The 72,089-nt window shown below is 45.0% G+C and overlaps 1 protein-coding gene and 1 pseudogene across 1 annotated transcript; one reads left to right on the plus strand and one right to left on the minus strand.

Annotated features, from left to right (window-relative positions):
* Nucleotides 1-14,490: 14,490 nt before the first annotated feature.
* LOC121533185 (sprouty-related, EVH1 domain-containing protein 2-like) lies at nucleotides 14,491-42,800 on the plus strand. Its single transcript, XM_045216554.1, has 7 exons — nucleotides 14,491-14,891; nucleotides 29,037-29,214; nucleotides 29,603-29,771; nucleotides 30,029-30,093; nucleotides 39,023-39,217; nucleotides 39,500-39,691; nucleotides 39,738-42,800. Exons 1-7 carry the CDS (start codon nucleotides 14,866-14,868, stop codon nucleotides 40,209-40,211), a joined length of 1,299 nt encoding a protein of 432 aa, XP_045072489.1. The 5' UTR covers nucleotides 14,491-14,865; the 3' UTR covers nucleotides 40,212-42,800.
* An 11,308-nt stretch (nucleotides 42,801-54,108) lies between these two features.
* Nucleotides 54,109-66,108, minus strand: LOC123485568 (annotated as a pseudogene).
* Nucleotides 66,109-72,089: the final 5,981 nt, after the last annotated feature.

Genomic DNA, 72,089 nt, shown 5'->3' on the forward strand with positions numbered 1-72,089 from the left:
ACGTACTTTGGTGCGAAAAGTGCAAATCAATCCCAGAACAACAGCAAAGAACCTTGAGAAGATGCTGGAGGAAACAGATACAAAAGTATCTATATCCACAGTAAAACGAGTCCTATATCGACCGCCATAAAAAAGCCAGACTACGGTTTGCAACTGCACATGGGGACAAAGATCGAACTTTTTGGAGAAATGTCCTCTGGTCTTGTCCACCCGGTTTGGCGAAGGCTACCTCTCTTGTCACGGTTAACTAAGCCAGAACCCAGAAGCAGACCAGGACAAGGTACGTAGATACAAAGGTGAGTGTTTATTACTAGATTCCGAGTGAGGCTGAATAATCCAGGGAACAGAGCGGGTGGCGTGGATGGGTTGTTGAGGGTGCAGTGGTTGGTCGGTACTGGCTCGGCAGCCGCCGACCATCAGGCAGAGGTTGGGTGAAGGTTCGGGTGAGAGACTGCAGACAGAACAAAACGGAGGTCGTACACAGCAAGTCAAAAAAGGTGCAAAACAACAAAACTAACACTACTGGCTCAGAGACTGATACGCTAACAAACATACTGTTCATGGCTAACGATCCGGCAGGAACTGGATGTTGGGCCAGAGACCTAAGAAGGGTGATGATCAGGACCAGGTGTGCAGATTGCTGATGGGATGCAGGTGCGGAAAACCAGAGCGCTCCCGGAGCGTTCCCGAACCCTCGGGAAACTGGAGATTCACGAGCAGGAACACTAGTCACCAGACAGGACCCGACTCAGACCGCCGGGATCGTCACAGTACCCCCCTCCGACGACGCCACCGGGCGGACTCCCCGGAGCGCCAGGATGAGGCGGTAGAAGTCACTGATGAGGTCTGCATCTAGGACCTGTCGCCGCGAATCCAACTCCTCTCTTCAGGGCCATACCCCTCCCAGTCCACGAGATACTGGAAACCCCGGCCCCGCCGTCTGGAATCCATGATGCGACGCACCGTGTAGCAGGACCACCTCCGATCATCCGAGGAAGAGGAGGAGGAGGCGGAGGAGGCAACAGAGGACTGAGGAAGACAGGCTTGAGGCAGGAGACATGAAAGGTGGGATGGACTCTGAGCGTCTCGGTAGTTTGAGTCGAACCGCCACTGGATTGATCACCTTCTCCACCACAAACGGACCAATGAACTTGGTAACAACTTCCTAGACTCAGTCCGTAGCGGAAGATCCCGTGTGGCCAACCAAACCCTATCTCCGATGGTATAGGTGGGAGGCGGGAATCCGGCGACGTTTGCCTGGAGCTGATACCGGTCCGAGCTCTAGGAGTGCCTTTCTGGCCCGATGCCGGGTCGGTGTGCAACGCGAATATGGGCCTGAACAGAAGGCACTGAGAGCTCCTTCTCCTGAGAAGGAACAGGGGAGTTGGTAGCCATACAGGCACTGGAGGGGAGACATCCCAGTGGCAGATGTAGGAAGAGTATTGTGGGCATACTCAGCCCAAGGCAGCTGGGGGACCCAGGAGGTGGGGTTGGAAGAGACCAGACAGCGTAGCGTTGATTCCATCTTCTGGTTGGCTCTCTCCGCCTGACCATTGGATTGGGGGTGAAAACCAGATGTGAGACTGACAGTAGCTCCAATGGCCAAACAGAAGGACTTCCAGACAGCAGAGGTAAACTGAGGGCCACGCAGTCGGAAGCTTGATATCACTGGGCAAACCGTGGACCCTGAAAGCCTCCTAACCAGGATCTCGGACGTCTCCGAGGCAGAGGAAGCTTAGCAATTGGCACAAAGTGGGCGAACTTGCTGAATCTGTCCACGATAGTCAGAGCGACCGTGTTTCCCCCTCAGAAGCGGGCAACCCCGTGGGCGAAGTCCAGGGCCAGATGCGACCATGGTCGCCGGGGAATAGGAAGGGGGTGAAGTAGTCCAGAGCTGGGCGATTGGTACTCTTATTCTGCGCACACACTGGACAGGCAGCAACAAAACCCCAAGTATCCTCGGCCACGGCGGGCCACCAAAAAGCGTCTGCGAAGAAGCGCCATTGTCGAGCCACGCCAGGCCTGACAAGCCATCTTGCTGGCGTGGGACCATTTGAGGACAGCAGGGACGAACCGACTCAGGCACAAACAACCGACCCGGGTGGACCGTTACCGGGACCGGGCTGAGTCGAAGGGCCGCCAGCACCTCCTCCTCAATCTCCACATAACTGCTCCCCACGGCGCGGTTCCGGGGGAGGATTGTCTCGATCTTGGACCCACTCTCCTCCGTCTTGGAGAACATCCGGGACAAGGCGTCCGCCTTGCCGTTCTTAGATCCAGGTCGGAGCGTCAGGGCAAACTTGAATCGTCCGAAAAACAACGCCCACCTGGCCTGCCGGGGGTTGGGGCGTTTGCGATTGCCGTAAGCAAGATTCTTGTGGTCAGTCCAGACAATAAGCGGTTTGCTCCGCCCCCTCCAACCAGTGGCGCCACTCCTCCAAGGCAAGTTTCACCGCGAGAAGCTCCCGGTTACCCCCATCGTAATTCCTCTCCGCGGCGAAAGGCGGCGAGTAGTAGGCGCAGGGATGGAGTTTACTGTCCGTGGAGCATCGCTGCGACAGGATGGCGCCAACTCCCACATCAGGCGCGTCCACTTCAGCGGCGAACTGGCGGGCGTGTCCGGTTGAGAGAGAATCGGTGCGTTGGTGAATCGCCTCTTCAAATCCAAAAGCGCTCGATCCGCCTCCGGATTCCACTTGAAGGTCCTGATGCTGGAAGTCAAGGCAGTTAGCGGCGGCCACACGGCTGTAATCCCGGATGAATCTGCGGTAGAAGTCGCAAAACCCAAAAATCTCTGGAGCTGCAATCTCGTACCCGGGCTGGGCCCATTCCAGAACCGCTCTAACCTTCTCCTGGTCCATCCTAATCTCTCCCCTGGAGATGATGTACCCGAGAAAGGATGTCGTGTGGGCGTGAAACTCGCACTTCTCGGCCTTCACAAACAGGCGATTCTCCAACAATCGCTGCAGAACCTGCCGGACATGCTGGGCGTGGTGGGAAGGTTCCTCGAGAAATCAGAATCATCCCAGGAAAAAACAAAAGAACCATCATATCTCCCGGCGTCGTTCACCATACTCTGGAATACCGCTGGAGCATTGGTCAGTCCAAAGCGGCATCACTGATCTCGAGTGACCCATCGGTGTGGTGAAACCCGTCAACCACTCGTCCCCCTCTCTGATCCGGACCAGGTGATACGCATTGCGTAGGTCTAGCTTGGTGAACACCGTAGCACCCTGTAAGGAGTCGAAGGCAGAACTCATCAAGGGCAGGGGATACTTGTTCTTGACCGTGATGTCATTCAACCCCCGATAATCAATAACGGTCGAAGAGAGCCATCCTTCTTACCCACAAAGAAGAATCCTGCCCCCCAGGGGTGATGACGAGGACGAACGAGACCAGCAGCTAGGGACTCCTTGATGTGGTCTCCACGCCTCACGTTCAGGTCGGGAGATACTGTATAACCTTCCCTTGGGGGTAGACAGCTCCAGGGACCAGGTTGATGGCACAATCATATGGTCGGTGGGGAGGGAGTGACAGAGCCTTCTGCTTACTGAAAACTTCCCCCAAATCGTGATATGTCTCGGGAACCAGGGACAAATCTGGGGGTTTAGCCTCAATCACCTGACTGGGAACCGAATGGGGGCAGGCAGTCTTGAGACAGTTAGCATGACAATCAAGGCTCCAACTTCGTTACCTTGCCCGTCACCCAATCGAGCGTGGGGTTGTGTTCCTTCAGCCAGGGGTATCCAAGACCAGAGGAACATGGGAAGGCGGCAGAATGAAGAATGAAATCATCTCAGAATGATTCCCCGACAACCGCATCTTAACCGGTTCAGTCCTCATCGTGATACGTGCCAGACTACTGCCGTTCAGAGTGGTGGCTTCAATGGCTTCCGGCAATTGCTCCTTGGAAAGCCCCAGCTGTTCCACCAACTTCGGCATCAAGAAAGCTTCCGTCGGCACCTGAATCGATAAAAGCGTTAAGCGCTAAGCTCTGATTCCTGTTCACCAGGGTAGCCGGGAAGCGGGGTCTGACAGAGGTACTGAGAGGTTGAAACTGGCTCGCTAAAAGTCCTCCCAACTTTAGCGAGCCGGGCAGGTTGGCGACCGCCGGGAACAAGTGGAGATGTAATGTCCCGAGCTACCACAGTAGAGGCAGCAGTTGGTCTTCGTCTATGTTGGCGGCTCCTCCTTGGTTAACCCGTGCCGCCCCACTTGCATGGGTTCAGAATCGGGAGAGAAGACCTCTCCCACTAATCCATTGTGGTGGAGAATGATCGGCGTGTTCTGGTCCACCACCCGACCCGACTGGGAACTGAGAAGCTGATCGATTGGCGGACCCCATTGCTTCTCCTCCTTCGCTCTCGGACTCGATTATCCACCCGAATAACAAAGCTACCAAGCTGTCCAGGTCACTAGGCTCCGGATAGGAGATCAACTCATCCTTGGGCTGCTCCGACAGACCCTGGTAAAGGCCGCTTGCAGAGACTCCTCGTTCCACCCACTCTCCACAGCCAACGTCTTGAACTCGATCACGAAGTCGGCCACGCTGCGGGTTCCTTGGAAGCGAAAACAGGCGCCCTGGCTGCGTCCCTCCCTCGGCGGAATGGTCGAAGAGCTTCCTCATCTCGGCCGTGAACCCCTGGTATGAAGCCATGCAGGGATCTGCTCGTTCCCAAGCGGCTGAAGCCCACTCCAGCGCTCGACCACGCAGCAACTCCAATCACAAAGGCTATCCTAGCCTTGTCTGTGGTATAAGAGTAGGGCTGTAGATCGAACACTAGTCCACACTGCATAAGGAAGGAGCGGCATCTTCCCAGCTCTCCCTCATACTTATCCGGCGTCGGAACCTTGGGCTCACGGATGGACACAGCTTCAGAAGCGGCAGGCGAGATGGGTGAAACCGGTAGTGGATCCTCCACCGGACACTTGCGTTGGTTCTGGACCTCGTCAGACCGGAGAAAGGTTCGAACTGACAACGCGATCTCCTGTGTACCGTGCTATGATGGCCCAACATCTTCTCCTGCTGGGTAATAGCATGGCGAACAGAGTCCAGGTCCGCTGGGTTCATTACTGGGGATCGTTCTGTCACGGTTAACTAAGCCAGAACCCAGAAGCAGACCAGGACAAGGTGCGTAGATACAAGGTGAGTGTTTATTACTAGATTCCGAGTGAGGCTGAATAATCCAGGGAACAGAGCGGGTGGCGTGGATGGGTTGTTGAGGTGCAGTGGTTGGTCGGTACTGGCTCGGCGGCCGCCGACCATCAGGCAGAGGTTGGGTGAAGGTTCGGGTGAGAACTGCAGACAGAACAAAACGGAGGTCAGTACACAGCAAGTCAAAAAGGTGCAAAACAACAAAACTAACACTACTGGCTCAGAGACTGATACGCTAACAAACATACTGTTCATGGCTAACGATCCGGCAGGAACTGGATGTTGGGCCAGAGCCTAAGAAGGGTGATGATCAGGACCAGGTGTGCAGATTGCTGATGGGATGCAGGTGGGAAAACCAGGCGCTCCCCGGAGCGTTCCCGAACCCTCGGGAAACTGGAATTACGAGCAGGAACACTAGTCACCAGACAGACCCGGCTCAGACCGCCGGGATCGTCACATCTCTCCCTTGTTCGGGCAGGCTTCGGCGTTCGTTGTCTCGGAATACTAGCTGCCACCGTTGTATGTTTCATGTTCGTTTGCTTTTGTCTGTTTGTTGTCACACCTGTTCTCGTTTAGTGTAATTAGTGTCCTATAAGTTTTCGTTGTGTTTGTCTAGTGTTGTGTGTTATTGATTTTGGTCTGTCGTGTGTAGGGCTTATTTTCGCCCTTTCGCTCGGTTGAGCTTTCCTCCACTGCGTTGGGCGTTACGCACCTGTTAGTGGCTTGTTGCTATTTCGCCTTTGTGCGTATTTTTTGCCTTCGGGCAAGTGTTGTCATTTTTTCTGTTTGGAGAATTACTAAAGTTGTTTGGACCATCCTTCGGTGTTCTGCGTTTGATTCCACCACTACACCCACCTACAGCACGCGTGACAGGTCTGATGAAACAAAAATAGAACTGTTTGGCCATAATCACCATCGTTATGTTTGGAGGAAAAAGGGGGTTGGCTTGCAAGCCGAAGAACACCATCCCAACCGTGAAGCACGGGGTGGCAGCATCATGCTGTGGGGATGCTTTGCTGCAGGAGGGACTGGTGCACTTCACAAAATAGATGGCATCATGAGGAAGGAAAATTGTGTGGATATATTGAAGCAACATCTCAAGACATCAGTCAGGAAGTTAAAGCTTGGTCGCAAATGGGTCTTCCAAATGGACAATGACCCCAAGCATACTTCCAAAGTTGTGGCAAAATGGCTTAAGGACAACAAAGTCAAGGTATTGGAGTGGCCATCACGAAGCCCTGACCTCAATCCTATAGAACATTTGTGGGCAGAACTGAAAAAGCGTGTGCGAGCAAGGAGGAATACAAACCTGACTCAGTTACACCAGCTCTGTCAGGAGGAATGGGCCAAAATTCACCCAATTTATTGTGGGAAGTTTCTGGAAGGCTACCCAAAATGTTTGACCCAAGTTAAACAATTCAAAGGCTATGCTACCAGATACAAATTGAGTGTATGTAAACTTCTGACCCACTGGGAATGTGATGAAAGAAATAAAAGCTGAAATAAATCATTCTCTCTACTATTATTCTGACATTTCACATTCTTAAAATAAAGTGGTGATCCTAACTGACCTAAGACAGGGAATTTTTACTAGGATTAAATGTCACGAATTGTGAAAAACTGAGTTTAAATGTATTTGGCTGAGGTGTATGTAAACTTCCGACTTCAACTGTACATACAGTGCCTTCAGAAAGTGTTCACACCCCATGACTTTTCCACATTTTGTTGTGTTGCAAAGTGGGATTCAAATGGATTGAATTGTCTTTTTTTTTTTGTCAGCGATCTACACAAAAATACTCTGTAATGTTAAAGTGGAAGAACATTTGGACATTTGAAAAAAAACAAAAACATGAAAAATAACACCAATACACTGAGTGCACAAAACATTAGGAACACCTGCTCATTCCGTGACATAGACTGACCAGGTGAATCCAGGTAAACACTATGATCCCTTATTGATGTCACCTGTTAAATCCACTTCAATCAGTGTAGATGAAGGGGAGGAGACAGATTAAAGAAGGAATTTAAGCATTGAGACAATTGAGACACAGATTATGTATGTGTGCCATTCGGAAGGTGAATGGGCAAGACAAAAGATTTAAGTGCCTTTGAACAGGGTATGGTAGTAGGTATCAGGCGCACTGGTTTGAGTGTATCAAGAACTGCAACGCTGCTGGGTTTTTCCACATTAACAGTTTCCGTGTGTATCAGGAATGGTCCAGCACCCAAAAGGACACCCAGCCAACTTGGCACAACTGTGGGAAGCATTGGAGTCAACAGGGGCCAGCATCCCTGTGGGGCAGCTTTCGACTCTTTGTAGAGTCCATGCCCGATGAATTGAGGCTGTTCTGCGGGCAAAAGGTGGAGCAACTAAATATTAGGAAGGTGTTCCTAATGTTTTGTACACTCAGTGTGTATCATGATTAGATACATTTTCAGCCCCCTGAGTCAATACAGGTTAGAATCACCTTTGGCAGCGATTACAGCTGTGAGTCTTCTTGGATAAGTCTAAGAGCTTTGCACACCTGGATTGTGCAACATTTGCCTATTATTCTTTTGAAAATTCTTCAAGCTCTGTCAAATTGTTTGTTGATCATTGCTCGACAACCATTTTCAGGTCTTGTCATAGATTTTCAAGCAGATTTACAGTGCATTCGGAAAGTATTCAGACCCCTTGACTTTTTTCACATTTAGTTACGTTACAGCCTTATTCTAAAATTGATTAAATTGTTTTCCTCCCCTCATCAATCTACACAAAATATCCCATAATGACAAAGCAAAAACAGGTTTTTAGAAATGTGTGCAAATTTATTAAAAATAAAAAACGAAATATTACATTTACATAAGTATTCAGAAACTTATTGAAGCACCTTTGGCAGCGATTACAGCATCGAGTCTTCTTGGGTATGACGCTACAAGCTTGGCACACCTGTATTTGGGGAGTTTCTCCCGTTCTTCTCTGCAGATCCTCTCCAAGCTCTGTCAGGTTGGATGGGGAGCATCGCTGCAAAGCTTTTTCAGGTCTCTCCAGAGGTGTTCGATCAGGTTCAAGTCACGGGCTCTGGCTGGGCCAATCAAGGACATTCAGAGGCTAGGCCCAAAGCCACTCCTGCGTTGTCTTGGCTGTGTGCTTAGGGTCGTTGTCCTGTTGGAAGGTGAACCTTCGCCCCAGTCTGAGGTCCTGAGCACTCTGGAGCAGGTTTTCATCAAGGATCTCTCTGTACTTTGCTCCGTTCATCTTTCCCTCGATCCTGACTAGTCTCCCAGTCCCTGCCGGTGAAAAATATCCCCACAGCATTATGCTGCCACCACCATGCTTCACCGTAGGCATGGTGCCAGGTTTCCTCCAGACGTGACGCTTGGAATTCAGGCCAAAGAGTTCAATCTTGGTTTAATCAGACCAGAGAATCTTGTTTCTCATGGTCTGAGAGTCCCTTAGGTGCTTTTGGCAAACTCCAAGTAGGCTGTCATGTGCCTTTTACTGAGGAGTGGCTGCCGTCTGGCCGCTCTACCATAAAGAACTGATTGGTGGAGTGGGGCAGAGATGGTTGTCCTTCTGGAAGGTTCTCCCATCTCGACAGAGAAACTCTGGAGCTCTGTTAGAGTGACCATCGGGTTCTTGGTCACCTCCCTAAACCAAGGCCCTTCTCCCACGATTGCTCAACAACACAATGTAACTCCAAGTCAATCACACTTCTGTGAAATCAAACTGTCCACTTAGGAAGCAACACTGATTGACAATACGTTTCACATGCTGTTGTGCAAATGGAATAGACAACAGGTGGAAATTATAGGCAATTAGCAAGACACCCCCAATAAAGGACTGGTTTTGCAGATGGTGACCACAGACCACTTCTCAGTTCCTATGCTTCCTGGCTGATGTTTTGGTCACTTTTGAATGCTGGCGGTGCTTTCACTCTGGTGGTAGCATGAGGACCGAGTCTACAACCGACACAAGTGGCTCAGGTAGTGCAGCTCATCCAGGATGGCACATCAATGCGGGCTGTGGCAGTCTCCCGAGTGGCGCAGTGGTCTAAGGCCACTAGAGATCCTGGTTTGAATCCAGGCTCTGTCGTAGCCGGCCGCGACCGGGAGAGGCATGGCGGCGCACAATTGGCCCAGCGTCGTCCAGGGTAGGGGAGGTAATGGCTGGCAGGGATGTAGTTCAGTTGGTAGAGCATGGCGTTTGCAATGCAGGGTTGTGGGTTCGATTCCCATGGGGGGGCACTCACTAGCGTATGCACTCACCTAACTGTAAGTCGCTCTGGATAAGAGCGTCTGCTAAATGACTAAAATGTAAAATGTAAAAAAATGTAAGAAGGTTTGCTGTGTCTGTCAGCGTAGTGTCCAGAACATGGAGGCGCTACCAGGAGACAGGCCAGTATATCAGGAGGCGTGGAGGAGGCCGTGAGGAGGGCAACAACCCAGCAGCAGGACTGCTACCTCCGCCTTTGTGCAAGAGGAGCAGGAGGAGCACTGCCAGAGCCCTGCAAAATGACCTCCAGCAGGCCACAAATGTGCATGTGTCTGCTCAAGCGGTCAGAAACAGACTCCATGAGGGTGGTATGAGGGCCCGGCGTCCACAGGTGGGGGGTTGTGCTTACAGCCCAACACCGTGCAGGACGTTTGACATTTGCCAGAGAACACCAAGATTGGCAAATTCGCCACTGGCACCCTGTGCTCTTCACAGATGAAAGCAGGTTCACACTGAGCACATGTGACAGGCGTGACAGAGTCTGGAGGCGCCGTGGAGAGCGTTCTGCTGCCTGCAACATCCTCCAGCATGACCGGTTTGGCGGTGGGTCAGTCATGGTGTGGGGTGGCATTTCTTTGGGGGCCGCACAGCCCTCCATGTGCTCCCAGAGGTAGCCTGACTGCCATTGGTACCGAGATGAGATCCTCAGACCCCCTTGTGAGACCATATGCTGGTGCGGTTGGCCCTGGGTTCCTCCTAATGCAAGAAAATGCTAGACCTCATGTGGCTGGAGTGTGTCAGCAGTTCCTGCAAGAGGAAGGCATTGATGCTATGGACTGGCCCGCCCGTTCCCCAGACCTGAATCCAATTGAGCACATCTGGGACATCATGTCTCGCTCCATCCACCAGCGCCCACGTTGCACCACAGACTGTCCAGGGGTTGGCGGATGCTTTTAGTCCAGGTCTGGGAGGAGATCCCTCAGGAGACCATCCGCCACCTCATCAGGAGCATGCCCAGGCGTTGTGGGGAGGTCTACAGGCACGTGGAGGCCACACACACTACTGAGCCTCATACTGACATTACATCAAAGTTGGATCAGCCTGTAGTGTGGTTTTCCACTTTAATTTTGAGGTGACTCCAAATCCAGACCTCCATGGGTTGATCAATTTGATTTCCATTGATAATTTTTGTGTGATTTTGTTGTCAGCACATTCAACTATGTAAAGAAAAAAAGTATTTAATAAGATTATTTAGGATGTGTTATTTTAGTGTTCCCTTTATTTGTTTGAGCAGTGTGTATATATATATATATATATATATACATATACAGTGGGGAGAACAAGTATTTGATACACTGCCGATTTTGCAGGTTTTCCTACTTACAAAGCATGTAGAGGTCTGTAATTTTGATCATGGGTCCAATCACATTGTATGATTTTTAAGTAATTAATTTGCATTTTATTGCATGACATAAGTATTTGATACATCAGAAAAGCATAGCTTAATATTTGGTACAGAAACCTTTGTTTGCAATTACAGAGATCATACGTTTCCTGTAGGTCTTGACCAGGTTAGCACACACTGCAGCAGGGATTTTGGCCCACTCCTCCATACAGGCGTTCTCCAGATCCTTCCAGGTTTCGGGGCTGTCGCTGGGCAATCCGGACTTTCAGCTCCCTCCAAAGATTTTCTATTGGGTTCCAGGTCTGGAGACTGGCTAGAGCCACTCCAGGACCTTGAGATGCTTCTTACGGAGCCACTCCTTAGGTGCCCTGGCTGTGTATTTCAGGTCGTTATCATGCTGGAAGACCCAGCCACGACCCATCTTCAATGCTCTTACTGAGGGAAGGAGGTTGTTGGCGAAGATCTCGCGATACATAGCCCCATCCATCCTCCCCTCAATACGGTGCAGTCGTCCTATCCCCTTTGCAGAAAGCATCCCCAAAGAATGATGTTTCCACCTCCATGCTTCACGGTTGGGATGGTGTTCTTGGGGTTGTACTCATCCTTCTTCTTCCTCCAAACACAGCGAAGTGGAGTTTAGACCAAAAAGCTCTATTTTTGTCTCATCAGACCACATGACCTTCTCCCATTCCTCCTCTGGATCATCCAGATGGTCATTGGCAAACTTCGGACGGGCCTGGACATGCGCTGGCTTGGCAGGGGGGACCTTGCGTGCGCTGCAGGATTTTAATCCATGGCCGGCGTAGTGTGTTACTAATGGTTTTCTTTTGACTGTGGTCCCAGCTCTCTTCAGGTCATTGACCAGGTCCTGCTGTGTAGTTCTGGGCTGATCCCTCACCTTCCTCACGATCATTGATGCCCCACGGGGTGAGATCTTGCATGGAGCCCCAGACCGAGGGTGATTGACCGTCATCTTGAACTTCTTCCATTTTCTAATAATTGCGCCAACAGTTGTTACCTTCTCACCAAGCTGCTTGCCTATTGTCCTGTAGCCCATCCCAGCCTTGTGCAGGTCTACAATTTTATCCCTGATGTCCTTACACAGCTCTCTGGTCTTGGCCATTGTGGAGAGGTTGGAGTCTGTTTGATTGAGTGTGTGGACAGGTGTCTTTTATACAGGTAACGAGTTCAAACAGGTGCAGTTAATCCAGGTAATGAGTGGAGAACAGGAGGGCTACATAAAGAAAAAACTAACAGGTCTGTGAGCGGAATTCTTACTGGTTGGTAGGTGATCAAATACTTATGTCATGCAATAAAATGCAAATTCATTACTCAAAAATCATACAAATGTGATTTTCTGGATTTTTGTTTTAGATTCCATTTCTCACAGTTGAAGTGTACCTATGATAAAAATTACAGACCTCTACATGCTTTGTAAGTAGGAAAACCTGCAAAATCGGCAGTGTATCAAATTCTTGTTCTCCCCACTGTATACCCATGGTATACGGTCTGATATACCACGGCTTTCAGCCAATCAGCATTCAGTGCTCGAACAACCTGGTTTATAATAAAAAATAAATACTGTAGTAAAAAAAACTGTAATGTGTATATATATATATATATATATATATATATATATATATATATTAATTACTGTAGTGTTTTGCAGACTACAGTATTTACTGTAGTGTTTTTGCGGAGCGTAGTATACTGTAGTGTTTACTGTAGTGTTATTGCGGACATTACTGTATTATTTACTATAGTGTTTTTTGTTTTATTATCTTTGACCTAGCAGTGGGGGCTTCCTCCTTGGGGAAAACTACTGGACAAAATACTCAAAGAGCAAATTTTTCATAACCTTTACGTAGGAAGGTTTGAGGTCTGAACGGATAGTGTACAAGTGCCCACTTCGGGAGAGGGGTAGATCTGAATGTAGCCAGGACTAACCATTGATTGGAGCATCCAACAGAGTTTGGCTCCCTCTACTGAGTTTGGCCATAACATGCAATTGCTGCGGTATTGTAATCATTTTTATAGCCCTCACTTTGTTTTTTGTTATCTGTTTAAAAAAACAAATAATATAATTACAGAAATATATAAAGCAAAGTGTAGTATAAAATACATTTTCTAGCTACATTGATGTCAAACTAAATGTATTACTAATAACATGAGGTGACACAATGCAATAATGTTACAGTACAATGCAAGAGTAATATACCATGCAATGTCATGTCAGGTCGTGCTAGGTCATTTTACACCAAAATGTTATATATCAGATCATCTAAATTGCAGTGGTGTAAAGTACTTAAGTAAAAATACATTAAAGTACTTACTTAAGTCGTTTTTTGGGGGTATCTGTACTTTACTTTACTATTTATATTTGACAACTTTTACTTTTACTCCACTACATTCCTACAGAAAATATGTACTTTTTACTCCCATACATTTTCCCTGACACCAAAAAGTACATATCGAATGCTCAGGCAGGACAGAATAATGGTCCAATTCACGCACCTATTAATTTAACACGTTTCATCCCTACTGCCTCTGATCTAGCGGACTCACTAAACACAAATACTGCGTTTGTAAATGATGTCTAAGTGTTGGAGTGTGCCCCTGTCTGTCCGTAAATAAAAAGGAAAACGTGCTGTCTGGTTTGCTTAGTATAAGGTATTTGATGTATAGCAATTACATTTACTTTTACTCAAGTATGACTATTGACTACTTTTTCCACCACTGTAGGCTACATTTAAAACCAGACACATTTAGGCTTTTACTGAAGTTGTATTTTACTGGGTGACTCACTTTTACTTGGGTCATTTTCTATTAAGGTATCTTTAATTTTATTCAGTATGACAATATTTGTACTTTTTCCACCATTGCTAAAATGTAATCTGGACAGATGTGAACGGCAAATGAATGTAAAGCATATGGTGACCACTAGTTGGTGGTAGAAGACAACTATTGTAGTTTGGACCATGGTACCTTGAGCCTTCTCTGTGTGAGAAATTGAATTTATATTTTCATTGTCACTAAGGCTGAAACAGCGGTAATGTGATACAATGACCTTCATTGAAAACTATCTAATAACGCTGCTCTTCACTCAAGACCCCTCAATTATATATTTTCTTTATTTTTTTCTCATCAACTATTGTGTCAGTGAATGACAGATGTGTTTGGCAAATAATTGATGATGGTGCTATCAAAAATGTTGTATTCATTTTACATTTTAGTCATTTAGCAGACGCTCTTATCCAGAGCGACTTACAGTTAGTGAGTGCATACATTTTCATACTGTATTCCAGTAACTTCAGCTGTTATGAATGCATGATAATCATGATTGAGGTATTCAGGTTACTCACTCTCACAAGTTCATAAATAGGCTACATTAGGTATCATTAACCCTGTAACCACATCTTCATAAAATACAAAGCAGCAGCCCCCCCTCCCTCCCGAATGCATGATAATCATGATTGAGGTATTCAGGTTACTCACTCTCACTAGTTCATAAATAGGCTACATTAGGTATCATTAACCCTGTAACCACATCTTCATAAAATACAAAGCAGCAGCCCCCCCGTTAACCCTGTAACCACATCTTCATAAAATACAAAGCAGCAGCCCCCCCTCCCTCCCTCCCTCCCTCCCTTTGGACATCCCTAAAAATCCTATACCGTCTGCGGGCCTTCGGGTCTGACGTCATCGCTTCCGCAAGAGCCCCCCACCCCCCCCACTTCCAGTGTCGGCGGCGTTGGCTTCTGCCTACAGAATCCAACATGGAGTAACCAGAGATGGGGCTCGTACGGGGCCATCCTCACCGACATCAACGCACGATTTCAATTACCGCATTTTAGCATGGGGCGCGACGGGATTAAATCGGTGGAGGTATTCCAAAGGGATTTACACTCTCATAGATGCGCTCGAATAATTGTAGTGAAACGCTGAGAGACTAAAAAGAGAAGCGAGAAAGAACGCAAACAAACAGAAAAAACTGTCAGAACTAGGCAGCTACCGTGTGTGATCGAGGTGTTGGACGAGGAGGGCAAGACAAAAATGAAGACACCGCACTATGTACCCTCGGTGGGATATTATTGTAGGTGAAACGAAAAAATGACCGAGGAAACACACCCAGACGAGTGAGTAGCCTATAGCTACTTCAAGAAAAGTAGCCTTAATTCTTATTTTGCATGTGATAAGTTTTCTCTAATTAAACCCATGTTATGCATGTCTGTTGATGGGATACTGAGATGGATGAGGAGAGTGGACCTAAAGTTTTTCCCCAAATTGAAAATGCTTTGTTACAATGGAACGTTAGTGGACAGAGGAGCGGGATGGTTAGGCCCCCTCGCCCTCCTGAACGACTCCAGTCTTGAGAGAGGGAGAAGGGGGCAGAGGGGGAGGGGTTGGATCGGAAACATTTTGTAAAGGGTTTACAGTGAATAGTTTCAAAAATGCACTTCATATCACCATTTGCCGTGCAAATAACACTGTAGAAGTATAATAACTTTGTATGTTGACCACAATGTAAATTATGTGGGTGCACGGTCACGGAAAAGTAGCTTTCGTTTGCATTGTGACGCTGTTGCCTACAAAGTCTTTCTTTGTGGAGGACTGATATGCCATATCCGCCATTTCTTTTCGTGAATCGCTCTAATTTGCATACTGTCCTTCATTCATAAAAATACCAACCGCAAAGGCGGTGGGGTGCGCGCGGCGTTGGCAGAGTTTATGCGAATATTTAATTATTTTCTAAGTAGGATTAAATATGAATGTCTAGTTGGAAAGTTAATGCCGTTGATTCAGTCTCTAATGATACATCGCATTTTACTACAGTCACCGAATGATAGTTAACATTTCTGTCCTTAGAAATAATCCCTATCTACATTTTAAATGTTTATTTTATTATAAGGACCTTGTACATTTCGTTAGGCTATTAATAGGTTATTCATGGCTTCTGCTGCAATAATAATACATAGGCCTTCACTGGAAATTATATTTTTTAATACACAGGTTGTTTTATTTTCTTCTCCCTCCAACGTATTTCTACAGGTAAACCCATTTTCACACAAGCCATTTTCTCATGTAAAGTCCATTCCGTCTTATAGGCCACACATTTTTTGTTTTCAAAATAGATATCCTATTGTAGCCTACATGTAGCCTCCACAGAGAAGGAAGTGGAGGACCATCCTATTCAGTGAATTTCATTTAAAAAAATTGAATAGTGAAACATTAAAAAAGTTATAATTTTTAGATAACACTATAGGTACTAAATATTTTCACATTTCACCAAATAATAGGGATGGGCATCTGCCATTTTTTTGACTGTGAGTAGTTGCATGATTGTTTTTCAAGTACTCAAAAAAAATAAGCTATTTTTAGAACATAAGGTCCACACTGGAGAAAAAAAATATGTGCGCATTTATCTATATGCCATCGATGCATAATTTCTCATAACCATTGCAGGTAACACATTCTAATTGCTAAAATGCCCCAGTAAAAAAATAAAAAAAAGTGCAATTTTAAGAATAATTTATTTAAAACTGTAAAATCAACTGGTTATATTATATTGTGGAACACAATCTTCAAAAAGGTTGTAACCTCAGCAGTAGCGTTTGCTTGTAGAATCCTATGGCTGTGCAATGACACAGCCTTGTTTTGTTAATTTAGCAGCCAAAGACGGTTTTATTTCCTAAGGCCTTATCACAGTCAAGACACACCTATTTTATAGTTTAAAAAAAGCATGATTTAATATAACAGAATAAAATAGAACAGAAGAGTGCGAAGTGATGCAGATCTCGTTTCTGGAACAGTTATTCTCAAAGAGTGATTATTTATTTTTTACGGGGCTCAATTTGGTGAGTTGAAAATTTTTTCTGGGTTACAAACCAAAATCGTACTTTTCGATATACATACATTCGATTTAGTTGGCCTAGGCTTAATGATTCTGATGAAAATAGAGGGAGCGGTTGGAACGCAACTGAGTGAGACACGGTGGGAAAGGGAATTTAGGGAGAATAACAGTTTTATACATACAGTTTACATTTTAGTAATTTAGCAGACACTCTTATCCAGAGCGACTTACAGTAGTTAGTAGGCCTACAAAAAATGTCAGACTGGTCCCCTGTGGGAATCGAACTGATAACCCTAGCAATGCAAGTGCCATGCTCTAGGAAGCGCCATGTCCGTTCGAGTACTCATGTCCATCCCTACAAAATAACCGATTAAAACACACTGTTTGCAATGGTCTACAGTAGCCTCAACAGCACCCTCTAGGGTAGCACCAAGGTGTAGCCGGAGGACAGCTATTTTCCGTCCTCCTCTGGGTACATTGACTTCAATACAACACCTAGGAGGCTCATGGTTCTCACACTCTTCCATAGATTTATACAGTAATTATGACGACTTCCGGAGGACGTCCTCTAACCTATCAGAGCTCTAGCAGTACAAACTGACATGTTGGTCATCCAATCAAATAATCAGATAATTAATCTTGTACTGAAAGCATACGCTACGCTGCAGTGCATAAAGTGATAAAGTGTGGTGAGTAGTTGACTCAAAAAGAGAGGAAAACAATAGTTGAACAGTTTTGAACAAATAATGTCTTAAAAAAATAACGAGGAGAAGCAGAGAGAGAGCTAGCTATATTTCGTTGTATTTTTTCTTCTTCGTTTACCTTTCACTTACTTAGCTAATGTATCTAATTTAGCCTACTCAATAACCTGACTCAAATAGAGAGGAATGCTATTTATGTTAACTAACTAGCTAAGGTTTTCCAACACTGCAACTCTTCCAAATCAAGATAAGCTTTTGGTTTTATTAATTTATTGCCACCGGGGCCCACCAACTGCTTGCTGTACACTACTACGTGATTGTACACATGGATTTAATTTTGGGTTTGCTAACGTGTTAGTTCTAGTTTGTTGACTATAACGTTAATGTGGTGACAACGATGTAGGCTGTGTAGCGGTTAGCGGTTATGTTAGGAAGGTTTGGCTTGGGGAGGTAGTTTGTGCCTGGTCACAGATATCTGTTGTGTTGTGCACTGAATTCCACAAGCGAAGGGAAAATGTGTGAGGAGGAGCGTAGATATGAGACGGAATTAAGTTAACTGATGATTCTGTATGTGGCTGCTATGAAAGTGAACTGTGTGTGCGGGTGAACAGATCAGCTAGTTGCAGGCAAGAGTGTGCAAGGCGGTATTGAATGTGTCACTTTGATTACTCCAATTTGTCTCTCGACCTGTGCACCTACGGTATAAACTGACAGTATAAACTTTCATGATGGGTATAGGGCAAATTCGATTATCATGTAGTACCCGAAACCTATTGATGTTACACTGAGCTGGGCGAATGGAATATGAATGACAGTCATCCATGCTGTAGAGGGGACACTTTTTGCATTTCTGTCTTCTGTAACTTCTTTCGATGTCTATCCAACATAATAGCCCAACAAATGCTACATTTCTGAAATCCTGTAAAAAATACTCTGCCCTAATATTAAAACTGCACTGACCACCACTGGCCTACATGTTCTATTGGCATATGTTCTTGGGTGTAGAGTACACCTTGGAGATTTGGCAATAAAGGTTCTGTTGCTCATAGCTGTATGTCCTTTATCCTTCATGTAGAGATTTGGCAATAACCCATGACCTGAAAGAGTAGGCTATCTTTTCTTACAATGATTTATGGTACGCTCACACACACCCCTATAGGTAAACACATGACTCAGATGGTAATGTAAAAGGAAATCTAATAGTTTGAGCTTGTGAAATGTTTTATCCAAACTGAAAGTGCTAAAAGAAGCAGGTTACTTCAATCCATAACTGTTGGCGTTGACATTTCTTAAGCAATTGAACATGATTGAAAGGTGGGAACGTTGGAACAAAGTCGTCTTGGCAACTTTTCATGTGTGCACAAAAGGATACGTGGGATGCTCAAGTTCTCAAATGATATCACAAGTTTTAGTACCCTCGAGCAACAGGCCAGAGTAGTTACACAACAGTGTTCCTGCAAATTCCAGCTACATACAGTACAGTACACAACTGTTAAAGACTGTTTTATTATATGTATCCAAATGGCTAATAGTGGTCCAGTTTTATGTATATATATTTTTTATAGCAGGCACAGTTTTATGTTTGGCAGTGCAATAAAACTCAGATGTACTGTTCTAGACAGCAAGTTTGTGAGGTGTTGCCTTGCCTAGCATTCCCCCAATTGTGCATTTGCACATCCCCCCCTCCCCCGTTTCCAGAGGTTGGGTTGGCTAGTTGTATTGATCACGGTAATGACGCCCCAGAACCAGCAAACTCTGAGCTGTCAATAATGCCACCGAGGGGAGAAAATGCAAAATGACATTGAGGAAAGGTCAACACAACTGTCCCCGGCTTCCCAGCCCCATTACTGCCCTGGATCGATTTCATATCAACCCTCCCATTCCACGAGCTGGGCCAGCAGGGTTCAGCTCAACTACGGCAAAATGAAGCAGAGACGAGATGACTATTGGAGCCAAATAGTTGCTGTTAGTTAGGTCATTTTCCCCTCTACCGAAAGGTTGTTTGAACGTCAACAAAGAGATACCTCATTGCATTGGCTTATTGTCTATCACCAGTGACATGAAGCTTGTCATTACATAAATAATACTGCACTTCATGTGCTTTACTTATAGACAGTCTCTTTCGTTCTAAGGCCTCGATCTTGACTTGAACTTCCCTAAACTTTGAGGGACTCAAAGGCGACCAACCTGTACAATACATAAACCGTTGGGGCTTTTTCCCAAGTGATTGGTAAGTCACAGGGCAGAGATGGCGTTGGCCTGTAGCCCAAATGGGATTGTGACATGACTAATGGAAGATGGATTTCCTTTACTTCAGTTCAATAGCGTCATTGCATGGGTCCACATTCTGCCTCTATCGACTTGGCCACACAGACCTGCTCACGTTTCGGATATCTGTCGACAGGGCATGTGAAAGCACCGCACAAGGTCACAGAGTGCCCTGTTCCCTTTTTCCCCGGTTTGGTTGACTTGGTTAAAGAGCATAGTCACTCTCTTTGTGACGGCGAGGGAACTCATTCTCTATGTTTGGCAGTGACCAAGTGAAGCACCATCTGCTCCATCTCTCCGCTGATAGGGGAACTGAGATCTGACCATTTTGTATGGGGACGATGTCATAAGCATATGTGGAGTTTGCATGCGTTTTCCCAGGTGTCAGTGGACACCTGAGGCAACAGTGTGCTCGAATGGCTGAACCTGTGCGTCCAGGCGGTGGGCCTTTGTACGAGTTAGCTTTAGCAGCGTCAATGGCAAGGCCCCACCCGTTTCTGCTCAACGGTTTGACATCATGACTATGTACCGTACATTTGCACTAATTGAGGTTTGAAAAGACTGTCCCAAAAAATCACACATAAAAAAACTCAAAAGATTCTAAGTGTAGTCTACAACTTCAAGACAATAATTTATCCAGTAGAAAATTGTCACTAACATACTCAGTCTTGATGCCCCATTGAGGACCAATCAAAACTATCAACAGGTTTCTTAGATCATTGGATTTTATGTGATTGTGTGCGTGTTGTGTGTGTTTTGGGGGTTATAGGCAGGCGAGGTAAGATTAGGGAAGCCTTATCACATCCTATTCTAATCAGCAAAAGGGTGCAGAGGTTGGAGCAATTTGAGCTTAGTTATTTTTTTATTATCCCTGTGTGGCAGTTTATTTTATTTATTTATTTTGGCAGTAGGTTTGGCAATGTGGTTATGGAACAGCTGTTTAGGTAACATTTCCGTACAGAAATGTAACTATCTTTCGGTATGCAAAAGTAAAAGTGCTGTTGAACTATGTCACCAGGTACAAATTGTTCCTCTAGTCTACCCTAATGAACTAATGTTTTCTCAAATCCTCCAGTAACAACTTTTGAATTGAATACTGGTTTTGGTAGTCCAAAGAAGTTTCTCCTGGCAGTTTCTCCTGTCCTATAGTAGTAGTGGTGATGGTGTGTGTCTGGAGTATATTAATAAAGTGTATTGCTGCACGCCGTCTGCATTGCAACCACTAGGCATGTGGTCTGTAGCCACAGATTACATGCCTCTCATTTTCTATCCAATTTCAGCTGCCAGTCATACTGTGACATCTTCATTCTGAATTTAGTATACCTTCCATATAAAGGTCCCGTAAATGCTAGAGCATACTATTGGAGATGTGTAGGGAGAAGAATGTTGGATAGAAAAAGGGAGTGAAAGTGTGGGTTAGATATTAGAGGGGCGGAGCAGTAGGCGGTGGGGTCTGTGGGTCCTCCCCCCACAATTTATTTCACATTTTAAAACACATTTCCTGCAATTCTACACAGTTTGACATGACTAATTATGCCTCTCTTGAGGGGTATTTTTGAGGGGGGTATATGGAGGGGAGTATTTTGAAAACACAGTATAAGTGGAAGGAAGGATACGTCGTCACTATCAATGTGAATCAAGGCAAAGATACACAAAAGATGAAGAGTTATTATGATGCACACATGCATATGTATTTATATTAAGAAGACAACAGATGAACACTGAGTTTTATTATAGTTGTAGTTCGCCTACCTTGTGCCTAATCCACATTTTATTTATATACACCACCTACCGTTCAAAAGTTTGGGGTCACTTAGAAATGTACTTGTTTTCTAAAGAAAAGCAATTTTTTTGTCCATTAAAATAACATCAAATTGATCAGAAATACAGTGTAGACATTGTTAATGTGGCTATTGTAGCTGGAAATGGCTTATTTTTAATGGAATATCTACAGAGGCCCATTATCAGTAACCATCAGTCCTGTGTTCCAATGGCATGTTGTGTTTGCTAATCCAAGTTTATCATTTTAAAAGGCTAATTGATCATTAGAAAACCCTTTTGCAATTATGTTAGCACAGCTGAAAACTGTTGTGCTGATTAAAGAAGCAATAAAACTGGCCTTCTTGAGACTAGTTGAGTATCTGGAGCATCAGCAATTGTGGGTTCGATTACAGGCTCAAAATGGCCAGAAACAAATAACCTTCTGAAGCTTCGTCAGTCTATTCTTGCTCTGGAAATGAAGGCTAGTCCATGCGAGAAATTGCCAAGAAACTGAAGATCTCGTACAATGCTGTGTAGTACTCCCTTCACAGAACAGCGCAACTGGCTCTCACCAGAATAGAAAGAGGAGTAGGAGGCCTCAGTGCACAACCGAGGAAGAGGACAAATACATTAGTGTCTAGTTTGAGAAACAGATGCCTCACAGGTCCTCAACTGGCAGCTTAATTAAATAGTACCTGCAAAACACCATTCTCAACGTCAACAGTGAAGAGGCGACTCCGGGATGCTGACCTTCTAGGCAGAGTTGCATAGAAAAAATCCAGTGTCTTTTTCCCATCTTACTGTTGACGTTGAGACTGGTGTTTTGCGGGTACTATTTAATGAAGTAATTTTGATGGACAAAAAAAATGATTTTCTTTTAAAACAAGGACATTTCTAAGTGACCCCAAACTTTTGAACAGTAGTGTATATTTGGGGAGTTTCTCCCATTCTTCTCTGCAGATCCTCTCACGCTCTGTCAGGTTGGATGGGGAGCGTTGCTGCACAGCTATTTTCAGGTCTCTCCAGAGATGTTCAATCGGGTTCGGGCTCTGGCTCTGGCTGGGCCACTCAAGGTCATTCAGAGACTTGTCCTGAAGCCACTCCTGCGTTGTCTTGGCTGTGTGCTTAGGGTCATTGTCCTGTTGGAAGGTGAACCGTCACCCCCAGTCTGAGGTCTTGAGCGCCCTGGAGCAGGTTTTCATCAAGGATCTCTCTGTACTTTGCTCCGTTCATCTTTCTCTCAAGCCTGACTAGTCTCCCAGTCCCTGCCGCTGAAAAACATCCCCACAGCATGATGCTGCCACCACCACCATGCTTCACCGTAGGGATGGTGCCAGGTTTCCTCCAGATGTGAAGCTTGGCATTCCAGCCAAAGACAATCTTTTTTCTCATGGTCTGAGAGTCCTTTAGGTGCCTTTTGGCAAACTCCAAGCGGGCTGTCATGTGCCTTTTACTGAGGAGTGGCTTCAGTCTGGCCACTCTACCATAAAGGCCTGATTGGTGGAGTGCTGCAGAGATAGTTGTCCTTCTGGAAGGTTCTCCCAGCTCCACAGAGGAACTCTGTGACCATCGGGTTCTTGGTCATCTCCCTGACCAAGGCCCTTCTCCCCCGATTGCTCAGTTTGGCCGGGCGGCCAGCTCTAGGAAGAGTCTTGGTGGTTCTAAACTTCTTCCATTTAAGAATGATGGAGGCCACTGTGTTGTTGGGGACCTTCACTGCTGCAGACATTTTGTGGGACCCTTCCCCAGATCTGTGCCTCGACACAATCCTGTCTTGGCGCTCTACGGACAATTCCTTCGACCTCATGGCTTGGTTTTTGCTCTGACATGCACTGTCAACTGTGGGACCTTATATAGACAGGTGTGCCTTTCCAAATCATGTCCAATCAATTTAATTTACCACAGGTGGACTCCAATCAAGTTGTAGAAACATCTCAAGGATGATCAATGGAAACAGGATGCACCTGAGCTCAATTTCGAGTCTCATAGCAAAGGGCCTAAATACTTATGTAAATAAGGTATTTCCATTTTTTATATTGAAGATGTTTGCTAAAATTTCAGGTTTTCACTTTGTCATTATGGGGTATTGTGTGTAGATTGATGGGGGAAAAATGTATTTAATAATTTTTAGATAATGTGAACAAATTGGCATTAAACGGTGGAGTGGTGTAAACTCGCGCCATTGGACTCTGGAAGGGGCGTTTCTGAAGTGATGAATCACGCTTCACCATCTGGCAGTCCGACAGACGAATCTAGGTTTGGTGGATGCCAGGAGAACACCACCTGCCCCAATGCATAGTGCCAACTGTAAAGTTTGGTGGAGGAGGAATAATGGTCTGGGGATGTTTTTCATGGTTCGGGCTAGGCCCCTTTGTTCCAGTGAAGGGAAATCTTAACACTACAGCATACAATTACATTCTAGATGATTCTGTGCTTCAAACTTTGTGGCAACAGTTTGGGGAAGGCCCTTTCCTGTTTCAGCATGACAATGCCCCCGTGCACAAAGCGAGGTCCATACAGAAATGGTTTGTCAAGGTCGGTGTGGAAGAACTTGTCTGGCCTGCACAGAGCCCTGACCTCAACTCCATCGAACACCTTTGGGATGAATCCAGGCTCTGTCGTAGCCGGCCGCGACCGGGAGACCCATGGGGCGGCGCACAATTGGCCCAGCGTCGTCCAGGGTAGGGGAGGGAATGGCCGGCAGGGATGTAGCTCAGTTGGTAGAGCATGGAGTTTGCAACGCCAGGGTTGTGGGTTCGTTTCCCACGGGGGGCCAGTATAAAAAATGATGTATGCACTCACTAACTGTAAGTCGCTCTGGATAAGAGCGTCTGCTAAATGACTAAAATGTAAATGTAATGAATTGGAACGGCGACTGCGAGCCAGGCCCAATCGCCCAACATCAGTGCCCGACCTCACTAATGCTCTTGTGGCTGAATGGAAGTCCCTGCTGCAATGTTCCAACATCTAGTGGAAAGCCTTCCCAGAAGAGTGGAGACTGTTATAGCAGCCAAGGGGGGATCAACTCCATATTAACGCCCATGATTTTGGAATGAGATGTATTTCAGGTGGGGCTGGTGCGTGAATTGAAATTAATTGGGCAGGGGCGTGAATTGACAGCACGGCTAAGCGGTGGAGACGCATTTGGGGCACATACACTAAGCCAAAAATAATAATATATTTTTTTGATATTTATTTTGGGAGGGGGGGTGGCTAACTTCATGCATTTCAACACATTTTGCCATGGGGCAGACATTTTATTGCCGTGTTATGCTATTCTACACCCCCCCCCCCCGCTCCAGGGGAACCACAACCCAAAATAAAACATTATTGTGGGGGATGAATCGACCTGTTTTGAATATTGGGGGGGGACATGTCGTCCCCCCCCCAACCCCATGTGGCAATTACACCTATGGGATAGGTAGTAAAGAGAAGATGCCACCATTAGCACACAATAACTCCATTGGTTTCAGTTCTGGTGGGACTGGTCTATTTTGGGCTATGAATATCTAGGCCTTAACCCTAATTGTTTGTTAGAATCATTTGTCCCTATCAAAAATCAACCTATTTAATGTACAGTTGTCTACGAACTTCTGAGCCTTGATGGACCCATTGCTGCTTTGTCTGGTTCATCAAGTAACAGAACAGCCTTCTCCACACCTCAAACTCAAGGAAAGTATCCCATGACGTTAACTTTGTTACCGGCCAGCTCCTTGTATAAAATCCTCATCACTAGATATGCTTGGGCCATTTCTGATGGCCTGTGATCGAGAAACAAGAGCTTGGAGGGGAAACTGATAAGCTGTCCTGGATGGGAGATGCCAGAGAGGAAAAAGGAGAGGGAGAGCAAAGAAAAAGGACTATCGATCACGACGTTCCTCTATTCTGAGCCGTGGATGACATCACCCCAGGTCTTTCACACCTACCTGTGGGTTGGGTTTGTACATTGTAAACCTTTGACCTCCTTTTATGAGCCTGACCAAGTTAGGACACCGGGCACACACTCCTGATAAGAAGTCCAGTCAGAGCTGAGTAATATTCAAACCACATATTCTTCTGACCTGCATGCTAGCGAGAGCCATGAATGTACATGGTCTGTGCTCTCTGCTTTATACAATGTGCACAAACCTTTACTGATAGGCTGGCTGTTCCAGTTGCTTCAAATTCTTTTCGGGAATGTGTTTGGGTAGTGGTGGGCTTCTTAGGCCATGTTCCCGGTTCCCCCGTTTTTCCCCTTACCCCTCCTTCTTGACGGATGAGGATGGAGTGTGCTGTGTGCCACTGCAGGCTGCCGGCGAATGCGGAATGGCTGCCGGGCGATGACTCATGTTCAACACACATACACTCTCTCCACTCTCTCGCTCCCGCTCTCTCTCGCGCACACACACAAGCGCCATCTGCTTTTCAAGGAGACTGAATCATGCGGTGCCGCGGGAAGCACTTTTGGCAAACAGCCTAGGAAATCCAGGCACGGCCGCCGCTGCTTCCACCATGGTCAGGCTGAGGATTTGGATGTTGCGTCGTCTGCGCCCTCCGCGACGGTCTGCCGACGGAGACCATGAGGAATTTGTGACCGTGGCCGCGTGATGTAGGAGAGATGTCCGATTATAAAAGGCAAGCCGTCCGGTTCTGTATTTCTGCTGCTTCCCTGGTTTCTGCTTGCCATGTCTTTCTGTGTCTACTCTGTAATGTCCTCCTCCTCGCACATATTCTGGGGGGCTGTTGCTGCAGGGGCTGCTGCTTGTGACTACTGCTTGGTTAGGATAAGGTTTTGTTTTGGCTGTGGTGGAATAGGTTAGATGAGCGAAGCTGCCACCTTTACAGAGGAGATTTGGTGTTTCTGTAATGCTAGGGGCTCTCTCTGGCTTGTGCACTCTGGGCTTAATGTGTAATCATAGGTGAGTACATTCGCTGGCACTCTGCGGGTTGTTATGAATCATCCATGTGGGCTCCATGTTCATGGATCTCAGGGAGACGGATCAGTCGGCCTTGTTTGCAAAGACGGGCTTTATTCAGACATTTTCTTCCTTCCTTTACCCGGTTTATTGGTCAAAACTCAAAATGAATATTCATTGTGTTTGGAAGTGCAGCCAGGGTATCTGGGATAATCATATCATGGCGTGTGTTTGTGTGAGTGACAGAGAGAATATGTGGGAGAGAGAGAAGGGGGTGACCTCTGCAGAGGGAGAGGAATTACTCCCCCTCTTTAGTATGTACTATCATGGCCGCTGCATTCCAGGGGTGTCAACAAAACCCAAGCTTATCTCGCTCTGGGGGTGGGTGGGCTGTGGAGTCATCATCCCTCATATGATATCAAACACTGCCTGTCCGTCAGGATTTGACAAAGCATTTACCATGTCTAGGGACACATACACCCAATTCATACGTACTGGTGTAGTTGTCTGGGATTTTATATGTAAAGGATTGCTGCTGATGAATTCATTTGGAACCCTTTTGCATTTTTCGCTGCTAGCCAGGTGTCCTTATTTCTCTGGTGTGCATTTCTCATGCTTCTTGGCATGGTTTGTACATGTCTGTGAGTTAGGCCTAGCTTGTCTGAGGGTGGAGGTGTGGGAGTGTTAATGGAGGTGTACCATCACTCATGCCCTCTTCAAATGCCAGATGGACAGTTAGTTTACCATGTTAAAAGCCATGGGCACATAGACATCTTTCAACTGCAATGGATGGAAAATTCCTGCCTAATATATTGTCAAATAGTTAAACCTGAGGTAGTGTAATGCAGACAATTGTGCTGTACTCATGCTATAGCAACGCTGAATCTTACAGGACTAGACTTGCCTCAGTATCCCTTTGAGAGGCCCTGATGACTAGAAAGACAAATGTAATTAATTGGACGTCTTTCTTAACAGGTGTCCTGGATGTGCATGAGGAGTAGTGTAAGGGTGAGATTAGGAAAGTGACAGGTTGAAAAACAATGGAGATTTAGGCGGCCATTACTTTTTGTAAAGCTGCATCTTTCTGTGTTCTTCCTATCTGGTTTCAGGCAGCCACTTGAATAACTGATATTTGGTACCTTTTTCAGCAGCTTGACGATATGATTTTAAATACTACGTCATGCAAAGCCATACCACTGCTAATGGGGGGAGTTCTTAAAAGCTGTGTTAATTGGTGCTAGTTTGTTGTCGTTCAAATATGGCAGAAGGTGAGGGGGTGATGCAGAGTGCGTTCGCGGTCCATTTTCACAGCGCAGATGTACATGTGACTCATAATTTTACGTTTTTTTTTTGTTTACGAAAAAGTGGTTTCATCCTGTGCCTGTATGCAAATATGTAGGTTTCATTTGTATCAGCCATTTTTATTTGTTGCGTTTGCAATGCTAAGCAGGTCCACGATTGTGACCTCATGTCACCTCATGTTTCAGCATGATAATGCACGACCCCATGTTGCAAGGATCTGTACACAATTCCTGGAAGCTGAAAATGTCCCAGTTATTCCATGGCCGGCACACTCACCAGACATGTCACCCATTGAGCATGTTTGGGAAGCTCTGGATGGACATGTACGACAGAGTGTTCCAGTTCCCACCAATATCCAGCAACTTTGCACAGCCATTGAAGAGGAGCGGGACAACATTCCACAGGCCACAACATCCTGATCAATTCTATGCGAAGGAGATGTGTCGCGCTGCATGAGGCAAATGGTGGTCACACCAGATACTAACTGGTTTTCTGATCCACGCCCCTACTTTTTTTTTTTAAAGGTACAGTATCTGTGTCCAACAGATGCATATCTGTATTCCCAGTCATGTGAAATCCATAGATTAGAGCCTAATTTATTTATTTCAATTGACTGATATCCTTATATGAACTGTAACTCACTAAAATCGTTTAAATTGTTGCATGTTGCATTTATATTTTTGTTAAAAAATATAAACGCAACATGCAACAATTTAAACGATTTTAGTGAGTTACAGTTCATATAGAGTATCAGTCAATTGAAATAAATTCGTTAAGCCCTAATCTATGGTTTTCCGATTAATGGGCGGGGCGCAGCCATGGGTGGGTCTGGGAGGGCATAGTCAGAAATAGTTTTTCCCCACAAAAGGGCTTTATTGCAGACAGAAATACTCCTCAGTTTCATCAGCTGTCCGGGTGGCTGGACTCAGACGATCCCGTAGGTGAAGAAGCCGGATGTGGAGGTCCTCGGCTGGCGTGGTTACACGTGATCTGCGGTTGTGAGGCCGGTTGGACGTACTGCCAAATTCTCTAAAACGACGTTGGTGGCGGCTTATGGTAGAGAAATGAATATTCCTGCAGTCGGCATGCCAATTGCACGCTCTCTCAAAACTTGAGACATCTGTGGCATTGTGTTGTGACAAAACTGCACATTGTAGAATAGTATTTTATTGTCCCCAGCACAAGGTGCACCTGTGTAATGATCATGCTGTTTAATCAGCTTCTTGATATGCCACACCTGTCAGGTGGATGGATTATCTTGGCAAAGGAGAAATGCTCACTAACAGGGATGTAAACAAATTTGTGCACAACATTTGAGAGAAAAAAGCTTTTTGTGCGTATGGAACATTTCTGGGATCTTTTATTTCAGCTCATGAAACCTGCGGCCAACACTTTACATGTTGCGTTTATATATATAAAAAAGCACCTGCTCTGCAACCTCACTGTCCCTCTTTCTCATGCTAACTGACTGACCCCAACTTTCTCCCTCTCTCTACAATACAGTGACAGCTACATTGTGCGCGTCAAAGCGGTGGTCATGACCCGGGACGACTCGAGTGGCGGCTGGCTGGCCCAGGACGGTGGATGCCTCAGCCGTGTGGGCGTGTGCAAGGTGCTGTCGGCCGAGCTGCTGGGTCGAAGCAGCTTCCTCATCCACGGCGAGCGCCTCAAAGACAAACAGGTAAAGCCTTTGCTAGTGCTCAGACCCAAATCATGACTTGTTACAGTAACAATTATCTCACTAGCTTCCAAAGTAAGAAGTGTCGTTGGTAGCGGGATCAAATCCCGTCCAGGGCAGACGGGTCGATTCTGTCACACACATTTAGAATGTATTGACAAATCCTTAATTGTCACCAATGAACGTTTTTCGGGAATGTTCATGTCACACATATGTGTTTGTCAGATATCGGTCCTCTGCTTTTTTTCCTCTGTTGCTCTTTCTGTTCCTTTATAGATTATTCAGGTAGTAGAATCAGTGTGGGCTTGCGTAAAGAGGATTGCACTTTTAGCCTACTTTGTTTGGAGCATGGTTTAGTTTATAGTCCATTCAAACGTGTGCCTCCTCCCAGGTGATTCTGGAATGCTTCCTGAAGAAGGATCTAGTGTACACCAAGGCCACGCCCACATTTCACCACTGGAAAGTGGACAACAAGAAGTGTGGCTTGACGTTCCAGAGCCCTGCCGATGCGCGCGCCTTTGACCGTGGGGTCAGGAAAGCCATGGAGGACCTGACGGAAGGTACGGGAGGGGAAGGCGAAGACTATGAGGGCTGTATCGCAATGCTCTTGAATGGTATACATCCCTTTCCTTTATAGCCACTGTTAGGTGAAAGAGGTGGATAGGTAACCATGTTGGTTTAACTTATCAAATGCGTTCAGATCATCATAGTAAGAAAAGGAAGATGTTTGATGCTATGGGGATGTGGAAGTCCAGCTGAAGTGGTTCAGCCTCCAGGTTACTCACTATTGGCTTATTCTGCCATCTTTGTTTTCCAGGATCTACCACCTCTTCTTCGACCATCCAGAACGAGGCCGAGTTGGGTGACGACGATGTTTTCACCGTGAGTCCCTCCCCTTGTTCCTCTATTGTAGTTTCAAACACCAGCAAGTTCAGGGACATTATAAAACACTTGAGAGAATCCAAGTTTGTCTGTTTTGGTTAGGGTCAGGTTTATAGTCCCACCCAAAACTCTGGGCTTCATGTCAATAGAGACGCTATGTTTCCCATCTATGGTCATGGCTGTCCACTTGCATGTTGGACTCCATATTGTTTCCGTCTGCAAGATCACCTCTAGTCTGTGCTTGGTCAGGCTTCTCTCTCGACTTCACTTATAGTCCTTTTTCTTTTTTGAAGCGCGTGTGAAGGTTTCCCCCAAAAGCAGGGAAGGAAGTTATTTTTGTTTTGCCCATTTCGGGAAGAGATGGCCCTTTGTTTTTGAGCAGGAGATGGCTGGTGTGATAGTAACAGGCGGCTGGTAGGGGGGATGAGGGAGGGAAGGAGGAGGAAGAGAGAGGAGGGGTAGGTATCCTGTAGTGTTTTGACCAGACTCCTCTGCCGTTTGGCATTTGGTTTGTCGCCGTCACAGGAGATGAGGAGCAGCAGGCGGGGGTCGCAAGGTCTCTTCCTGCACCCCCCACCCCCTTCCCTCCACCCACTCCTCTAAAACTATCATTAGCAGCTGCTTCCTAGCAAACTGCCTCTGTGATTTAACACCATGGGAAGGGAGGGGGGAAGGAGGGGAGGACTGAGAGAAGGGAACGCCTTGTGTTGTCTCTCTCTCTTTCCTCATGTTGAACAGTCTGGAGAGAGCTGTGGTTTTTTTGGCCGGCCCTCTTGGAAGAGGGAGTTGCTGTGCGTGTGCACACTGATGCTTCATTCAGCTGTGTTTTGACTTGCCTCCATTGTGGATTTCTGCAGATGGATGTTTTTGTTAGCCAGCAATTGTGGATGTTCAAAGAGCACGTTTCGAAGCAAACGTTTAAATACCTTCATTGATAATACTCGAGATGATTAAACGTGCTAATTTACTTGAGTGCAGAAGCTGTGAAAGGGCATGTGGCTAGCATAGTTCAGTTTCTCAAGCTACCTGCTTTGACACATTAGGCAAGATGGGCCACTTCCATCTCGTAAAGAACAAGAAGGCCCGCACACTCTTTAAGCTCCCAATTCACCGCTTTATTGACAACGTTTCCATCCCAAACGGATCTTCGTCAGAACAAACAGACGGAGTGCTCACTTTCCAAAATATACACATTTCACGTCACATGACCATTACGCACATGATGCATGGTGGGTATGGAAACAATTCAATTAACTTTTGTGCACATAATTAATCACAGATGCATATGGTCATAAAGGATTATATACATACAAATGAGTTCAAGTTAAAACCTAGGCAACCGTAAAAAAATATTTTTTGAATACCTGCCCATATGACCATTACGCGCAAGAGGCGTGGTGGCCGTAGATATAATTCCAGTGACCTATTTCAAAAACAACTTGTGTATCTCTAATAATTTGATATCAATGAGATGGGCACATGAAGTAGGTACAGAATCTAATATATACAGTGCATTCAGAAAGTATTCAGACCCCTTGAGTTTTTCCACATTTTGTTACGTTACAGCCTTATTCTAAAATTGATTAAATCGTTTTTTCCCCTTCTCAATCTACACACAATAACCCATAATGACAAAGCAAAAACAGGTTTTTAGAAAATTATGCTAACTTATTAAAAAACTGATATCACATTTACATAAGTATTCAGACCCTTTACTCAGTACTTTGTTGAAGCACCTTTTGCAGCAATTACAGCCTCGAGTCTTCTTGGGTATGGCCTACTAAGCTTGGCACACCTGTGTTTGAGGAGTTTCTCCCAATCATCTCTGCAGATCCTTTCAAGCGCTGTCAGGTTGGATGGGAAAGCGTCTGCACAGCCATTTTCAGGTCTCTCCATAGATGTTTGATCGGGTTCAGTCCGGGCTCTGGCTGGAGCCACTCAAGGACATTCAGAGACTTGTCCCAAAGCAACTCCTGCGTGGTCTTGGCTGTGTTCTTAGGGTCATTGTCCTGTTGGAAGGTGAACCTTCGCCCCAGTCTAAGGTCCTGAGCGCTTTGGAGCAGGTTTTCATTAAGGATCTCTCTGTACTTTGCTCCATTCATCTTTCCCTCGACCCTGACTAGTCTCCCATCCCCTGCCGCTGAAAAACATCCCCACAGCATGATGCTGCCACCACCATGCTTCACTGTAGGGATGGTGCCAGGTTTCCTCCAGACGTGACGCTTGGCATTCCGGCCAAAGAGTTCAATCATGGTTTCATCAGACCAGAGAATCTTGTTTCTCATGGTCTGAGAGTCCTTTAGGTGCCTTTTGGCAAACTAAAGCAGGCTGTCATGTGCCTTTTACTGAGGAGTGGCTTCCTTCTGGCCACTCTACCATAAAGGCCTGATTGGTGGTGTGCGGCAGAGATGGTTGTCCTTCTGGAAGGTTCTTCCATCTCCACAGAGAAACTCTGGAGCTCTGTCAGAGTGACCATCAGGTTCATGGTCACCTCCCTGACCAAGGCCCCTACTCCCTGATTGCTCAGTTTGGCCGGGCGGCCAGCTCTTAGAAGTGTCTTGGTGGTTCCAAACTTCTTCCATTTAGGAATGATGGAGGCCACTGTGTTCTTGGGGACCTTCAATGCTGCGGACATTTTTTGGTAGTTTTCCCCAGATCTGTGCCTCAACACAATCCTGTCTCAGAGCTCTACGGACAATTCCTTCGACCTCATGGCTTGGTTTTTGCTCTGACATGCACTGTCAACTGTGGGACCTGTGTGACTTTCCAAATCATGTCCAATCAATTGAATTTACCACAGGTGGACTCCAATCAAGTTGCAGAAACATCTCAAGGATGATCAATGGAAAGATGCACCGGAGCTCAATTTCAAGTCTCATCGCAAAGGGTCTGATACTTATGTAAAACATTTTTAAATTGGCCCCCCAAAAAATTATCCTGTTTTCGCTTCATCATTAGGTATTGTGTGTAGGTTGACGAGGAAAAAATAGTATTTAGAATAAGGCTGTAGCGTAACAATGTGGAAAAAGGGAAGGGATCTGAATACTTTCCGAATGCACTGTGTACAAAATGACCAAGTAGGAGACCTGGAAAGCAAGACAAATCAAAGTGACATTCATGTAAGTAATGGTCTGATATCAAACTCTTGGTTCAGACCTTTAGGAGAAATGGTGCACAAACGGTGAATCCAATATAATTCTCTTCTCAATAATAGATTATCAGTATCTCCTCCCCTCCAAGGTGTCTTAACGTGTTCGATACCAATGTATCTCAGAGAGCTAATGTTGTGACTTCCATCTCTTGCCTGGAGAAAAGCCTGTATGTCCATTTGGCACACTCACACCACCATACTTGCAATCACAAACATATACATACACAAGGTGCAAACACATAGCTCAATTGGTAGAGCATGGCGCTTGTAACGCCAGGGTAGTGGGTTCGATCCCCGGGACCACCCATACGTAAACATTTATGCACACATGACTAAGTCGCTTTGGATAAAAGCGTCTGCTAAATGGCATATTATTATTTTTTATTATACATATGGCTAGACACTAAACAGGCTTACACAAACAGAAGAACTTGGAACTAGTGGTCAATTGCCTATTTCCTTCCCTGTTAAGGTCTTGGCACAGGAAACCCTTAACCTGCAATAGTTTTATAAACCCACCAAGAGACAAATATAACCCCCCAGAGCTAGGGATGGGCATCTTTAACAAGATATATTTTTTCCCCCACAAATACTGTAAAACTATTTAGTTGATTCATTTCATAACTCTTGTCAAAATTAAAAATGTGTTATATTGAGAGAGTGGGGTTATGCTTGTCAAGCACAAATAAACGTTCTCTGAGGGGGACAAGCAGCAGCAATCTCACTTTGCCACTGCAAAGCGCTACTGTGATTCGTCAGAGCCGAGCAGGGTACACAGCTCATCACGTCAATGATAACGCAAGATATGTTGCCTCTCAGCTTTGTGGAGGGAGAAGGCTTCCTTGGCCTAATGGCATTTGTGGAGCCAGAGTACAAGGTGCCATCGCGAAAAACTATTACTGCGAGTAGAGAAGAGGTACGACTGAGTGCATTCGGAAAGTATTCAGACCCCTTCCCATTTTGTTACGTTAAAGCCTTATTCTAAAATTGATTAAATTAATATTTTTCCTCATCAATCTACACACAATACCCCATAATGACAAAGTGAAAACAGGTTTTTAGAAATGTTTGCTAATTTATTACAAATAATAAATAAATAAAACGTATCTACATAAGTATTCAGACCCTTTGCAATGGGACTCAAAATTGAGCTCCAGGTGCATCCTGTTTCCCAAATTGATTGGAGTCCACCTGTGGCAAACTCAATTGATTGGACATTATTTGGAAGGCACACACCTGCCTATTTAAGGTCCCACAGTTGACAGTGCATGTGAGCAAAAACCAAGCCATGAGGTCGGAAGGAATTGTCTGTAGAGCTCGAGACAGGATTGTGTCGAGGCACAGATCTGGGGAAGGGTACCAAAAAATGTCTGCAGCATTGAAGGTCCACAAGAACACAGTGGCCTCCATCATTCTTAAATGGAAGAAGTGTGTAGATTGTTGAGGGAAAAAAGTAGTTGAATCAATTTTAGAATAAGGCTGTAGCGTAACAAAATGTGGAAAAAGGTGAAGGGGTCTGAATCGCTTTCTGAATGCACACTTTTCTTCTCCAGTGCAGGCCTTGTGTTCTAAAAATAGATTTTTATTTCCATACGAGTACTCGAAAAGAAATCATGCGAGTACTCGAACAGTCAAAACGTTTCAAATACCCATCCCTACCCAGAGCTAGCTAGAATGTGGCCACCTCCGGCAGTTCACCAGATCATTTCCCTGAATGCCAGTTCCGTTCCTGGCATGGATAACACGGAAACCTCATACAACAAGGCATCAAAAGCATCGGTCCAGTAAGGCATACATACACTCGTGCACAGCTATAACTGCAGTGTGTGTTGCTGTTATATCACAGGGTTTTGAATAGGCCTAATTTCCAGGGAGGAGAGAGCGAGGGATATGTACATGAGTCATAGTGGTGCATTTGCAGTGGAGGCCTCTGCCTGGCAGCCTCCATCCCAACTGCTGCTGCTGCCTGACCCACTGTACTTTCCCCAGCCTACACACAGTTAGCGATCCTAGAGGACATGCTAACCCTTTACTACCACTGTACTCTGCCTACACACTGTTAGCTAGCCTAGCGGACATGCTAATATGTTACTTATTTATCTAGCAGATACGCTAACTCTTACAGGGACACTGCGAGATTTAGGTTGGTTTTAACACTATCCATGGAGCTTTTAAACTACGGCGCACAACATGGTTCAATGTGCCAATAAATCAGCACTGTCAACTTTTTCAGTTTGACATATTGCCAGCGTCTTGGAGCTTAAATTGGGATCTGTATACTGTGCTTATGATGATACAAAAAAAAGAGTAGGCGTAACAGAGAGCGAACTTGGTGAACAAGGCATTTGTGGGAAGTGCATGGATCTATATACATCTTCGCCGTTCCTGGAAGTCTCCCAGTACGGTAGCCAGCTCCTCTCAAAAGCATGGAAATAGACGCTATAACTAAACCAAATGCTGGGTGGTTGGTAATTTAGTCTTACAAAAAGCTATACATAGTAAATGATATTGTATAAATTCGTTAATTTGACTGAAAATCATAAACGAGATTCTATCCTCTTCCTCATTCTCTGTCCCGTTGTTGGATAGAGATCAGAACATTGTATCTTTACCATTATGGTGTCTGTGAGCGCCATTGAGACAGATAAAAGCGTTGCGATCTCTAAATCTGTGACAGCGGGAAAGAGAATGATGTGGATAGAAAATCAGTCAAATTAACACATTTACTATGTATAGCTTTGTAAGACACTAAGCTTTGGAGTAGTTGGAAGGTCTATTTCCCTGCTTTTGATAGGTGCTGGCTACTGTACTGGGAGGCTTCCAGAAATTGTGTTAAGCTAACGATATACTAACTTTAATCATCTCCAAACTGCACGCAGAGACATAAAAATGGTTTTCAATGGGTTCGCCTGACTCTGAGTAAGTAGAAAAACGACCTAAATCTAGAAATCTGTGTCCCTTTAAGCTAGCAGACATGCTAACACATAACAAGACACGCTAAAACGTGATGCTGACAAGACTACCAAGCTCAAGAGAAAAGACGCTACTAAAGAACACGACTAGGAAATGGTAAAGTACTACACTACTACTAAAAGAAACTGAGATGGGCCTTCACTGCTACACAATTTTATCCACTCTCAACGTTAATAATAGCAACCTCTGTTGATGATACTAGGCTAGTGAATCCGTCCATTGTAACTCATTTGCTTTCCTCTTGTCTGGCGTACCTAGCCTTTATCCTAAATCTGATAGTGATGGGAAGTCCAGGTCCTTGCTTCCCCTCTTTCTCTTCTTTTTGTTTCTCCGTCTCCCTTCCGATGGCATCAAAGAGGAAAAGGGCCTAGCGTGTCATTACCACAGGATGTCTAGTCAGGGGGAAGAGGGCCCGTCAGTAATCGTCACTGCCTCCCTGTTTACATAGCTGGCCCTACTTAGAAAAAGAAGGTCCGCTCAAGGGAACGCTTCAATTCGCCTCGGTTGCAGATTCCCCCCATTTTGTAAAATTATTTTTTGAATCTAGCCACATTCCCCTGTGGCCCAGAGAGCTAGCCTGAAGGAGGGGGAAGGTCACATTGTATTAGATAGGATCTGTCTTTTTCTAAAAGCCTGGGGAACTGAAGTCCCGGCACAGATGGAGGAGAGAGGACAATGACGAATGACCTTTACCCCCATCTCTCAACAAACCCCCACCCACCCCAAAGGCGCTAGAACAATATTAGTCAAGAGTAAATAAGACACTCCCTGGGATGATGCAATACTTCCTCCTCTTTTTGGAAGGTCCGGTGTGACTGGTGAGATTTGGACAGACTGTTGGAATGTCTCCCTTTGGGGTTGCGGGGGGGACGTTTAAAAGGTGCGGGAGGCTCAAACACCTCACACTGTGTGTGTAGTATCAGTCTTTTGGACATCAGGTTCTTTTTGAGCGGGCTGCTGGTGAGGATACTGTCCACTCTGTAATGTCGGTGAGGCCGAGGGTAGTTTTAGAATGCGCCAGCTGCCGCGAGTTCCATTCCTGTGTCTGGTCTGGAGGCTAAATTGATAATTAGCTCAGCCACAAATACACCCCTCCCCCCTCCCCAACCACAGAAATCATACCGAGCACAGGAACACACATGCACACACACTTACAAATATATCTTACATATGCACACACACACAAACACACTCACAATTAGACCGCGGCGCACACATGCACACATCCCCCAACCGGCCCCACAGTAATCACGCTTAGCACAACACATACACACACAGGTCCTACTATTTGGCTTTTCTTGTGCTCTAGGGCACAGTGGCTAGTGCTGGCTGTGTGTGTGTGCTTGTGTGTGTTACTCTGTAATTACCTCAAGGGCTGCTGCCCCCCCACCAGAAGCAGCCCCTTACCTTAATCTCCAGTCTTAATTCGCCTCCCATTCACACCCAAACCAAGAAATGATGAAAATCTCCAAACAAGGCAGAGGTATGCCTTTGAAATCCAAGGCTGCGCCACTACATCTCACATCTCCCCTAATCAACACGCCTGGTAGACTTCCATGGCTTTTGTGATGAACATGGGTAATTTAGTCCTTTTACATTCCATAGGCCTTGCGCTATTAGTACTCGGTAGCATTTCTTTCTCCCTCTCTTTTTATGTTTTTCCCCCTCAAGAAAGCCCCGCTGTTGGAGTAAATATCTGAACAGGGTCTGTGTTTGTAATCATCTCCATCAGACAGGGGCCCCGGTTCGCCTCCTAAAGAACATTTCTCAACCCTAACCAAGCTCTTGGCATCGCCCGAGGAAGGGATGCTACTTTTAGCTTTGGCCGGGCTAGCCGAAGCCCTTTATAGCAAGAGAGGTTGTCTGTCCAATAAACTTGGGACTAAGAAACCAGAAACCGTCCAAAGTGAATGAGAGTGGACGAGAGAGGTGGTGCTCTCATTTTGATATCATATGCCGAGGCCGGATTCCCTCTCGTTTGATTGCCGCAGCCTAGCAGTGCTCTGGCACACACCTTGGGCGCAGTGTTGTGGTGAGGCGAACGGGGGGCCGGGTTAGCTCAAAAGCGCGCCCCCACATGAAAGAGGTGCCCCTCGCCGGGCCTCAACTGGTGACGCAATCAACCACACTTCTGGTCTTGCTCGACGCTAAAGGGGCTGTAAGTCGTAAGTCTCCTAGCTGGAATTAATTTAACCTACCCTCAATATAAATAAAGTGAGACTTCAGAACAGTTTTTACCACTTTTGTTCTTGAAGGCATTATTTTTTGGAGGCGTGGGGGGGTTGTTGGTTAATTGCATACAGAAGTAGGGAGATTTTGACTCTGAGCCATGACACGCTTTTACCTTAGCAATGGCCCATTGAGCGCGTGCCATGTGCAGGTTGGTTTGTTGGTCTCTGTGTAAATTATACCACTCCAAAAGTAGTGGTATCATTCATTACATCGCTAAGCCAAAACGTCTCAAAAACCTTGAAAAGTTTATTTTGGTTAGAAGAGCCTGTTGTTTTGTGGAACATCTTTGGTCCGCTAAGTACTGTGTGTTGTGTTAGCGTAGCCAAACACAATGTGCCAGAAAGCGGTGATGTTTTCTAATGTAAAGCTTGGGCGGATATTCCTCCCATGCAGTGTAGTCGTGGGTCGTGTTCATTATGCACCAAGCGGAAGAAAACTGACCAAAACAGGGAGGGGCTATCTGAAGCTGTCCAATAAGAAATGCACATTTTCAGTTGCAAAACGTTGTCCGTTGCGTGCCCTAATGAACAGGACCCTGTCCTGACTCGTGTTTGGTTTGGTCTTTTCTCTCAGAATGCCACCGACAGCTCGTCCAACTCCTCCCACTCCCAGAAGAAGGAGCCGCCGCAGCTGCAGACCCTGGCTCCGCCCAGCTTCTGCGAGCCGCGCCTGCACCACTGCATCCTGGGCCACTTCTACGACCAGCACCGACCCTCGGACCACTACTTCCTGGATCAGGTGGGTGGCTGGGGGACGACGGTGGCGAAGGTGGGTCACCAAAACTTTGATCTTTAAAAAAAATAATATGTATTGGAGCTAGAGGGTTGCGGCTACATTTACTACAATGGGTAGGTGAGGGAATGAGTGTAAGTGTTCTTGAAGCATAAACTATGGTGGTAGTGTGATAATGTATTTTCAAGTTGAGAATATCTAGATAGGCCTGGAAGTTGACTGCTTGTTGGAAGACGTTTAGATGCCCCATGTTAGTTTTGTAGTTTGTAGACTGGTCTGTGTAGTTCTCATCGTTTTTGCTCTCCTTTATCTCTGCAGTCGGTTCCCATGTTCCCACGCCCACGTCAGCTTCCAGGTGGAGGAGGAGGAGATCGTGCGAATCGGCCTCGCGGGCGGACCTGGCTGACGGGAGTGCGGGGACTACCGGCACGCCACCGCGCGCGCGACAAGCTCATCCAGCACCCCGGGGACACCGGCGCATCGTGCACTTCGCCCAGCGCGGCCGCCCAGGCACGACTACACCTACCCTTACCCCCTGGGCCTTGATCCCCACCAGCACGCAAGGGACCCCAAGATAGGCTGCATGGAGCGACTAGGTGGGGGGCGGCCTTGCGGCGGACACAGGGCGGTGGTACAGCCCAGCCCCGCACCCTCCAGCTCAAGGGCAAGCGGCGGAAGGAAGGCGGCGGCGCTCGCGCTGCGTCTACTGCCGGGACATGTTCAACCACGAGGAGAACAGGCGTGGGGCGCTGCCGGAGGCGCGGACCCCATCCAGACGTGCATCCACCGGGTCAGCTTCATGTGGTGCGCGGACAGCCTTCTCTACCACTGCATGTCGGACCCGGAGGGCGACTACTCGGACCCGTGCTCGTGCGACACCAGCGACGAGCGCTTCTGCCTGCGCTGGCTTGCCCTGGTTGGGCTGTCGCTGCTGGCCCCCTGCATGTGCTGCTACGCCCCCCTGCGCGCCTGCTACCGCTGCGGGGTGGCCTGCCACTGCTGCGGGGGCAAGCACAAAGCCGTGGGCTGAGGGCCCGGAGGTGCCAGCGGAGAGATAGAGAGAGGGCAGAGTGGAGAGTAGAACAGAGACGCATGGAAGGGACCGGAAGAGGGTGGCCCGCTATTCTTTTGTTTTGTGTTTTTTGTTTTCGTTGTTGTTGTGTCTCTCGGCCAAATTCCAGATGGGAAAACAATTGGCTTGTCCCGATTCTTTTCGAAATGGAAGTTTCTGTTGGTGGAAAGAAAGGGAAAAAAATAGTTTCCTATTGTTTTTTTGTTTTTTTATTGTTTTTATAGGGGTACCCTGCCTACGGCTTCAACGTCTTGCATTACAAAGACTAAAACAATGAATATTCATTTATATATAAATATATATAAACAGGTACTTTATATTTTTACACTCGTGTTGTAAAGGCTTGAATATTTTTCTTTTTCTCAGTGTTTTGTGAGGTCAGTGTGAGCGTTGTTTTCTGAGGGGGGTTCTCACTTTGTGTTCCCCTCGCCATGGCTCACCACCAATCACAGATCAAGCTGGTTCCCGCCTGTAAAGCAGAGGCACTTAAATCAAGGATGTGTTCTAAATGGCACCTTATTCCTTATAAAGTGCACTACTTTTGACCAGAGGCCAATGGGCCCTAGTCAAATGTAGTGCAATATATAGGTAATAGTGCCATGTGGGATGCAGGCCAACTGTGATCACATCTGCCCCTCCACAGCCAATGAAACAAAAGAAAAGGTAAACGTTTAACCAGTGTCCTCATTCTGCTCCTTGACTACTCCTGACCTAGCCTGGTCCCAGATCTGTGCTGTCTTGTCAACTCCTATGGTTGTCAATGGCTATAGGAGTTGGCTATACAGCCCAATTAGACCTGGGGCCAGGCTACCCCTGACTATAAATATTTTTTAAACCAAATTCAACCTAATCTCAATTAATGTCAGTGGAGAGACACCTGGAAAAAAACATGTAGAAGTACCATTCTACTGCTCAGTCAAGTTAGACTGAATGTATTGTGGATTCGGCCCAGAACAAACGAAAAAATGGGTCAGGGGTACTTGAGGATTGGATGGGGAAACACTGCTTTAGACACTTAATCTGTAGGGTTGTGTGTGTGTGTGTGTGTGTGTGTGAGACTTCCTATGTGCAAAAGTCTGGAAAATGGAATGGGCAACAATGTATCCCTGATTGCTATTGTTGTGACTTCAACTAAAAGCCAAAATGACAAAATAAGCTGCAGCATTTATATAGAGTATCTAAATTAGTCATTAAAAAAAGAAAAAATTATATCCTCAATCAACCGTTTATTACAGTGGAAGAGGAGAACTCAAGCCTTAGGTGAATTTTTATTCAGTTGATGCTAATGTTTGACATGTTTGATGATAATCTTTTGATATAGTTTTTATTTATTTGCCTTGCTAAATTTAGACACCAGCCTAAGGGACTTGGGGGTTAAGAGGAAGGGGACGGTCCCATAGTAAACTAAACACAGCCAAGAGGAGGGTTTTTTGTTACCTTTTGAGATGGATGATGTCGTTGTCCACTCTACAGTGTCAATGGTGCTTTCTTTTGTGTGTCTTTTCTTTTGTCTTTCAAAAGGATACTCAACGAGGCTAACTGTCAGGGAATCACGATCTGTAGAGTTTTGCTCAACTTTAGCTTGAGAGAAAGACAGTTTTGATCTGGTTGCTCATCTATCCCCACTCCCTTCAAAGGTATAAGATTGTGGGTTCTCCAACGAAGGGACCTGCAAGCACACCTGATTCAACTAATCACCTAATCGTGGTCTTCAGTCTGTACCATTATTAGCTGATATGGGTGCGTTTACTGCAAGGCTGGAACGAAAGGCTGCACACCCAGTAGCTCACCAAGACCAGAGTTGGAGACGAGTGAAGAAAATCTATTCTTCTGTAGTCCAATAACTCCCACTTCCTGGTCTTTTACTCAGTATTACATTACAGCCAATGGCAAGGGAGGAGGCTGATGTCTGTCAGCCAATCACATCAGTCAGGCAGGTGGTGTCAAAATGTATACAAAAATAAAATGGACGCTACAGCATGCATATACTTTAACATGTATGTGTGTATGTATTGAAACAAAAACTAGCCTCAAATTGAAACCAGCCTGTAACCTCACCTCGTGGGAGGAACATTAAGGTTTGATCTTTCTCTGTATGAAGCACAACACTAATCAGAAAAACCTCATGAACAATATGCGCAAATTGCTGTGAAGTGTCCGATCTCGGGTCGCATCAACGTGGTAGAAAATACATCTAATGCTGTCTATCCCAGTCATACATTAACTAATCGTCATAACCATTCAAGTACCAAGCAATGTCTGGGGTTAAATGGGTGACGGTACCATGGCGTTGCGGGTTCTGTACAAAAGCTCTCGTTGTGTCCATGTCTTTCTCTTTACTCTCTCTCTGCCTTTCTTCCTTCCTGTTTTCTACCTTGTCCTTGTTTGTCAGCTTTGCAATACTGTTGCCATTCATTGTAGAGAAGATCCAAGTTTTATTTTTCTATCTGTGGTAAAAGAAAAGTTAACCAAAAGCAGTTTGTCTGTTTGGTGCAGTGTCTAATTCCTGCACACATTTAACTATTAAAGGAAAGTGCCTGAAGCATCCTCTTCATCTATCTCCTCATATATACTTAGTATTTTTTTTATGCTTAGAAAAATAGTTCAATCGATTGTTTTGTTTTGTCTGTTATTTTACAATACGCATTTTTACCTCTGTAAAACAAAAAAGCTACAATATATATATATATATATATATCAAGTGTATGATGTACATTTTAAGTTCTATTTTTGTATTGTTTCTAATATGATCGACACGACTCTTTGCTTTTAAAAAGAAAAATGAGAAAATAGATTAACATCTGTATAAATGCCAATACATCATATGGAAACTACCAGAAGCATGGCCTGGATAGTAAGTACTTTTCCGTGTGTGTGCGTGTTCATTTCCACTGTATATTACAGAGATGTGGTTTTGAGAGATTAAACCATGTTACAGTGGCATCTCACACAGCCTGTACATTTATAGCATATACATAGCATTCATATAGTATTTCTATAGAACCTTTCAACAGTAGTTTAGTGTTGTAGCCCAGCACTTCCCTGTGTTGCATCCGTCCTTTAGGAGCATTGGCGGGGGGATGGGCTGGGTGCTGCTGATCGACCTCATGCTACTTGGCCCTGTCCCATCCTGCTGCAACACGGTAATCCATACATGGGCCAGGGCATGTCCTGAGGGGGTGTGAGCGTTTCAGTTTGTGTTTGAGTGTACGCATGTTCTCGATTTAAAACGCACATCTCTATCGTATGTGTGTGTATCTTAAAGAGGGAACGACGGCAGCAGCCAGATCCTGTCTTTTCTCCAGAGTATTTTTTCCCCTTATCTGTCAAGACTGAAATATATACGCATTGGGGCTAGACAGGTTCACAGAGCTGTACCGTGCTCCGCAAGTCTCCAGAACATCTATAGAGGACGCAATGTTGTTTTGCGCCGTAGGTCTCTGGAAATGCATATGGAAGACTGTCAGAGAGCGAGAGAGAAAAAAGAATGCCCCTGGCCAGCTACGGAACTCGGCGACTGCAAATAGTATCAAACGTCAACATGTGCAAACATTTAAGGCATACTTTATTCTAATGAGGTCACTTTTTTTCGCCCCCTCCTTTCAATCAGGGTTTGAAAGAAAGAACCAACACTTAAAACGCTGTTGCCATCTTCGACTTTTCTTATTTAAGACTTGTGTACTGTGATGTCATAGCCTGCCCCCTTAAAATAGTTTTATAGATTTAAATTAACCTCCATCCAAAAACACTTTAATGTGTTGTTTTGAAATACAGTGTGTTACAGTATGACGATGGAATGGGAAGGAGAAGGCCTCTAATTTGGTTCCCCGCAGAGAGGGTTTCAGCACTGTTGAGCACATAGTTGTTTCCGTGTGTCAAAATGGCACCTTTTTTGTCAAGGTGTGCACAAGCCCATGCAAGCAAGTATACCAGTAAGCTTAATGGCTAGCAATGAATATAGGCTAAAATAAATAATAGTTTATATCACAAACACGAAAATGTTTGCCGATGAACAACTCTGTGTAAGCGGTCTCTATATCAACTGGACAACACCACCATTATTAGTTAAGGTGAGTGCTATCAAAGTGCTATCAAGGTTTGTCAGTGTGACTGCTAACAAGTTTACTACCAAGCTAGCTTTGAGTGGACGTTAAGAATACTTCTTTTTAGCAGTAGGCCTGTCCTTCCCAGATTTTTGGCAAATGTGTGCTGTGCGCATTGCTAGCTAGCTAGCTCGCCAATCAGTCAAAAACTTTTTAAAAGTTTCCTATTTTAGAGAGGGAAAAACAGGAGACATTTTGAGAAGTCAAGTTAGCCTATTATTCCTCAAAGAAAGCTAGCCTATTTAATAGGGTTGAGCGTGAGACTTATCATGGAACTTATTGTAGTCCACTACCTGGTTGTAGCTCTCAGTATCATAGTTATTAGGCATATCCAGTGCTATTGCAAATGCAGTAGCATCACTAAAACATTCCTAAATAACCCAGTACAAGATTGGTGCCACCATACAATATACCATAAACATTTTTACCACCCTGACCTGAGCCTAGGAGTTGACAACAGAGACTGGTGAGAACTAAGGATGTCGTCCATCATGTAGGACCCCAGACGAGTGATGTGTCAGACTCTATTCTGACCTGCTAGGCCTTGGTAAACAGACCAGTGTCTCCTGCATGTTGACCAGCGCTCGCCATGTGAAACTGGACACAAGACCTCAACCTCAGCACGGTATGTCATGTAGTGTGTGTCTCCAATCACCATTGAACCTGCTCTGTGTGAATGTGTGTAAGGCCACAGCCTGCGACCGATGGCCAAGGTTCCATGTGGTCTTAGGTCAACACTAGGCGCTGGGAACACCGTCCACCACCAGCTCCCTCCATGATAACCCCCCACAACCTTTATAAAACATGGTTAAACCGTGGCATCCGTCGTTAAAGTGGCGCTCCTGTTTACCACCACGACACAGTTGGACACCCTCTTGGCAGTCCTTAGCTGTCCAGTTGGCCTGCTTTTACATGTACGACGCATGCTTTAGCCGTGCACCCCCTCGTAGCAATGTTCTTGAACTTCTATACAGGACTACCTACTGCTGCAGGATTAGGAATAAAAACTTGCCGTCCATTTTCCACTGACCCATCCTCCCACCAGTGGTGATCTCGTTGCCGGAGCCCGAATGGTGGACACACCCCTGGCTCCAGTCCCATCCCGTGCTTAGCCAGAGAACTTCAAGGCTTTATTTGTGTACCGTTTCCTCATCGGTGGGAACATTGCAGGACACGCATCAGGATGTTATTGTGCACATATCACAACAGAGAGAGAGGGAGCCTCTCCATCCTCCGATGGACAGAGGAGAGGGAGGTGCTTTCCCACACTGCTCAGGGGCCGTGGGGTGGGGGGGAGAGGGGTAGAGTGGGAGGAAAGAGACAGGCGCGGTGGCATTGTCTCCACAAGTTCCTTTTTTGTTTTTCATCTCCAGCTATATATGGCTTCTCCCAGTTATGAAGTTATGAAGACACTTCTATGATATGTTAGTTCAATAATTGGGTGCAAGCAAGAGGTTTGAAAGTGCTTGATTGGGATCTGAAAGGATTCAATGAAAAATATTCTCAGGTTAGCCTAGTAGTATTCAGAAAATGTAGTCACCTCCTCACATACTAGTCATGCCCTGATCTGTTAAAAAATTCCCATGCATGCTCCACGAACCAAACAACAACGTGTGTGCAGTGGACACAAAATATAGGATCGGGGCTGTTTGCATTGGCCAATCCAAGCAAGGCCTACACACACAAATCAGGTGTAATTGGATGCCTGTTTTTTGTACAAACTGCCAATCTCCCAGTCTAAACCTGGGTTTTCTATATACGTGCCCCATGCCAGTTTAACTTATGTGGCCAACATGGACACAGCGTTATTTCCAAAAAGACCAAACCCTGGAGTGTGTCTGTTGGCGCGACTGGGTGTAGCTAGTGTTGAATCAAACCAACAGGAAAAGAGCAGTGAAAATAATATGACCAGTGTTTATTTTTGTGGAAGCTTGTATCGAGAGTTTGTCTACCGTTCCGGCCACATTTGGGGTTACTCAGAGGCACAGAAAGGCTTCAGTTCCCACTGCTTCGTTTTGGGCCGGTAGCAGGAAGGAAGTGGACTTTAACTGTTAACTTTATTCCATCTGAACCCTGCCCCCACTCACCTCAGTTTCTTGAATGTTCCACCCCAGTTACAAAATAATGTTCTACTGCCAGAATGGCCTTGGTGGTCATTTTGCAGATAGTTGGAGCTAGCTGAGTTGTACAGGCTGTGTATGCGCACTACATCAACAGCCAATGGGGGAAGCTGTAGTCTGGATCTAGATAAACCCAAATGCTTACCAAATTGTTGTCAGATCTGCCAACGAGCCCCCCAGGCCTTTTTGAGAGATTGTACTGGTCTACTTATTCTCAGTCAGTGCTGTACATGAAGTGTGTAGATTCCAACAGGGCTGAAACAAAAGCAAAAGAGAGAGCATTACACACACACACACCAATCAGGGGGAAAATGACAACAACAAAAATAATTTAAACCAACTAAAGAACTAGTTTTACCCACGCCACAAGACCACTGAGTGATCCCATCAAAGCCCTAGCAAGTCAGAATGTGCTGAGGGCCTAGCATGCGCGGGGCGTGAGGCAGCAGCTTCTGACGGGATGTTAGTCTGGGCCTAATTTAAATAGGCCCCAGCGTGTCTGCCTGCCTCCCTTTGTTTACATGGATGAAATCTGAAACAAATGTGAACACGATACCCCTCTTGTCCCCCAACCCTCCCCTCGAGCTGCCTCTCTCCCTCGGTATCTCAAACGGAGCCATGTGTGCTATTTTCTTGGACCGAAATTAACGCACAGTGGGTTCGGGGTTAACTCCCCACCGGGCTCCTTACAGCATTTACTTTTTATAGCTTCCCTTTTTTTGCCAATTGTCTATTCACCTCTCTCTGTGGTTTCTGGTATTAGTGGCCATCAGTTGTTTGCTCAAGAAAGCCAGATGAGGAAGACGGCTCTCTCCTCTCATGGAAGGGAGCTACTGTAACTACACTGAACAAAAATATAAACGTAAAGTGTTGGTCCCATGTTGCATGAGCTGAAATAAAATATCCCAGAAATGTTCCATAAGCACAAAAAGCTTATTTCACTCAACTCTTCTGCACAAATTTGTTTACATCCCTTAGTGAGAATTCTCCTTTGCCAAGATAATCTATCCACCTGACAGGTGTGGCATATCAAAAAGATGATTAAACAGAATGATCATTACACAGGTGCACCTTGTGCTGGGGACAATAAAAGGCCACTCAAATGTTTTGTCACACAACACAATGCCACAGATGTCTCAAGTTTTGAGGGAGCGTGCAATTGCCAGAGAATTGAATGTTAATTTTTCTACCATAAGCTGCCTCCAACGTCGTTTTAGAGAATTTGGCAGTACGTCCAACCGGCCTCACAACCGCAGACCACGCCAGCCCAGGACCTCCACATCCGGCTTCTTCACTTGCGGGATCGTCTGAGACCAGCCACCCGGACAGCTGATGAAACTGTGGGTTTGCACAACCGAAGAATTTCTGCACAAACTGTCAGAAACCGTCTCAGGGTAGCTCATCTGCGTGCTCTTCGTCCTCACCAGGGTCTTGACCTGACTGTAGTTCGGCGTCGTAACTGACTTCAGTGGGCAAATGCTCACCTTCAATGGCCACAAGCTTGCTGAAGAAGTGTGCTCTTCACGGATTAATCCCAGTTTCAATTGTACCGGGCAGATGGCAGACCGCATGTATGGCATTGTGTATAGCGTCATGTGGGCGAGCGGTTTGCGGATGTCAACATTGTGAACAGAGTGCCCCATGATGGCGGTGGGGTTATGGTATGGGCAGGCATAAGCTACGGACAAGGAACACAATTACATTTTATCCATGGCAATTTGAATGCACAGGGAAACTGTGACACGATCCTGAGGCCCATTGTCGTGCCATTCATCCACCGCCATCACCTCATGTTTTAGCATGATAATGCACAGCCCCATGTCGCAAGGATCTGTACACAATTCCTGGAAGCTGAAAATGTCCCAGTTCTTCCATGGCCTGCATACTCACCAGACATGTCACCCATTGAGCATGTTTGGTATGCGCTGTACGACAGCGTGTTCCTGCCAATATCCAGCAACTTCGCACAGCCATTGAAGAGGAGTGGGACAACATTCCACAAGCCACAATCAACAGCCTGATCAACTCTATGCGAAGGAGATTTGTGCATGAGGCAAATGGTGGTCACACCAGATACTGACTGGGTTCTGATCCATGCCCCTACCTTTTTTTCAAAAGGTATCTGTGGCCAACAGATGCATATGTGTATTCCCAGTCTTGTGAAATCCCGAGGGCTCCCGAGTGGCGCAGCGGTCTAAGGCACTGCATCTCAGTGCTAGAGGCGTCACAATCCGGCCTTGATTGGGAGTCCCATAGGGCGGCGCACAGTTGGCCCAGCGTCGTCTGGGTTTGGCCGGGGTAGGCCGTCATTGTAAATAACAATTTGTTCTTAACTGACTTGCCTAGTTAAATAAAGGTAAAATAAATTTAAAAATCCATAGATTAGGGCCTAATTTATTTCAATTTACTGATTTCCTTATATGAACTGTATCTCAGTAAAATCTTTGAAATTGTTGCATGTTGCGTTTATATTTTTTGTTCAGTATATCTGCAGTTGCTCCTCCTTCTTTTGGACGTGCTATATCTTGGTCCAAACCCCCTTATACTCACTGAACTTGTTGCTTAGTTGCTACATTGTTTAAAAGGCATGCAAACCCTTTTTGAGTTTCCCCATTTGTGTTAGAAAACAACCATCTGTACCAAGAGGCATATATGAGAAGTCAGGCAATCTGTTTTTTCTCAGAATTACAATTATCCAAATAATCTTTGTTGTGGGATTTAGTGTGCGGCTTTCTTAGTAAGTGCCATTTTCAAGCCTGGTTGGTTGGCTTGAGCCCATGAGGTAAATGCTCTTAACGATTAAATAATCATTTTGGGTTCAGAGGGGATTTTTGGGCCTCGGTTAATCCCTGACAAAGTGTTCTCTAAGTGGAATTCAAGTAGTGGAGCATAGTGGGAAAGGTGTGTTACGGGTGCGGGGGCATGATCACCCCCTCCAGAGCAAATTAGCAAATTCTCCCTCCTGAAAATAATGAAATGAGCCTCACTGCCCTTTCAAACGTGATGCCATGCAAAATAAAAAAAAGCATCTGGTAGATAAAGAGGGATGCCATGCATGTCCTTCCATCCAGCTTCTGAGAACAGTCAGCCACCCCAGCCTCCCCCTCCTAACCTCCCTGCGGTTTCCAGAGACCCTCACAGAGTTCAAAGGGTCCTCTGCTAACCCTGTGCCACACCCCTTGGCTTCAGCTTGTCCTGGCTGTCTTTTCTCTTTCATGGTCTTATCACATCTCTGATCTGGAGATAAGAACCACTCTCTTGTCCAAACCGACAGGTAAACGTCCTCTGGGTTTTAGCATGAGCTATTTAGCATAACGCCACCAACCATGAGAAAGGAACCGAGGTGAGGTGGGACGGTTCCAATGCCGAACTGCCAGTGGAGTCGGTCTTGTTGGCGAAGGCCATCGCCTTGGAGACCTTGGGTGGGAATTCCTTGTGTAGCGCCACGGCAACGGTGCCACATCAAAGAGAGCGGCAGAACGGTTTGGTTCTGCAACAGTGCCCCTCCAAAGGGACTGGTTTCCTCAATCTACAGACCCCGACACTCCCCCAAATATCTTAGCAGAATCTCCCTCTCCTATATACTTACATACATACATACATACACATCCATATTACCTACATTGCCTTCAGAAAGTATTTACAACCCTTGACTAAATTGAAATTTTGTGTCACTGGCCTACACACAATACCCCATAATGTCAAAGTGGAATTATGTTTTTAGAAATATTTACAAATTTATAAAAAATTAAAAGCTGAAATGTCTTGAGTCAATAAGTATTCAACCCCTTTGTTATGGCAAGCCTAAATAAGTTCAGCAGTAAAAATGTGCTTAACAAGTCACATAATAAGTAGCATATAATAGTGTTTAACATGATTTTTGAATGACTACCTCATCTCTGTACCCCACACATGCAATTATCTGTAAGGTCCCTCAGTCGAGCAGTGAATTTCAATCACAGATTCAATCACAAAGACCAGGGAGGTTTTCCAATGACTTGCAAAAAATAAACAGACATTAAATATCCCTTTGAGCATGGTGAAGTTATTAATTACACTTTGGATGGTGTATTAATACACCCAGTCACTACTAAGATACAGGCGTCCTTCCTAACTCAGTTGCCGCAGATGAATGAAACCGCTCAGGAATTTCACCATGAGGCCAATGGTGACTTTAAAACAGTTACAGAGTTTAATGGCTGTGAAAGGAGAAAACTGAGGATCAACAACATTGTAGTTACGCCTCAATATTAACCAAAATGACAGAGTGAAAAGAAGGAACAGAATACAAATATTCCAAAACATGCATCCTGTGCAATAAGGCACTAAAGTAAAACTGCAAAAAATGTGGCAAAGAAATTAACTTTATTTCCTGAATACAAAGCGTTATGTTTGGGGCAAATCCAACACAACACATCATTGAGTACCACTCTTCATGTTTTCAAGCATGGTGGTGGCTGCATCACGTTATGGGTATGCTTGTCATCAGCAAGGACTAAGGATAAAAAAAAATTGAATAGAGCTAAGCACAGGCAAAATCCTAGAGGAAAACCTGGTTCACTCTGCTTTCCAACAGATACTGGGAGACAACCTCACCTTTCAGCAGGATAATAACCTAAAACACAAGGCCAAATACAATAAGTGTACAAAACATTAGGAACACCTTCCTAATATTGAGTTGCACCCCCTTTTGTCCTCAGAACAGCCTCAATTCGTGGGGGCATAGACTACAAGATGTTGAAAGTGTTCCACAGAGATGCTGGCCCATGTTGACTCCAACGCTTCCCATAGTTGCGTCAAGTTGGCTGGATGTCCTTTGGGTGGTGGACCATTCTTGATACACATCGGAAACTGTTGAGCGTAAAAAACCCAGCAGCGTTGCAGTTCTTGACACACTCAAACCGCTGCGCCTGGCACCTACTACCATACCCCGTTCAAAGGCACTTAAATATTTTGTCTTGCCCATTTACCCTCTGAATGGCACACATACACAATCCATGTTCAAGGCTTAAAAATCCTTCTTTAACCTGTCTCCTCCCATTCATCTACCCTGATTGCAGTGGATTTAACAAGTGACTTCAATAAGGGATCATAGCTTTCACCTGGTCAGTCTGTCATGGAAAGAGCAGGTGTTCCTAATGTCTTGTACACTCAGTGTATACACTGGAGTTGCTTACTAAAACAATATTGAATGTTCTTGAGTGGCCTAGTTACAGTTTTGACATAAATCGGCTTGAAAATCTATGGCAAGCCTTGAAAATGGCTGTCTAGCAATGATCAACAACCAACTTGACAATGCTTGAAGAATTTTAAAAAGAATAATGCTCACATTTTGTACAATCCAGGTGTGCAAAGCTCTTAGATACTTACCCAGAAAGACTCACAGCTGTAATCACTGCCAAAGGTGATTCTAACATGTATTGACTCAGGGGTGTGAAAAAAAATCTGTTTAATCCATTTTAAATTCAGGCTGTAACACAAGAAAATGTGGAATAAGTCAAGGGGTATGAATACTTTCTGAAGGCACTGTAATTTCTACCAGCATGTCACGTGCAACTAGAGGTGAAAAAACTCTAGACCACCTTTACTCCACACACAGAAACGCATATAAAGCTCTCCCTCGCCCTTGATTTGGCAAATCTGACCATAACTCTATCCTCCTGATTCCTGCTTACAAGCAAAAACTCAAACAGGAAGTGCCAGTGACCTGCTCAATACGGAAGTGGTCCGATGAAGCGGATGCTAAGCTACAGGACAGTTTCGCTAGCGCAGATTGGAATATGTTCAGGGATTCATCCGATGTCATTGAGGAGTTTTCCACATCAGTCACCGGCTTCATTAATAAGTGCATCGACTACGCCATACCCAGAGTGACCGTACGCACATAACCCAACCGGAAGCCATGTATTATGCGCAACATCCGCACTGAGCTAAAGGCTAGAGCTGGAGACTAATCCGCACGCTTATAAAACATCCTGCTACGCCCTCTGATGCTGGTCGGATGTGGCAGGGCTTGCAAACTATCGCGGATGACAAAGGGAAACTCAGCCGCGAGCTGCCCAGTGACGCGAGCCTACCAGATGAGCTAAATGCTTTCTATGCTCGCTTCGAGGCAAGCAACACTGAACCATGCATGAGAGCACCAGCTTTCCTGGATGACTGTGTGATCACGCTCTCCGTAGTGGATGTGAATAAGACCTTTAAACAGGTTAACATTCACAAGGCCGCAGGGCCAGACGGATTGCCATGACGCATACTCAGAGCATGCGCTGACCAGCTGGCAAGTGACATCACTGCACATTTTCAACCTCTCCCTGACTCAGTCTGTAATACCTACATGTTTCAAGCAGACCACCATAGTCCCTGTGCCCAAGACGCCAAGGTAACCTGTCTAAATGACTATCGCCCTGTAGCACTCACATCTGTAGCCATGAAATGCCTTGAAAGGCTGGTCAAGGCTCACATCAACACAATCATCGCAGACACCGGGGACACACTACAATTCGCATAACGCCCAACAGATCCACAGATTACGCAATCTCTATTGCACTCTACCACTGCCCTTTCCCACCTGGACAAGAGGAACACCTATGTGAGAATGCTGTTCATTGACTACAGCTCAGCATAGTGGAGCGGGTCGAGAGCATCAAGTTTCTCTGTGTCCACATCACTAAGGATCTATCATGGTCCACATACACCAGCACATCCGTGAAGAGGCCACGACAACGCCTCTGCCACCTCAGTTGGCTGAAAAGATTTGGCATGAGCCCTCAGATCCTCAAAAAGTTACACAGCTGCACCATTGAGAGCATCTTGACTGGCTGCATCCCCGCTTGGTATGGCAACTGCTTGGCATCTTACCGCAAGGCGCTACAGAGGGTAGTGCGAACAGGCCGAGCTCCCTGCCACCCAGGACCTCTATACCAGGCAGTATCAGAATGCCCTAAAAACTGTCAGACTTCAGCCACCCAAAGACTGTTCTCTGTTCTACCGCACGGCAAGTCTGGAACCAACAGGACCCTGAACAGGTTCTACCCCCAAGCCAGAAGACTGCTAAATAGTTCATTAAATAGGTAACCAAATAACTATCCAGACTATCTGCATTGACCCTTTTTGCACTAACTTGGTCTCATCACATACACTGCTGCTACCGTTTATTATCTGTCACTTTATTCCTAGTCATATATACATATCTACCTGAATGACCTCGTGCCCCTGCACATGGACCCAGTACTGGTACCCTGTGTATATAGCCACTTTGTTACTCATGTGCATTTATTATTATTAGTTTTACTATTTTCTTTCTCTCTGCATTGTTGGGAAGGGCCCGTAAGCATTTCAGTGTGTCTACACCTGTTGTCTACGAACATGTGACGAATACAATTATTTGACATACACTCACCAAGAAGCCACTCGCATTCTTCTTCTCTGCAGCCTTCATTCTAAATATGACCACATAGTTACACAGCATACTCATGCATCCGTACACGTGAATGTACCAACTCATTCTTTTGAGGCAATTCATCGGTCTTCTAATTCATTCTTATTTAGGATCACTGCCGGCAACGACGATAATGTCACAAGTATTTATGGCGACCACATGGTCCATCTCAAAGACAGAGCAACACCAGGTATTTATAAATCACTTTGCTTTATTTAAATCAGTGGTAGGCAGTTATGCTATGAACAAAAACTAAAAGAAAATGAAAAATAAGAAAACAAATAAGATCCAGCTACAATAACTGCACTTGGCACTGGATGACCGTTTTGTCAAAAAAGAAAATTATACATATATATTGTGTAAGTGCCTCCAATATACATATGAAAACCCAAAAAGGAAAACCTTAAATACCAGCTTTTATGTGGTCTCCATGTCTACTGACAACCAAATTCTTATTCATATTACAAATGTTCAACACCCCCCCAACAAATCCCCACCCCCAATAACCCCTGACCTCAAAATGAATCTTCACTGGAGCTGAGACTAGGGAGAGTTCCTACTGGTCTCAGAATGACTTCCTCTAAACAGGTTATGGTTCAGTATGCCCTTAACAACTGGTCCTAGGTCTGATGTATTGTTTAGCTCACAATGGTTAAGGATAGGCTTGGGATAGAGATCTTAGACTTGTTGTTGAGGGCAGAATGTAACCCAGACCTTAAATACAGAATGACTCGTGTGTCCAACAGCCATGATGAGGACGACACATCCTCACTCTTTACGAGAAAACACGGGAGTAATGCACTGCAAAGAAATACACACAAACGTACAAATAACAAGTCCAACAAAACGAAAGGCAAAATCTCTTCTCCTCCAAAAAGAAAGCGCATCAGCAAAATGAATGTGAACACAAAATGTGACTTCAAAGAAAAGGCTGAGGAGTCCTCATTGGAATTGAATAAATGGCAAATATTTTGCCATCAGTGGAATGAAATGCCTTTTTTATCGTGAGGGAAGGCCAACCGTTTCCTTTTGTCACCATCACATGATGGCAGACTGTTTGGATATGGGAGTCGGACAAGTGGGCAGGTGAACCCTGTGAGAAGGAGATACATGCCCCAAAAACCACCTGCCCTCTAACCCACCATCACCCCCTGACCTCCTCCCAACGTTAAAACAACCTTAAATTAACCTCAGGGATAAACAGAGCGTGTACCCATTCGTTATGAGGGCCTCGAGGAGCGAGCAAGCAATCACCCTGACGATTAAGACTGGACAAAAGACTAAGATAGGCGGAGGGGTGGATTTAAAAAGGGCAGCTTGCCTTTGATGGGGGCCCCTTGTGTACCCTGTGCCCACAACACAGCGCAATCCGATACCCCCTCTATAAATGAATCCCTAATAATAATTGACTTCATCTTAATGATCATTGGGATCGTGTTTTGACCGAATAAGTTGGGTAACATGATTGAAACTATTCCCAGGAGATGCGTTGTTAGCTCCTCATCCATCTCCTCCCACCTCCCCAACCCCATTCGTCCCTCCCTCCCTTCCGTCCGTCCCTACATGCCCTTGGAGAGGGTGAGTGAGCAAATCTGGGACAGAGGTGGTAAAAACAGATGATCGCGTCGAGAAGAAGAAGTGGTGAGCGATAGATGGATATCAAGTGGAGGACGTGGCAGAGAAGGAGGGCGGGAGAGAAGGCCAAGGAAGCGTCCCAAATGGCACCCTATTCCCTAGATAGTGCACTACTTTTAATCCCTAGATAGTGCACTACCCTATGGGGTCTGGTCAAAAGTAATGCACTAAGGGAATAGGGTGCCATTTCAGACTTAGCCCAGACACGTGCATCTTGGAGGGGGTTTATCTGACGGTGACGCCCAGCTTCTCCAGGACACGAATCCCCTTCTCCTGGTACTCCTCCCTCGTCAGCCAGAAGTTGTCCTTGTCCTTCATGATGTCGGCCAGCACGGCCCCGCCCAGGAACACCATGTGCTTGCGCCGAGGGGGGTCCTCGATCCGGATCTTGAATTTCTGCACACGAGCAGGGAAGGAGAGCCAGAATAGAAGATGAGGAGGGAAGAGTATGACAAGGGAGAGCAAGAGCACAGAGGAGAAATAGAAGACAAAAGGAAAGGGGCAGAGACAGAGAAGAAGAGTGGGAGGAGAAGGAAAAATGTCTGTTAGTCTGTTAACAACCTTAGCTAAAAATAGGTGTGAAATCGTCTAATAATTACAGGTTAGAGTAAAAGGCTGTCTCCATGAACTCAACCAGCAGGCATTGAAAATTCTGAAATGGATATTGTTGCCAAATTGAGCAATCAGTGTGTAAAGGAATGAGTGAGGAACAATGAGACATTATATTTTAATTTCGTTGTCAAGCGCATGATTTAAACATGGTCCCATGACAAAGATAGTTCACTCTGTGTTGAAGAAGCACATTGCTTGTGTTGTGTACACAAATTCAATTTAGGGCTACACCGCCTCCTGGTGGCCGATCAAATGACTGCAGTGAGAAAATAGATAGTAAAACGTTAGTAGTTGTCCATCTGTTAAAAGCCAAACATTGGACAGTAAAACCGGCACTAAAAACAGCAACAATAAAATATGACATGTACTTAAAGCATGCTACTTAAAAAGTAAATCTATAAAATGGCACTCTGTGTGTGTGTCCTCACCGAGAGCTTATCCACGTCTCCCTTCAGCACGCGCTCCAGGTAGAGCTGCTTGAGCTCCCGCTCCAGTCGAGAGGGAAGGCCAGGGTACATGGTGGAGCCCCCCGACAGCACTATGTGTTTGTAGAACTCAGACCTGTGGAGAGAAGGAGAAGACGTTTAGGGAGGAGAGGAAGACATGGAGGAAGGAAGAGGAATGGAGAGAAATCACTTCAGGTGAATAAGAATGGTGACATGGAGAGAGGAAGAGAGAACATTCTGCCACAATGTGTTTGTAGAATTCAGCCCTGAGGAGAAGTGAGGATGTTTAGGGAAGAGAAGGGCTGTAGAGAATAGAAGGCCAAAAATACAATATGGAGAAAGATTGTGATAATTAATCTAGGACTGACCCCATTTAGTCGACTGTTTGGTCGATAGGCTGTTGGTCAACCGAGATTTCTTAAGTCGAGCAGTAGCAAAAAATAATAAACCATGGTGTACGAGACACCCGTCTGATTCGTGCCTGTCTGAGTAGACTGATCCATTGTGGAGGCTGTGGGGATGGCACAGTCCATCAGTCTAAGACATGTGCTACTGAAATTGTATATGTGTATATTACATAAGAACAATGGTGCAACACTAATACAAATAATTTTATAACAAATGCACTTCCTCCCTCGTTGGATAGTGGTCGCTGTCCACGGTTCTGAAACACATCAGTGCGCTGTTGAATTGGCGCCTTTTCCTAGGCCATGTTTCTATTTGCATAATAGCAAAGTTACCCAGCATATTGGTGTTGAGAACAATGCGGCGGAGGCAGCAGCAGAGTTAGGAGATGAGAAAACAGCACTTGCCATGTCTAAGAAAAGTGAGGAGAGAGGAAACCAACTTAATTAGGTGTATAATCAATAGCCTAACTGTTAAATGTGCATGGCTTTATAAATCATCCATATATATCGCTACAAAAATAAGACAGATCCTACTTCTATTGCCTGTTTGAGTGTTTATTTAATAGCCTACTGATTCTGTGAGCACCAAGCCTCATGCAACCACATGTCGGATAAACAATTTCACAAATTCGGCTGTTATTACATCTTTGCTATGCTGTAATAAAGGCTTACACTTTTTTTTTTTTTTTTCTTCATTAGACCAGCCTCTATTATTTATAATTGATTTAGTGTTTACACCTTTCCAAATTGTCAGAAAAGTATTTATTATAATAATAATAATAATAACCCTCCTTTTTCCTTGATCTCCTTAATGTTATTAATATTATGATCATCATTATAATAATAAGTAATGTCATTGTCATAAGTATAGCAGCCTTGAATAACCATCATCAAGCTGTAGGCCAAAGAGATGGTCTTAATACCGTAACTTACTTAGGCCTATATTTCAATACTTATATAGGCTACTGTATCAATCAATAATGTATTAGTTAATGTCATCACACAGCATACGAGTCATTCATGATTTGATATGCAATCAAGCATTTTAGTTAAAATAAAATAAAGCGACTATTGAATAATTAGCATAACAATAAATAGGCCTAAACCGTTCCATTTCAGAAATTGCATTCAGGAATGAATGCTGTTTTTAATCTTTGCTGTAATAAAGGCTTTACAAAAAAACATTACAACAGCTTCTCTGGTACGCTTATAATTAATTTAGTGTTGTTAACATTGTTCCAAAACGGTCAGAAAAATGATATTGTAATCTAACAGCACCTGTTTGGCACACTTGATTTGGGGGATTTTCCATTCTTCTCTGCAAACCCTTCTCAAGCCTCTCAAATCCTGGAATACATTCCGAATGCACTGTATAGTTGATTTGATATAACACATAGGATGTGTTTATATATGGAAAAATACACATTTAAACATTTCGATCGATTGATAGGTTAACTCAAGACAACTTTTTTTTTAGTCGGGACAGCCCTAATTCCATCATAGCACTGCTAGGGTTTTGCCCATGCAGTCTACACCATCACACTGCCCAAGAGCATCCACTAAATGACTAGAATGGGAACTAATGAAATGCTAAAAGGGAGATAGAGGAAGGAAAAGGAAAGGAGAGAGGATTACCAAATTATAGTACTAGTAAGTAGGGGGAGTCTGTCATGGAGTTACTCTGTGTCAAGGTGTGCTGCATTGATGGTGTTGAAGAGGAGCTCTGCCACCCGACTCCTCCACATTGATGAGGAAAGAGCTCAGGGGCTCTCAAACCGCTCTCCTCCCACCTTTATCATCCTGGGGCCAGGGAGCATGACACAGAAAGGGAACAATATCTGACAAGCATTTAGTTGACATCAAGACAGGACTGATGGCTTTCTTCATGCTAGAACACTGCTAGGGAAATCGAAGGCAAAGTAGTAGAGATGGACAACAGACACTGTTTGGACACTGGGCAACGCTAAGTAAGAGTCTCTCCCTCTGGTCAGGGATTGAGCCGCTGACAGACAGGCCTGCAGAGCGCGTGGGCGGAACACTATGTGGGGGGAGCATAAAGGTCATTGACGGCCCGTCTGGAGTCCAGAGGAGGAAACAGAAACCAGGTCAGCACGTTGTGTGGGAGTTGGGCCGCACAGGAAATGATGTCACGCCGATGGAAGGGGAGTTGTTTCAACGCTACAGTACTGTGCCATCGTCCTCCGCTCCTCTTCCCTCTCCCTGGTTTGGACAGGAAACAGAGTGCGCGCGCCCGCCACACATATGGGAAAATCTCCATCCACTCCCTTTACATCACAGGACGAGGTTACTTCGTGGTTCACCGCCAAACCCCTCCCGGCCATCGAACCCAGGTTGCTCAGGGATCTGTGCACGTGGCTGATTTGACTAAGTAACCTGGGGGGCATCCAGAGCTTGTTAAGAGTCCCACACCAAATATGGATTCTACTGTTCTTAAAATACAATCTGATCATCTGCATGATACATTATGTCCACAAGGAGGTAGTGTTACCTACATAGACGGTCCTCAAATACAGATGAACTTCTCTTTATTCTTGGTGTAGGATGGTGTCACCCTTGCCTTGCAAGACTTTAATAAGTAGAATCTGGTGGAGGGTTGGGGGTAATGCATTATAAAAAGTAATGCATTATATAATCAGATTATTTTTATAACTAACATTTAACTTTTTCAAATTGGGTAATATTATTACAGTTAGCACGTAAACAACATTATTTCTCTACCGGACGTTTCATGATCCGTCCAAATTGCTTCTCATTTAGTTCTCGATCGAGCTGGAGAGCGTTGGAGAAATGTATGGCAGCTGAAACATATAGAGTGCACCTCTGATCTTTGCCATTGATCGTTTCTGTGATAGCAAAGCCCTTAGAGGTTTCCTGTCTAGAGACAAATGTGCCCGCCATACACCCCCTATGAACATGCGGCCCGAGAGAAATATTTTGAATGAAAAGATAGGAAATCTGTACAGGTGATGTTTGGGCTTACAGTATATATGGCCAATTAAGCTGCCCTACATAGCACAGCATTTGTTGACTAGCACAGGAAAGGAGCGCCACAGATGAAAGGAGAAACTAGTGCTCAAACCTGATAGTAAGTAGCCCATCTTTTTGGTAGAGCACACGGCCACCGCTCCTCCGACAGTCAAGCAAACAATTAGATTTAAAATAAAAATCATGAAAGTAACAGCAATATAACTACTAATATAATGCATTACTTTCCACACAAAGTAATATTATAACGCAACGCTGCTACTTTTGTTAAATGTAACTAGCAATATTACTTTTCCAATACTAGTAACACTGATCTGGGATGTTTAGATGACAAAGCAGGGTTGGGCTCAGAATGCACAAAACAACAGGAGAAAAATATTTTGATTGAAACAGGGTTGTACTACCTGAACTTGTACCATAAGAACACTAATGTCAGCTTCCACAGGACTGCTTACAAGAACAAAGGTTGCCACTGGTGGTGGGGGCTGAAATAGACATGAGACTGAAAGTGTAGGACTCGACCAGCATGATGACCGTAGACTGTTATTGACCGTGGTAGGACTGCCACCAGCATGATGACTCGTAGTAAGACTGTTAATGACCGAGGACTTAATAGCATGATGACCGTGGTAAGACGGTTACTGACTGGTGTAGGACTCCGCCACATGATGGACGTAAGGCTGTTATTGACCGCAGGACTCCACCAGCATGATGACCAGGCTGTTACTGATCGGTAGGACTCGACCAGCATGATGACCAGACTGTTATGATCGCAGGACTCAACCAGCATGATGACTGTGGTAAGACCGTTATGACCGCAGGACTCGAATAGCATGGATGACCGACTGTTATGACTGTGTAGGACTCCGACCAGCATGATGACCGTAAGGCTGTTACTGACCGTGGTAGGACTCGACCAGCATGATGACTCCGCAAGGCTGTTACTGACCAGGATCACAGCATGATGACCGCAGGCTGTTACTGACGCAGGGATCTACCAGCATGATGACCGTGGTAAGGCTGTTAATGACTGCAGGACTCACAGCACGGGTGGTCTGCAACGCCAGCTTCTGCTCCTGCTCGATGTTGTAGCCCACGTAGTTGGCGCAGCCCCTCTCATCATGCGCACCGCCTCAAAGTCCGCCGAATGGTTGAAGGCGTAGTCCCTCAGCAACAGCAGCTGGACGATGGTAAATAAAGGTCAGGGAGGTCAGGGATGGGCTCTGATTGGTTTGCAGAGATCTCTATAGTTGTATGACTGCAAAATTCATTTTTGAAGTTCCAATACGCTTTAAAATAGTCACCTTTCCTAATCTCTCCTCACAAATCTTGAGGTAATAACAGTCAGGTGTGGTTTACAATCGATCAAGCTCCACTAGCAAGTATCGTATATATCATGAGGGAAATAAGTTTATCAAAGGCCCTGTCCGGGAATCAACCCCTCAGTTAGTTCCCCTAGGCTCTTGTGTAGATCTGAAAGAATTAGGCTGGATAGGCATAAACATATATGGTAGTAGCTCCAATGGGCAAGGTGCAATATCCATCATAGTGTGTTATTCAGTCTTCCTCATATCTACACAAGCACATGCCTAGGGCTAGGAGTAAGTTTTGGACAGGACAATTTTAAGACCAGAGTCACGTGGTGGGGAACGCAAGGGTGTACCTTGATGAGGTAGCGCGTGATATCCTGGGCCCTGCAAATGTCCAGGCGTGGGTCAGGTGGGGCAGGGAGAAGCTCTTCAGAACGGGGCAGATGTGGGTGACACCACCACCAGAGTCCACCACCACGCCCACAGTGGACCTAAAAAACACACAGTGCCAACATCAGAATAGGCAGTGAGAAAACACATTTTCCAAAGCCCATATCAACATTATAGACCATTTCTGTCATTACTTGTTTGAACTGAAAGCAATTAATTGTTAATACCGATTTTTGGTGTCAAGAGGTTTTCCACAGAATATATTGGTTAATATCAAACAAATGTAACAGGCCAATGAAAGGCCTAGATCCTACAAATGCTGGCCAATGAAAGTCTAGTATAGAACAAACAATATCCCGCTACCTATTCCGCTAACTACGTGCTACTGCATATTCAACCTCGTCCTGCCACTGAAAGGGTCAGCTACACAGCACAGCCTGTTTCATCCCCTCATTGCCGCAGCTGTGTATTTTTTTCCAGAGAAAGAACTCTATGTTATAAAATACAAGCAGTCAGCACAAATGGAAGCACTTTTTTATTTTATGATAACAGGGTATTTACTACTGTAGGAAAGGATGTGGTGTCAATGGGTACTTTCTGGTACTTAAAATAATTGGTAACTATCTGGTACCAAATAAATTGTTTTAGAATTTGTTTCCCAAAGAAACAAACATAACCAGTTTAACTATAACTAATAACCATTTAAAAATGGAAATACCTGGGGTTATTTCTGTACCGGCAATAAAGTATAAGCCTAAAATAATTATTGCTACATGGTAGAAACGTAGCAAAAAGTGAATTACCGGGTTTAACCTCCTACAGTTTGAAAGGTATTTTGAACTCGCAATTCGCGGAGTGAAATCTCAGGTACCCAGTGCTCTCCACTGGGCATGGTGTCTACCTTCCTTCTAGTGGCCTATTCTATGATCCAGTAGGGCCTGTGTTGGGCTAGTTCTGCATCCCAACAATCGGACAGGTGTGTGGAATTTAACCCATGATAATGCACGGAAATTACAATGAAGAACATAGATGATAAATGTGATGATGATAATGTAGGCTAATACGATTTGACTACAACTTCCACTAACAAAGTTGATTGGTGAAGATTTGATTGATTATTGGCTCCTGAGTAGTTAGCTAGCTAGTTGCAGTTGTTTGATAAAAATTGTTGCTGGATTATATTAACAAGTTTTCCACAACAAAGAATAGCAATATTTTAAAGAATAACTGATTAACGTTACGAAGGTAACGATGAATCCTGAATATATAACACTGTTAGTTAATGATGACAGCCTGTTTTTTTATGGGCTTAAGTAACGTTAGTCGCTACTGGCTAACTGTTAGTTAGTTTAGTCATAAGATAGTTGGGTTGGTTTTATGAAATATGAGATCAGATGACATAAGTATTTCTGTATCAACTTCGTCCTAGACATGTTTTATATTGACTGTTAATAGGCGTGTTAGGGCCTGTTTTTATCTTCCTAGCTATGTTCAAACGCCAGCAAGTATGCGAAGGAAGGCACATGCTAACTAGCTATTGTTATCAATAGTGCCAAAGCAACATCCAGCTAGGATTCAGTTTAGTAAATAGTAGTAAATGCGGTTGAGTTCAAATATGAACATTTGTAAAAATTAGCTGAAAATAATCTTAATTACCCAATAATATATAGAACGTATATGTTGTGTTCATTCATGGCTACGATTGTGATGCGATACAAATACATTGCATTATATTATCGCTTTTGTACTATAGTAGACAGAACTAGCCATTTATGTGACAATTTGTTGCCTTGTTGTTTTTATGACTTTCAACAACAACGAATACCAATATATAGTAACATTCCATGACAGTGGAATTGACATTTGTTTAACCTGTGAATATAAATGTTATTCCTTTTCAGTGACTCATTTATTCCAGCTTGATTGGCGACGACAAGCAAAGCCCTGCCTCCTCCTCCGCTTTGCAGTAAGAAACTCTTCTCAGTCAAGGTGTGACTTTTGCCATGTTGGATCTTGAGGGCTAATAGCTTGACATCCCAGGAACATTACTGTACATTGAACAATTCATAGGGATTGACTGGTTTTCTTATTTCCTTCTTCAGACGACACATACACAGAGAGCGCAATAGAATTATTATGGGACTTCCAAAATTAGAACTATAGAATTAGATGGAAAGCACCATCAAACTCAGATTGTGGAGTAACCTGTGGTTGACATGACTTGAAAGAGTCATAAGAACGGCAGAAGTGGAATATGGTGATTTTCATATGATGTTGGGTCTAACTCTGTCCTCACTGGGCCCAGTGGGACACAGCTGGACAGGAACGTGTTCGAACCACGCATCCCAGTTACCACAGAGGAGCCATGGCATTATTGTAGTGTAATGGCGTCAGACCAGGTAGTCATGTGGTTTTACTTTTTCATTCCTTCATTTTTCACTCTCATAACAATCATATAGCAGATAACTTAACTGAGAACAAGGTTAACGCTTCAGTGTATCTGCTTATGCAGCCTATTGCATCTGTTGCTATCAGTCCTCTCCCGTACAATCCAGGAATCCTTCAATAACGGAAACAGTGGCTACAGAGATTGACCGCTACGCCCCAGTGAAAACGTGAACAAACTGTTAGTAGGTTAAACAAATGACCTGACGACAAAGAAACTGGTATAATAATGACAGCCAAGTAACGCTCTACTGAGTTACAGAATGAATAACTACTATGGTTGATTTTCAGTGAATTTTCTTCCTTTCCAAAGTCCCACTCGTTTGTCTCTTTGCCTCTTTTTTTCTCTTGGTGTATATGCCAAAACCCTCACTTCCACCTTTTGTTGTTGCCTTCTCTCTCTTACTTCCCCCCCCCCTCTTTCTTCCTCTTCCTCCCTCAGGAATTTGCTGACAATTTAGGATCCCTTTGGAAGCATGCCAGAGTGCCACCACCGTGGAGCAGGCCTCATGACTCATGGCAGCGAGATCAAGAAGAGAATGGGCCCTGGGGCCACGGTCGTGAGGCCTGAGAAACCAACGTCAAGATCCAGAGCACGCCAGTCAAGACCTCCCTCTGAGGCTGGGTTGCTGAGGGCCCTGTGGCCCCCTAAACGTATCCACCCAGAATCCCTACCAACCAATCAAAAAAGTTGGGCTTGATGCTCCGGCGTGAAAGGATGGAGGAAAGAGACACAAAGGAGAGAAAGAAAGATGGCGAGAGTGGAGGTAGAGAGGGAAGACTGAGGGCCCGACCAGGTGTGTGCAGTTGCACACCAGAAATATGTCCACCCCAACCCCCCTAGCAAGGTAGCAATAGGATAGTGTGTTCATCCAAACAGAAAAACACACTAACCTAATGTGGGATATTTTTAACATTACAAAAATATAATCCAAAATAAGATGTGGCAAATTATCCAGAATATTAACACAAGATATGTATGAATGAGAGGAATATGACACAACCTTTGCCCAATTCCTTGGCCCAGGTCTGGTAGTTAATAATCAAATTTTCTAAGATGGTGGTGTTCTTATTTCACTGGGTGTGGGATATCAGCATGACTTTGGCCTGATTCCCAGAAGATGAATTAGGAAGCACTCCCAATGAAGCACGATTAAAGAGATTATAATGTGGCAGAACTGATTACATTACCCACAATGCACTCATCATGACTAAGCACGCCTGCTCACTGCAATCAACCCAAATTATTTAGAGGAAATATCATTCAATGTCACGTGGTCAACTTCACAATGTTGGCCCCACATAATGTGCCAGTGCCTTTATGGCAGGATGTATATATGATATGCCTTTGGCACACTGCGTTGCTGGTATGTCCTTCAGCCTTAGATACCTTTTGTATGCCCATAATGGTTGTATGCCATTTTTATTTGGGTTAGTTAATGAATTTTGTATGATACTAGCATTAGTCAATAACCCTGTACAGAGAGTAATTGTTTCTGATGGCGCACATAATACCTCCACATGGACACGCAGCTACATTGCAAGTAAGCCAATGAACGCCTCCTCGCCAGTGTTCCCTAAATCCAACAGTACAACAAAGTTTCACCACACGATGAAAGAATTCTATAACTGTAGGATATTTATACATATATGTAAGAACCGATTAGCTAAACTCAGAGAAGCAAGTGAAATATATGAAGATCATGAAAAGTAGCTGAACATTTTTATTTCGGTACTCTGATTTGTGGCTGAGGACTTGATATCTTTGTGGCAGCAAATGTCTATTAAACAATGAAGGAGATCAATAATAAACATTTTGGGAATTCAATAGTTAAATCGCTCTGCATGCACATTACTCTACACTGGAAATAGGCTCAGTTCTGAAATGTGACAGACTTTATGGGCTCTTCTTTGATGGGTTGAACGTTGGCCAGATTCATTGTCTCCAGTAAACAGCTACAGCATGGAACTTCAGATGTCCATACCTCAACCCTTACTTCAACCTTCACCTTTAAAATTCAACATAATTACATATTTCCAGGCTTGGCTTAGAGACGCCTTATCCAGAGCTTACTTACAGTTAGTGAGTGTGCATACATTATTATTTTTCATAACCCTTCAATGGGATGAACACAGTTGGACATCCCAAGGATCACGTTTTAGACTTTCTCTGTTTTACCCAGCTCAACCACTCCTTTTGTGCCCACCAAAACACTAGCATATTTACTCTTACTTTGGAGTCTATTCAGTAAACAAGTGTACATTACAGCTTATGGGATTCTCCGTACATTTAAATTTAGCCAGTAATTCTGGAAAGTAGCGCCACGGGCCAAAATTAGGTGTACTACGTAACGTGCAGATTTTGCACCACGTCATATCTCGCTCTGCTGTGTGTGCATGATGTTCCTCTTGCTAGCTGTACTCAAGGTGAGGAGCTGAAGCTCATTGGCTTAATGCAGTGGCCCACGTAAATGGGAGACAGCTTCCAGAAAAACAAACTGGGATTTAAGACAGTAATTCTGCTAGTAGTTTATGCATGTATGAACTACACATTGACACATCCAGCCCAAAGCGGGTGGTTTAAAAAATACTTAGTAGTCGCCAAAGTTCCGAGCATGTCTTTAACATTATGTAAACACATAGGGACCCAGTAAGAAAAAACTGCAACACACTGAATCTGGTACAGGTCTGAAACAGTGGAGGGCAGCATTAGGTGGCCTAGTTCATGTATGCAGCTGTCTCCCAGTAGTTGGGACTTCTTGAAATTGATTTAAGGAAGTACTCAAACATCACTTTGAATTGACCCCATTGGAAGTAATTAGATTACACATCCTCAACAGCTGTCGTAATTATGGCTGGCTTTTCACATGCGTCTATTATGTTGAACGGTTATCTGAGTTCATGATGCGTTGATGTCCGTGACCATGTTAAAGGCATTGTTTTTGTGGCTGTGATCGATACCCTTCTAATTATTCTTTCCTACACCAACCTTGTCATAGAATTAGTATCATACCCAATGTAGAGCATCCACCAGATCATCCCGTAATTGGTACCCATTGTGTGCCCGCTTGATTAACATCTGGCCCCTCTCATCAAGCGCTGCAGTCAGCGGTGCAGCTGGTGCCCGCCGCTGTAAATGTGCCCCAGCCGGCCTCTCTCACACACAGGCCCCAGGCAGAAGAAAGGGCACACTCTTAACCGGTTGGCATGCTCCCTTCCCCCTCCCTCCCCTCTACAAGACCCTGTAATTATGTAAACGGAGTATAGTAAAAGGCAGTGTGAAGCCGGCCTCTTGTTTAGCTGTTGAACTGGAGTCTTCTTTCCAAGGCATAACTTCAAATTGCTTTTAAGTGAGGAGAAAAAACATACATTCAGCCAAGTCAAGCGTGGACAAAGGGCTAGATGTTTTGGTGTGAGGTTCAGGGAGGAGGGGCGTTGGGATGGGGAGCAGCAGCAACCATAGCGCTGAGGAGTGGGTTAGAGTTGATGGCGCAAGAGAGAGGGGGGACTGTTTGCTGGCTTGATTGATTCTTGGTTGCCGGGCAATGGAAGGGGAGGTGGATCTGTGACAGCTGTAGAGGGTCTGCAGCCTTTCACCCGATCTACTGAAGAAGAACCCCTGAAGGTAAAATACAGAGAGAGGGGTGGGGAGGATAGGGGGCTTAGTCAGCCCATGTGTGAAGTTCACGCAGACAAACCACCTTCAGCAAAAAGGGGGAACTGGAGCTGGATTTGTGAAGAGATGGAGAATCAAGCCTCCATTATGTCAATCTTGGTTCTTTCACCCATGCCTAGACGGCAGTTGTGCACTTGAGACGGGCTTTGGCCACACTTTGTAGTGTAACATCATCAAATGGGAGGAGAGGTGTTGGGGACTGGTGTGTCAGCCAGCCAGTGAGCACTGAACAGCACACTACTGGCCAAGACGGGTAACCATTTGTATGCCTGATGCCCTTCTGAACCAATGGCCAAGTGTGCAGCAGAGCACGGAGTTGATTCTCTTCGGATGAATCAGGAATTAGAAGCAGCCTGAAATGACTGACATATATTGGGGAAGTTGCATGGACAACTCAGTGAATTAGACTACTGGTAGTGACTGTTTCTGTCTGTTAGAATTGTGACTAAGAAAGTTTGCATCTGTTCTCAAGCGGTTAACTTTTGGTCTTTGCTATAGTACTGTGAGTAAACAGTACAACTACTTGCCTTTGAAGGATTTTTTGCCTGGGAAACACTCATTATTGGGCCATACTCAGCCTCCTTTTGTATTCAACTGTTAGACTAAACGAATGTGCCTGTTTATTTGACAAGGCATGAAACTTAATTGACACCTTTTTTGGAGCCATGGCTATGTAGGGAAAGATGAGCAAAAGAAAGATACTGGTTTCTTGTCGCCCGGCTACATGAAGTTGACCAATTCTGTTGACTTGAGTTTTTACATAACCTACATATGTATACACTTCACCATACAGTATATTTCGTAGTTTAAAGCTGCTTTGGGCTGAAGCTTATCTCCAGCAAAGCGAAAGTGCCACGATATGATCTTGCAATTTGCAGCAGTGATGGGAAATGTATGACTTGAGCTGCCTATTAGCTTGAGGTATGTCAGTGCCCGACCCGGCTTGTTCAGGCATGCAGTACAGTGTGCTCCAGTGAAAGCATTTGGGGGTGTGATTAATCAAATATGTACACTAGCTTATCTCACCATTTCATTCACCTCACAGTGAGTGCTAAATAATCAAAGACATGTCTCCTTTTCCCCCTCAGCATCTACACACACTCATTCCATCCAGGCCCCACTTTAAATTGGAGGCCTCGTTACATAAGAAGTTTTTACGTCTTCTTTGCTTCGGCTAGACTTTCTTTGGCTTTTAATCCTTTCATAGCGAGACCTACCCCCTCCCCTCTCTCTTTTAGCTACTCTCAAACAAAGCCAATTGGCGATACTGTATCATTCTGAAATAGCTCCTAGTAGTTCTCGCCAGAGCAAGACAAACCAGGAAAGAAACACAGTGATGGATGGATGCCCGCGGCGGGAGGAGCCGACTTAAAAACTGCAGCCGTTCATTTCCTGATCCCAGCCTGGCGTCCCTCTCAGTGTTCTCTCAGAGCAGCAGGAGGAGGAAGAGATGGGTTGGATGGGGTTTCGGGAGCTAATTGGCAACCGACGGTCCGTTATGGAGGGGGTCTGTTTCAATATCCCTAGCAACAGGGGTAAACTCAAATAGTGCCCGGGTGCCAGTCGTATGCTTTTCTATGTGGTGGAACCGGCTCCAGAGAGTCTATGTTGTAAGTAAGAGGCCCAAAAGAATTTGACCACATCTGCCAAACATTGGACGTTAAAAAATAAATCTGGAGGATATATGCAGAAAATAGGAGCCTTAATTGACACCTCTTATTCTTTATAACTGAAGTATGGGTGTGTTGTTTGTCAGATGTAGCAACTTCTCCCACCATCTTGCATTTTCTTTATTGACATTTTATATCTGTAACATACTCTTGACAGTTTCATGTAATATGGCCGTCTTGTATAGCAAGAGACTCGCAACTTCAACCACTATCTTGCATCTTCGCTTCTCCTCACCCCCCTTCCGGTTCTCTAACCTGTACTAAAATTGCTTCCAGATGCTTACAAGAAACATCATTCTCAAAGTAGAGGTCTCGGGTCTCGCCGCCACCCTCTCCATTCTGCTCAGTACCATCATGGTTGTTGTGATTAGACATTCCCAAAAATATATTTATGAAGCTAGCATATTCGGGTAAGGTAGGCATCCCTCAGGGCTGCGTCTTTCATTCAGCTTAATTCCTATTCCACGGTAATTCGAAAGTGATGTGTAACAGAGATGTCCATTTCCTGCATGGGGCTCTGATTGGGGTTGGGGTTGAAGTTGGCAAGGCAGCTCTCTGTACAGTCTCCAGGTCCGTCTGTCTGTGGGTGGATGGATGAACGGTCCGGGTGAAACGTGAGAGGGAGAGAGACCATGATGACCGCAGGAGCCCTGCAGCCCCAAGTCTCCAACTGGTGCCAGGCCCAAAATAGGGAGAGTTAAGTGCTCGTTCTGCCTCAGCAACTGCTGCAGACAACCCAGCCTCTCTTGCCCCTAGGAGGACAGCAATACCCCCTAGCCCGGACTACTGCTGCCCTTCTGTCCACGACTGTTTACCAGCTGTGTAACATTGCTTGTAAGGGCCCTTATCCATTGTCATTTTATTTGTAAAAATTTTACTACATTCACTTGACTTCCCTTAAGGTACTCTGTACTGTGTTTCTGGCCTTAACTTTTAACCTTGGCTTTTGCATGCTGATTCACCTGAGGTGTTAAACTTGGACTGAACCAGTCCAAAGTTCAGAATGGGTTCCACTGGTCACAGATGGGAATGCCATATCTTCAGCTCCTGCATTAATTTGAAGGGAATCAGCTGCTTGTGTTGAGAGGTCACTCCGGTTTTTATTCTTGCCATCTGGTTGCAATTATGTCATGCTCCTGCCTAACTCCGGGATAACCACCACATTATTGAACAGATGCCAGAAAAAATGGGGAGTATGGCGCTCACATCATTCTCTTTCCTAAATGAGCATCTGCACTCACACAGATACAAAGGTGTGTGCAAAGCCACAGAACCACCCCGTCCATTTTGGGCATATAAGCATTTGATAAACCTTGATAAAAATGATTATTTCTGCAGTTTGCTTATGATCTATTATCTGACTAAGTGCTTGTTTTCAATGTCCTGGGTGTTTTGGACATGTGGCCATGTGGCCATGTGTTTGTCTTTGAAGCTCTCTGCTGCATACATAAGTTCTAACCTGTTTGACTAATTGAAATTTGTCTCCAGTTGTCAATGGAGAAGCTGTTGCCAGTGAGTGACAGATGGCATTGTGACTAAAACTATTTTGACAGTTTCAGAAAAAGTTGCTGGTTTGATTCCAAGCATTATAATGCCACAAATAACACTTTTGAGGTAATAGTAATACACTTTTGTGATGTACAATAGATCTACGTTGTAGGAGTGAACATTGTCAACACATTTAATTTTTCCCAGCTAACAAGAAAGAATGCATTACAATATTGCACTGGCTAATACCAAGATGTCTAATGTTGAATAGCTTGGATGCCTTACATAGTTGTGGTTGCTCACTCACACTAAGACAGTTGACAAGAGAATGCTCACAAGAACTAGGCTATGACTGTTTCTCCTTCCATTACATGTTATCATTATTATTCTGCCTGAAAGCTGCCTACACACACAGATGAGTATTGATCTATAAGCTAGTGGATATTTACACTAGCAGCAACAAAATCAACATTATAGAAATATTTGATTTTAGGCTATATATATATATATATATTTAGCTATTATATCCACGTTGTCGGGAGAGGTCGTGGTTTTCTCTAGCTGGAGGTAAGAGGAGGTAAAGCTTTCATATGGTGTGTTGAGTAAAGCAACATGGTTAGATCGTAGGTAGGTAAGTTAGTTGTAGTTAGTGGTTGTATTTATATAGGTTAGTATTGTTGTTATTGTAGGTTTCCGTAGGTAATTGTAGGTTAGTATCGACATCCAGGCTAGCTTAGCTAGCGGGTAGCTACTGGTACATCAGATAGCAACGCTTGGAGAGCTGTTTCCATGTTAATGTAAAGTCTACCAGCCAACGTTTAATTTTTGCTGCGTGCTGCGTTGGAAAGAACAGACACGGACTTGAATTATCTGTTTGTGTGCTAACACACTCTTGGCAGTTTGTTGTAACCGGTATTGATGCTAAATTGATATGTTAATGGGATGCTAGCTGGTGCTGGGTTGGCTACGGCGTTCATAGCTAGGCATCGTGGGTTGTTTGTGGGTAAATACTGTGTCTTGGAGGCGGCTGCACGGCCTCAGCTACCCTAGCCGTTTCAAATAGAGTCAGAGTCAACACAATAGCCAT

The sequence above is a fragment of the Coregonus clupeaformis genome, unplaced genomic scaffold, assembly GCF_020615455.1.
Source record: "Coregonus clupeaformis isolate EN_2021a unplaced genomic scaffold, ASM2061545v1 scaf0739, whole genome shotgun sequence".
Lineage (NCBI taxonomy): Eukaryota > Metazoa > Chordata > Actinopteri > Salmoniformes > Salmonidae > Coregonus > Coregonus clupeaformis.

Bases quoted from the DNA above. Each gene is read 5' to 3' on its own strand.
- LOC121533185 (XM_045216554.1), top strand. From the start codon at position 14,866: ATGACCGAGGAAACACACCCAGACGA. The intron at 39,218-39,499 runs GTGGGTCACCAA...TTATCTCTGCAG, and splicing joins GGGGGACGACGGTGGCGAAG to TCGGTTCCCATGTTCCCACG. The intron at 39,692-39,737 runs GCACGACTACAC...GATCCCCACCAG, and splicing joins CGCCCAGCGCGGCCGCCCAG to CACGCAAGGGACCCCAAGAT.